We start from the raw sequence: 72089 nt of genomic DNA, 5'->3' as shown, positions 1-72089 counted from the left end.
AGATAACACTTATTATAAAGTAGATTGAATTGGATTCCTCACAATTTTTATTTTATTTTTAGTTTTTATTTTCTCCTTCCGACTTTCCTTGTTTTGGCGGGTCATGATGAAAAGGAATTGAAACGGTCTAGCACTCATACACCTTGCCTTAGTACTTGGGTTCGAGTTGTGTGGAACTTATTAGTATCAAAGTTGACAAGATAATTTAATGTGAATGTTTAACTTAATATGGCTAAAGATGACTTGCTCTTAGAATTCCACATTTCTCATTCAACTAAGAAAAGAAAGAAAAAAAAATGTAGTTAGCACCAACTTACACAATGGCTGTTAAAAGTTTTTATTTTGGTTTATGTGAGGAAATTATGCTGGCCAATAATGAATTCAGAAGTAAAATATACCATTAGAGAGGTGCATAAAACATTGGTAAATATGGGTATAAGAATCAAACTAATTAACTTGTTATGGTTGTAGCTTGTAAGCGAATTTAGGGGAATTAGGGAAATCAAGTGGACATGTACCTTTGGAATCAATTCCTACTTTGAATAACAGGTTATGCAAATTGGACTCTAAAGTGCGTAGTGGAAGGCCTCAGGGAACATTGTTTCATACAATTCATGATGTGAGACAAATTAAAAATGTATCTAGATAAATTTGCTTTATTCAAACTCTAAAAAAAAACTTCATTGGTCCCATGATTACATACACTCCAGGCATAGAAGAAGGGAGCCAACTCATAATTTTGTTTTGGTTTTCTCATTTAAAAGGCTAACAAGGCCAAAGAAGAGAGACGAATTAACTCNTGCCTATTTGTGGCTCGCAAGTATGTTGTACAACCTCTTTTTCCAAGACTCTAGTTGTAATGGGTTTGACTCTTATGGAGAAAAATATAAGTTCACTACCTAGATAAGAAAATTAGAACTATTGAATTTCTAGCAAATTGAAACCTGTGTCCTTAAATCGTGCTGGACTGCTGGTGGTATTGCTTTCATGAAAGTAGCATTTGACACTCAAGTTTGCTGCATTTAGTTTGTCCTTGTTAATGTGGATACCATCACAATGATTGCTATTATGATACTACCTTAGAGCGCTATGATTAAGCAGTTGAGAGCATGGTTGAAGATACACATGCAAGGTATACATGCTATGCTTAAGGCGCCATTTGAAGATACATGCAACTTGTAAGACACTGCATTTTATTATGGATATGAATGTGGATACAGTTGTAGATTGAATGAGTCGCCTAAAGAATACAAGTGTGGGGGAGACCTTACCTATTTTGATCTAGGTTTCTCTGTAACTAGTGGGAACACAAGTGACATAGTAAAAAGGTTCCTTGATACAACAGTTATAACTAACTAGTTGCAAACTCGCGCAATGTGTGGGAAAATCTAATATGGTTATTTTTTATTGGATAATTACTAAATTAATATATTAGATTGTGTATTTCTAAAAATTCAGTATGTGTTATTTGAAATTATGTTTTAAATTAGAAATTTTTTTTGTAGTGTAACAAAATATATTTTGTAGTCAGGTATTATATATAGTGAGATATGTATGAAATGTAATGTAATATATATATATATATATTATATATATATATATATATGTATGTATGTGTATATATATATATATTTTAAATTGGTAGTGTGAGAATTATTAGACCAAGTTATAGCTATGTATATTTTGTTTATTACCATATAAATGTATATGATTCAATTCTTATTGATATATTTTTCTCCAAAACATAGACCCGTATTGATCTCTTTCTTCCTCACAATTGAAACAAAGTGAAAAAGTAAATAAAGATAACTATGCAATAGATCATTATCAAAAATTATATATTATAAAGTGAAAATATAAAATAAAATAAAATAAAATGCAAAAAGAAAAAGTTTCTTAAGTATCTATTTATAAAAACATTAATAGCATAATGATGTTCTAGAGTAAATTATTATTTTATCTTATTCTCTTTTTGACATTTTCAGTAAAGATAATCCATTAAGCAAAGTAAAAGTTGTTGAGGGTCATTTTTTGAAATAGGCAGAAGGCGGCCCAACCCAGAAATATAGGCAGCAGAGGAGTGACAGACTAAGTAAATCATTAGGCTTAAGCGGCAGGAATAATGGATCACAGACCCTTAATATAAATAAATGGGTCTTGAGGAAGTAAGTGGGCTTAAAAAGGCCCGAAAAGAGAGAAAACAGCACCCATGAGCAGTATGTAGTATGGAAAAGTAAGAATAGGCCGTGGCAGGCCCAAAGTAATGTAAACAAAGAAAGTAGGGGATAATGACAAGCCCATGAACCCCAAGGATGAGAATGAGGAAATTGGGTCAGGAAAGCTCAATTGAGTTAGTAAATACTCATGGGATGCGGAGTTAGTAAATGAACCGAGGAAGTCCAAAGGAAGTGAATGGGCTGAATAGGCCCAAGTGAAAAGAAAGGGACACTGGAGCCCATAAGTGAGAATATCATTGGCCATATTAAGCCACTGGAGAAAGAAAGGAACGGCAGGCTTGAAAAGAGGCCTAGCAGGAACAAATCGCCGCGACAGGAAATGCCAAGTAACGCGGTAGGAAGCCAAGGCAATTAAAGGATTGGGTTGAAGAGAACGCAAAGCCCAGTACGCGGTAAAGCCAGACCCTATGGGAGCGGGAAATTAGAGTAGCAGCTCGTGAAAAGCCAGAAATAGACGGCAGGCAATACAAGCAAAGTCTCCAGTCCATGACAGATGCATGAACAACAAGCAGATTTTAGACATATGCATGCGCAAGGCCCAGACATCACCAGCTTGTACCTAGCCAATGTGGGACGTGGTGGGGTCGTGGGTCAGAGGTAAGAGGGCATGGTTTGGAGGTGGGGAGAGGAGAAGACCTGTTTTGAGGTTCCTACTCAAGTTCTTTTGGGGGATACGTCTTGCTGGGATGACATACTACCCAAAAGAGGCAAGACTGAGTTGGAACCAATAGGTGCATGCCAAGAGAGATAGAGAGAAAGAAACATCACCGTGACAGGAAGAGGTGCCGCAGCAGACTAACAGACAAAAAAGTTGTCTTTGTCTGTAACAGGAGAACTCGCAAACGGAACAATGATGGTCGGCAAGTACGCCCAGACTAGACAAAGGTGGTTAAGGGGTAGAATACTAAAATTCGGTCGCGGCAGGCACTATAAGAAGGAAGCCTCTGCTGTGTACAGGAACAACCACAGGAAGGAAGAGAGCAATACAACACAACGTAAAGAAAAAGACTCTGAAACATACTTAGAAAAATAGGGGAGCATAATACTAAAAACTACGATTGTGGAAATCACTAAGGAAAGACTAGAAAAGAGAAAGATAGAGAGAAAAGAGCAAGTGTTAGTGGCATGCACTGATAGGTCCCTTCCCTTCTCTCCCTCTCAAATCCCTGCTCTCTTATATAACCGTCCTGGGCATTGTCCATTTAGGTCCGCCTCCCTCAAACCATTAATTTCCACGGCAGGAATTCTTTTCCTCGGAGGTTAATCGTGTTGAGAAGAGGCGTTCTTCCTCCCTGACCTTGCCCCTGCGGACCAACTCGGCTTATTTCCTTCATTCGTTGATTAATCTTTATTACCATTTGCCCTTACTGTTTTATTTGTTAAAATTGTTCATATTATTGTAATTATGGATCATTTGGTCATTCACTATTAAAAGAACTATCTGGTCATTCAGAATACATTGCTCTATTTTTTATCAATTATGTCTGCTTGTCGCAAGCTCCTCTGAAACAGCTTTGCCTGCCGCAAGTACCCTTCTGGTAGACAAGGCCTAGTTTGTGCACAACCCGGCCAAGTTGAGTTCCAGTTGGACCGGTCTCGGCTCCTGCAACCCAGAACATTTGGGCCTACAACCACAAAAGGGCAGCCCAGCCCAACATAGTAAAAAAGGCCCCTACAAAAGCTTACCAAGAAAGTTGAAATTAACTAAAAATTTGATGGTGGAGATGCTAATTATTTGTAATAAAACGACCAAAATAAAAATAACAAAATAGATTTGAGAAAAACACATAAAATTTCTAAAAGAAATTTTACCAAACACATAGGATGCAATAATACAAAATTACTACACTGAATACTTTTTTGATACACTACAAATAAAACAACTTTATTCACTTTTTGTCATAGTATAGACTATAGAGTGATTACAATGCTTATTATATCCCCCCCCCCAAATTTTATAAGTACTTTGATTGAAATCAAAATATCCTTTTTATTTCTTTTCAATTTTTTCCCAAAGGCAAGCCAGCCTACCAGATAATCCAAATGGTTATCATAAGGACATGCTACCATAGAGCAATTTTTGGTAAATGTTTGTTATATCAAACATTTGATGATATTTTAGGTTGGGATATCATAGATCTGACTTCTCAACATAAGCTGAATGTCTCTCCACTATAAGTCTAATAAGGGGATTCTCTACAACATCACAAACCTGAGTCTTGTAACGGAAAACTAATATTTTTTCATTGTTTGTAACAACTACAAACTCGTCTTTGTGAGTTAGAAGCTCATTTGCCACAACCATATGCATCTTGTACTTTTTAAGAGTCATATCAATCTTCTCCAAAAGTATTTGTATATTTGTCTCTAGCTGTTTAGTCAGGAAAAGGAAAAATTTCAGTTCCATTTCATTATAAAATAGCAAAAAGTCTAAAAACTTATAGCAAAAGGCTTTCTATACAAAATTCTAATAAAAGGGAGACTAATAGACCATCCACTTTCTTCAAGACATAGGGGATTATGGAAGACCATACATCCTTTGACTACCCTTTCGTCTTTCTCAAATTCACATTACTAAAGAAGTGTATGAAGTTAAAAACATTGTGAATACATCTCTGTTCAGTGGAAGTCCATTGGCAGGCACATTCAAATTCATAGCCATGTATATTTTATTTTGATATAAACTCAAATTTCTATTTAAAATTACGTATTAACCCAAACCAAAATTTAACCAAAACTATAGGAGTGATTTGTGAAGGGAAATTTAAAAAATACAACACAAAAAATTAAAAAAAAAACCATGAGTTATAAGAAAGAATAAAAATCAAACAGGAGAGAGAGAGAGAGAGAGAGAGAGAGAGAGCAGAGAGAGAGTACTCACAGTTTGTTTTTGTGTGGAAAAAATATAGATTGAATGGAATAAATGATAACAAATTTATACAAAATAAGATGGAGAGAAGAAGAATTAAAATATAAGAAAGAGGAAATGATGAAGAAAGTTTAACAGTAAAATAAAGAGTAGTAAGGAGATAAAAGAGGCAAAGAGGAAGGGGAAAGGTTGGAGGAAGAAAAGAAGAGTTTTTTTTTTTTTTTTTTTTCAAGAATAGGAAGATGAAAAAGTTTAAATATTCAATTTTAACAATTATTTGAAATTAAAAAGAAGAAAACAAAAAGTTGAAATCAATTTAAGTAGCTGAATATAGTCAAACATTTGCATATAATGAATAGTAATATTTGTAATGAATAGTCAAACATGTACATTATAATACATATATCCACTAAAAAAATAATTAATTATTCAATTTTAACAATTACTTGAAATTAGTATCCAAAAGCAATTACTTGAAATTAGAAAGAAGAAAATGAAAAGTTAAAATCAATATAGGTAGCTGAATAGTCAAATATTTCCATTTAAAACAAATAAATAGTAAACTGTTGAATAGTAATGGAATACATTAATAAGTTTGTCTATGAACCATATTTAATTATTTAAATAAAATAAAATAGAAAAATCATAAAGGATTTTTTTTTTAAAAGTATGACGTGGCTGATGAGGTGGCTTAATAGGAGTATAACAACAATAAACTATACGTCTCAGCTTTTAGATATATATAGAATAGAGATTATTTATTTGTTTAGTATGCTTTGTAAACTATTTTTTCCCATATTTATACTTTATAGCACTCTTCAGAACCGTAGAAACTTTTGAAAGTAAAATATTGAACCAACAAAAAAAAAAAAAAAAAAAAAAAAATTCAGCTCACCTCCTCTTCAAAGCAAACCGGGCTCAAGAGGCAGATGCAAAATCAAGACGCAAAACACAATTCTATACAGACACAACACAACCTAAGTGTGGAAGAACAAAAAAAAATATATGATAGAGATGTTGATTTGACCCAATATGGACCTCATGACATTGGCGGTGGAAGGAACTACAACAATGGAGGTTTTGTTAAGGAGCAAAGTTTTTTTTTTTTTTTTCCAAACTACTTTGAATCTATCTCTTTTTGTTGAGGGCCTCTAAGACAAGGCAGCATTGTGTGGCAAGAATGCCGATACGGATGGTAGGTCTCTCAGTGTTGAATGAGTGGAGAGATAAGTAAATGATTTTGAAATGAAAATTATAATAATAGGAATAAAACATTTAAATGAAGTAAAAAATTGATAGAGAAGCTGTTGGGGGAAGTTAGTTTATTTTTTCAAATTTGGGTGAGAAACTGAAAAGGTTCTTGGAGATGCTCTTACTCCATTTTTTTTTATAGGACTTGCACCATGTATTTGTGTGTGGGAGAGACATTTAGTCAGCGTGCATATGAATAAAAGTGCAAGCATGTTTTGAGTGTACATAACTACATTTGCAGTATAGTCCATAAGACTCCATACTCATACTCCATAGTTCATATGATGTGTGTGCGTGTAAAAAAATCTATCAAGTAGTGGAGCATTAGAAATGATTTAGGCATATATATATTATTTTAATAGGAATTTTAGGCACATTCTAACATAAAGAGCTAATGTTTCTATTTTGCCATTCACTCACACACACACCGGGTTCTCATCCAGCTTCTCACCTTCCTTCAAGGTACAAAACCTTGCTCAAAACAATTTTGGTTGTGGACGGTTTGTTTCACAAGTGTGAGAATGAGCTCAAGAGTCAAGACTGGAGACTAAAATGGCTTGATGCTACCTTGTCAAATGACAAAATTGCTATTTATATTCTGTGATATTGAGAATTTGATCAAGGTTAATACTGCAAAAATTTCTAACTCCTAGTGATGTGGTTGGTTCACCCTTCCACTCGTTACAACATGAATCACTTAAGATTATAAAGCTTGAGAGTACTACTCCAGGAATTTTGAGGATGCAGAATCTTGTGAATTCGAGCACGATAGGTTTGGTGTGTGTGAGAGAGAGAGAGGGAGAGAGAGGTTACAAGGGAAGAAAAAGAATAAAAAACAGTGTTATCTACTTCTAGATAATCTCTATGGCTAAAAATCCATTTTATCTAATGGCAAATAGTGTTTTGTATAAGCCATTTTGAGGACTAGTGCACTTATATGGTGTCATGCAAAGTCCGTACAAGCGCAACTGTGATACTTTCCAACACAATTAAGTGTTCTACATTAAAACATCCGTAGCCATGTCTTCAAAAAGCATCAATATGGTAAAAATAAGGTTGGTGGATTGGTATGATCTGGTGATGAGTCTAACTCGCCCATCAATGTATTCAATAAAAGAAGGAATGAGCAATAATGTAGTGTATGCTCTGATGCACTGATACAACAATTTGCCATCGTATCGATATTGGATATTTATCCGATATGGATATGGGTCGGATATTGGTACAACTGTACCAGGAGAGTATCTGGCAAAAAAAAACTCATTTTATTATTATTATTTAGATACAGTGTGAGAGACCGGGTTTGAAAACTTGGGTGCTCTTAGAGAAGGGTGTATGCATCGGTACCTTCCCTTTTCAGGATTCTATGGAGTTGCCACTTATTTTATAAGTAAAATAAGAAAACTTTACAAATTACAATATATCTTGAATAGTATGCATATTTATTGATTAGAAACAATTTACATCTTGGTAAAAAAAAAAAAAAAAAACTTTAAATTGCTTTGATTCCTAGGTACAATCTAATAAAAAGAAAAATACAAAGTTTTGTTTCCTAGTTACATTTTACCCAAAATAAAAATAAGACACTAAATCTACCAACCTAAAATTCTAAGGTTTGGGGGCTAGGTTACAGGATGGAAATGTGTTAGACACTTACCTTGCCCAGATAGAGTCAGGTCTTCTATACTTTAAATGACCATGAAATACACATTAAAAAAAAAAGTCTAATGATGTACAACACATGCCATATCAAATCCTAGACCTAGGGTTAAAATGCTACTTAAGAACCTGAGATTTGCATTTTATTTTGTGTAAAAAAATTTGATGAGAATGGTTAATGAAATATTTAATTTTGAGTTTCCATAAAAGAAAAAGAATGGATTTTTAATAAAAATTCAGATCTGGTTGGGATTTTTAAATGTGGGGAAAAACAAATTTTTTCTTTGAAAACACCAATTTTATGAAAGAAAAACAGATCTGTTTTTTTTTTACTTAGAAAAAGGGGTTAGATTTTTATTTGAAAAAAATGTAGATCTGATTTTTTTTTATTAAAAACAGACAAGATTTTTATTTGGAAAAACACAAATATGATTTTATAAATAAAATACTGATTAGATTTTAATTAAAAAAAAAACATAGAGAAAAATGCAGATATGATTTTAGTTTTGAAAAACATGGAGAAAAATTGCAGATCTAATTTTGGTTTAATAAAAACATGGAGAAAAATTATAAAGCTGATTTTAATTTTGAAAAACATGGAGAAAAATTGTAGATCTAAAATGTTAAGGAGAGATTCAACCCTAGATCTAGGCATGCTCATCAATTAATCATGTGAAAATTTTTTGAAAGCAAAGGAGAACATGTAATAACATATGAGAAACATGGTTATCTAAACATAAAAGTGTTAAGGGTCATTTTTGTAAAACACAAATAGAAGGAAGGAGGCCCAACTCAGCAATGCAGACAGCAAATAGAAGTGGCAAGCATAGAATAAAACCATTAGGCAAGCGGCAGGAATAATAGGTCACAGGTCCATAAAATAAATAAATGGGTCTTGAGGAAGCAAGTGGGCTTGAAAGGCCCAGAAATAGAGAATAACAAACCCATGGGCAATGTATGATGTGAAAAAGTAAGAATGGGCCGCGACAAGCTCAAAGTAATATAAGCAAAGAGAGTAGGGGATTGTTGGCAGGCCCACAAACCCCAAGGATGAGTATGAAGTAATTGGGCTGGGGAAGCCCAATGAAGTAAATAAAAGCCCATGAGAATACAAAGTTAGGAAAAGGGTCGTGGAAGCCCAAAACAAGTAAATGGGTCGAGGACGCCCAAAAAAAGTAAATGGGCCGAGGATGCCCAAGTGGACACAGGAGCCCCTAAGCAAGCAAGCCCATGGCCATGCAAAGTCATTTGGGGAAGAGAGTAAACGACAGGTCTAAAAGAGGACCAGCAGGACCAAGTCATTACAGCAGGAATGACAGAATAGTATGACAGGATATGATAGCAATCAAGAAATGGCTAAGGAAAATGTAAAACCCAGTATCAAAAGAAGCCCAACCCCTAAAGAGAACGGTGAATTATAAAACGGCCCACATAAAAGAACGAAGAGGTGCGGTAGACTGTTCAAACAAAACTCCAGACCGCGGCAAATGCATGAGCAGCAGGCAGATTTTGGACATACATGAAAGGGAAGCACGTGCAAGGCCCAAGCACCACCAACCTGTACCCAGCCAATATGGGACGTGGTGGGGTCATGGGTAAGAGGTAAAAGGTAATGGGGTATGGTTTGGTGGTGGGAAGAGGGGAAAAGACCTATTCTGCGGCTCTTGCCCAAGCCCTTTTGGGAGGTACATCCTGCTAGGATGATAGACCACCCAAAAGAGGCAAGGTTGAGGGGGTAACCATTGGGTCCATGCCATGAGGGAAAGAGAGAGAAAGCATTTACACCGTGGCAGGAAAGGGTGCCATGGCGGACTAACAAAAAATACAAACCTACCTTTGTTTGGCGAGGGTAAGTGGTACACAAATGAACTCTTTAGTGGTCGACAAGTACGCCCAGACCAGACAAAGGAGGTTAAGGGGCAAAATGGTAAAATTCAGTCATGACAGGCCCTATAGGAAGACCTTTGCCTTGCCCTGTAGAGGAGATCGAAAAACAGAGGTATTATGAAGTAAAAAGAAAACAAAAGAAAAACAAAAGGAAAACAAGGGAAAGAAAAAAAGATAAGAGAGAAAATAGAAAAAAAAAGAAGAAAGATAACATAATGAGCATGCACTAGTAGGTTGATTTCCCTTTCTCCCCCTTTAAATCCTGCTCTCTTCCACAGCATAAGAAGGATTCTTTTTTTAGGCATTAACCATTTAGGTCCGGTTCCCTCAAAGCCATTAGTCCACATGGCAGGATCTCTCCTGGGAGATTATTTGCATTGAGAGGAGGCGTTCTCCCCTTTTTTGTTTTGCTTCCGCGGACCGAACTTAAACTTGATTTTTATACTCATTCTTGATTAATTCATGTTATCTTCTTTCTCCTTTACTTTCTTTGTAAAAGACATTGTTATGACTGTAATTATGTTTCATAAGTAGGGATTACTTGGTCATTTTCCTTTAAATAGTCAGAGTACTTTGTTTTGTTGTTATTATTATATCTGCCTATTGTAACTCATCTGAAACAGCTCTGTCTGCCGTAAGCACACTCCTGGCAGGCGATGTATAGTTTGTGCACAAGCCAGCCTAAGTTGAGTTACAGTTGGACCGATCTCAACTCCCTCACTCAGAAACATTTGGGCCCATTACCGCAGGAGGTAGCCTAGCCCAATGTACAACACACAAAAAGGCCCCTACAAAAAGAAACAACATCACATCCATGGAAACTAAAGCATATATGAAAGCATGTTATGGAAACAAAGTTAGAATCAGACCTGCATGAACTTAATCCACAAGCAAAGAATTATCCTAGAGATCAATGAAAATGAATTTCTAAGGATTTAAGTGAAGCCTCTTAATAGAAAAGAAATTCCTAAAGCAAAGCTTAAAGAATTTCTTTAACGTAAGGGAAGAGAGGGGTCAGAGAAAGAAATGTCTTGATTTCTGATTTTTGTTCCCTATTTATAGAGGTTTGGTGCTTAAAACATAAGCTAGATTGGATCAGATACAAACTAGGTCGAGTTCTTATCCCTAAAAATGCGAAATGGATGAGTTTTTATCTAGATCAGAACATTTTTGGGCTAGACCTCGAAGCTGTGCCAATTGGCACTTGCCATTGGCCCTCTCAAGTGTCGAGCCCAATTCCTAACTTTGGTTCGATTTGGACTCTTTTTAAGGGATTTTCTGAGTCGGGAATTGCACCTGGACATAGTTTTAACTTGTATTTTAAAATAAATCCCTTTTATTTTGATAATCAGGTCTTTAAAATAATAATTATCTGATAGATAAATATTCTAAAAAGACTTAATTATCAATAATTCCCTTATTATCTGATTATCCATTTTATTCCTACACAACCAAGCTCATTTCTAACAAAAACCAACAACCAATCACACAATTATTTAATTAATTTTAATTTTTTAACCAATCAAAATTAATTCCAATTAATTACATGTGATTGGTTTCACCCCTATACAATGCATGTAGATAGTGAAAACTTGATCTCGTTATATCTTTCAATCCGATAGTCCGATTTGGGAATCCGGCATACCATCACAACTGTTAGAATCTCAAGATCATTTTTATGATATACAATGAATGATTTAATGCATGTAATACAGCTATGATTTTTAGATATCTGAAGTGGGTCATTTCAGTCATTTTCCAAAGCTAATTATGGGTGCAAAATCGATCGTTTACATATGGCTTGGATACATGCGGGATACGTTTGAGATACAGCGAGTACCAATTAGACACAGGAGAAGGGAAAAATGAAAAAAATTGACACTTGGATGATTTCTAACCATTGATCGGCCTAGCTGGGCTAAAAGCCCTAATCTAGCTTCACACGATCAGTCTCTCACTCTCTCCTTTCTACGCTCTCACTCTCGATCTTTGCTCTAAATTTTGAACTCAGTTAGCGCCTTCGATATTTGCCTAACCAGATCGCAACTCTCTCTCTCTCTCTCTCTCTCTCCCAGCTTTGTAGTTGTCGACACTAGAGCTCCTCCTCCTTCTTGCTGGTAAGTCTCTGAAACTCTCACTCTCTCTTCCTCGCCTCTCGCCTTGCCTCTTTAAAAGCCCATGAGAATACAAAGTTAGGAAAAGGGTCGTGGAAGCCCAAAACAAGTAAATGGGTCGAGGACGCCCAAAAAAAGTAAATGGGCCGAGGATGCCCAAGTGGACACAGGAGCCCCTAAGCAAGCAAGCCCATGGCCATGCAAAGTCATTTGGGGAAGAGAGTAAACGACAGGTCTAAAAGAGGACCAGCAGGACCAAGTCATTACAGCAGGAATGACAGAATAGTATGACAGGATATGATAGCAATCAAGAAATGGCTAAGGAAAATGTAAAACCCAGTATCAAAAGAAGCCCAACCCCTAAAGAGAACGGTGAATTATAAAACGGCCCACATAAAAGAACGAAGAGGTGCGGTAGACTGTTCAAACAAAACTCCAGACCGCGGCAAATGCATGAGCAGCAGGCAGATTTTGGACATACATGAAAGGGAAGCACGTGCAAGGCCCAAGCACCACCAACCTGTACCCAGCCAATATGGGACGTGGTGGGGTCATGGGTAAGAGGTAAAAGGTAATGGGGGTATGGTTTGGTGGTGGGAAGAGGGGAAAAGACCTATTCTGCGGCTCTTGCCCAAGCCCTTTTGGGAGGTACATCCTGCTAGGATGATAGACCACCCAAAAGAGGCAAGGTTGAGGGGGTAACCATTGGGTCCATGCCATGAGGGAAAGAGAGAGAAAGCATTTACACCGTGGCAGGAAAGGGTGCCATGGCGGACTAACAAAAAATACAAACCTACCTTTGTTTGGCGAGGGTAAGTGGTACACAAATGAACTCTTTAGTGGTCGACAAGTACGCCCAGACCAGACAAAGGAGGTTAAGGGGCAAAATGGTAAAATTCAGTCATGACAGGCCCTATAGGAAGACCTTTGCCTTGCCCTGTAGAGGAGATCGAAAAACAGAGGTATTATGAAGTAAAAAGAAAACAAAAGAAAAACAAAAGGAAAACAAGGGAAAGAAAAAAAGATAAGAGAGAAAATAGAAAAAAAAAGAAGAAAGATAACATAATGAGCATGCACTAGTAGGTTGATTTCCCTTTCTCCCCCTTTAAATCCTGCTCTCTTCCACAGCATAAGAAGGATTCTTTTTTTAGGCATTAACCATTTAGGTCCGGTTCCCTCAAAGCCATTAGTCCATATGGCAGGATCTCTCCTGGGAGATTATTTGCATTGAGAGGAGGCGTTCTCCCCTTTTTTGTTTTGCTTCCGCGGACCGAACTTAAACTTGATTTTTATACTCATTCTTGATTAATTCATGTTATCTTCTTTCTCCTTTACTTTCTTTGTAAAAGACATTGTTATGACTGTAATTATGTTTCATAAGTAGGGATTACTTGGTCATTTTCCTTTAAATAGTCAGAGTACTTTGTTTTGTTGTTATTATTATATCTGCCTATTGTAACTCATCTGAAACAGCTCTGTCTGCCGTAAGCACACTCCTGGCAGGCGATGTATAGTTTGTGCACAAGCCAGCCTAAGTTGAGTTACAGTTGGACCGATCTCAACTCCCTCACTCAGAAACATTTGGGCCCATTACCGCAGGAGGTAGCCTAGCCCAATGTACAACACACAAAAAGGCCCCTACAAAAAGAAACAACATCACATCCATGGAAACTAAAGCATATATGAAAGCATGTTATGGAAACAAAGTTAGAATCAGACCTGCATGAACTTAATCCACAAGCAAAGAATTATCCTAGAGATCAATGAAAATGAATTTCTAAGGATTTAAGTGAAGCCTCTTAATAGAAAAGAAATTCCTAAAGCAAAGCTTAAAGAATTTCTTTAACGTAAGGGAAGAGAGGGGTCAGAGAAAGAAATGTCTTGATTTCTGATTTTTGTTCCCTATTTATAGAGGTTTGGTGCTTAAAACATAAGCTAGATTGGATCAGATACAAACTAGGTCGAGTTCTTATCCCTAAAAATGCGAAATGGATGAGTTTTTATCTAGATCAGAACATTTTTGGGCTAGACCTCGAAGCTGTGCCAATTGGCACTTGCCATTGGCCCTCTCAAGTGTCGAGCCCAATTCCTAACTTTGGTTCGATTTGGACTCTTTTTAAGGGATTTTCTGAGTCGGGAATTGCACCTGGACATAGTTTTAACTTGTATTTTAAAATAAATCCCTTTTATTTTGATAATCAGGTCTTTAAAATAATAATTATCTGATAGATAAATATTCTAAAAAGACTTAATTATCAATAATTCCCTTATTATCTGATTATCCATTTTATTCCTACACAACCAAGCTCATTTCTAACAAAAACCAACAACCAATCACACAATTATTTAATTAATTTTAATTTTTTAACCAATCAAAATTAATTCCAATTAATTACATGTGATTGGTTTCACCCCTATACAATGCATGTAGATAGTGAAAACTTGATCTCGTTATATCTTTCAATCCGATAGTCCGATTTGGGAATCCGGCATACCATCACAACTGTTAGAATCTCAAGATCATTTTTATGATATACAATGAATGATTTAATGCATGTAATACAGCTATGATTTTTAGATATCTGAAGTGGGTCATTTCAGTCATTTTCCAAAGCTAATTATGGGTGCAAAATCGATCGTTTACATATGGCTTGGATACATGCGGGATACGTTTGAGATACAGCGAGTACCAATTAGACACAGGAGAAGGGAAAAATGAAAAAAATTGACACTTGGATGATTTCTAACCATTGATCGGCCTAGCTGGGCTAAAAGCCCTAATCTAGCTTCACACGATCAGTCTCTCACTCTCTCCTTTCTACGCTCTCACTCTCGATCTTTGCTCTAAATTTTGAACTCAGTTAGCGCCTTCGATATTTGCCTAACCAGATCGCAACTCTCTCTCTCTCTCTCTCTCTCTCCCAGCTTTGTAGTTGTCGACACTAGAGCTCCTCCTCCTTCTTGCTGGTAAGTCTCTGAAACTCTCACTCTCTCTTCCTCGCCTCTCGCCTTGCCTCTATTTTGAATTAGAATCACCAAATTGGCAATTTTTCCTCTTTTCGCATTGCCTCTGCCTTAGTCTTTCTCTCTCTGTTTTTTCGTTTTGCCTCATGTTTGTTTTGACTTGAGTATTAGGATTTAGGATATATATTTGGCTATTTGCATTGTTGTGGATTTATGATATATGGATTTTACTAATGTGTGCCCTTAGGGCACACATTAATTTCCATTTTTGGAAAAAAATTTCTCGAGAATTGAAAAAGTAATGACAGCTTTTTCAATTCCCGAGAAAATATTTCCAAAAATAGAAAACTTAATGTGTGCCCTAAGGGCATACATTAACCGGACCCATGATATATTGTTGTGGGGTCTGTGATATAATCATATTAAATAAAATAATAAATATAATATATTTTTTTTGGTGGTTATAGCCACTGTGACTTTGTTGTATTGCACAGTTGTTTGTTGTTATACGGTTATTAGTGTTGTATGATTTATATATTTATTGTTCATGAAATTTGTTGGTAAATTGAATACCCAAAAAATGTCTGATAAATTTGCCAATATTCAACCTGAGTCAAAATAAGAAGAAAAAAGTTTCCTTTATGGAGATTTGTTACTATATTGGATAAAGCAGTTTGTGGTGGTGGAAATTGTGGTGCCAGGCCCAAGGTACAAGATGAATTTTTGAGTTTGGCTCCGAATTTACTTGTTTTGAGGGGTGTGGAATTTCTTACAATGAAAAAACCTCTTAAAGCCAACCCAACGGCCCAAGAAAAGGTGTTTCAGGCCCAATCGGTATTCTTTTGCCTTGTTGTGAGAGACCGCAAAAGTGTCTCTCAAAAAAGAGAGATCTTTGGCTGCTTTGGTGGTGTGAAGTCATCACTTATTTTTTATACAAAAAAAGAAGAAAAAAACTAAATACAAAATACATGACTAAATTGTTTCATTCTCCTTGATTAAAAAAAAAAAAAAAAAAATACATGCTTGATAAATTAAGTATTACATGGCTTTGGGTCCTAGTTACAAACTATCAAATAAATAAATTAAAAAGATAAATCTTAGGTCTACCTATCCAAAGACACTAAACTCAGAGGCTAGGTTATGTAATGAGAAGGTGTTAGGCACTCATTCTGCTTAAACAAAGTCTGGTCTTCTAAACTCTTGTGACCAATGTACCCCTTTTATGCATGACATGAATGCATATGTTGCACACATGAACAAAACTAATCAAAACTGACTCACATGAATCTATTTTATGAATATGCCCTCTTCTTTGTTTTTAGAAAAATCAGATCTGTGTTGTGATAAAAAATTGAATTGGGTTTAGAAAAAAATCAGATCTATTTTTGAGAACTAAAAAAAAGTGGTTTATTGATGAAAGAAAAATCGGATTTGTTTTTGAGAACTAAAAAGAATTGGTTTTTTTTTATGAAAGAAAAATCAGATGTTGAGATTAAGAGAACTCTAATTCCACTTCCATTTTGATTTATTGCTCTGTCAAAGTACATCTTCCATGATTCTACTTCAATCCCCATGACATCTTCATCCGGAAAGTCTCCTTGGATCTCTTCAGCTCCTTGCTCCACCCTTCACAGATTTCGGAGTCACATATTTAATGTCAAATTTTGACAGAAGCAACACCCATTTAGCTGTCTTCCCATCTTACACAGTTTTTCCATTAAGTACTTCAAAGGATCCATTCTTGCAACAAAACCTCGTAAGCAAGCATATAATGTTTGAGTTTACAGGTTGCCCGTACAAGTGCTACAAGTCTTCTCTAATGGTGAATACTTTTCTTCATAAGGCAACATCTTCTTGCTGATGTAGTAGATTGCATTCTTCTTTCTAGTCTCCTTAAGGTATTGAGTGAGTATTGCCGTATCTGTAGTGGTGAGATACAACAACAACGATTTTTCAAGTATCGGTGGGACAAGTATTAGTGGTTTCATTAGATAATTCTTGATCTTTCAAAGGCTTCTTGGCATTATTCATTCCACACTGTAGGAACTTCCTTCTTGAGCAATCGGAAGATTGGTTCACATGTCATGGTGAGTTGAGCTATGAACTTACTGATGTACTGTATCCTCCCCCTTGGATCTCCTTTTCAGTTCTTGGAGGCTTCATCTCTACAATGGCCTTGATTTTGTCTAGATCGACTTGTATTCCTCTTTGGCTTACAATAAACCCTAATAGCTTTCCAGATGTTACTCCGAAAGTGCACTTCTTTGGATTCAATCATAATTTGTAGAATCGAATTCTTTCAAAGAACTTCCTCAAAGCCGTTATATGCCCTTCACAATCCTTGGATTTGACTATCATATCATCAACATAAACCTCTACTTCTTTGTGGATCAAATCATGTAGCAAAGTGGTGGTTGCCCTTTGGTAAGTAGCATCAGCATTTTTAAGGCCAAATGGCATAACCTTTTAGCAATATGTCCCTCATGGAGTAATAAAGGAGGTTTTCTCCATATCTTCTGGAGCTATCTTAATTTGATTGTACCCTGAAAATCTGTCCATAAATGATAGCAAAGCATGACTTGCTATGTTGTCAACAAGGATATCAATGTGAGGCAAAGGAAAGTCATCTTTTGGTGGCCACATTCAGATCTTGAAAGTCTACACACATTCTAACCTTCCATCCTTCTTTGGTACCAGAACTACATTAGCTAACCATTCTGGATAGTTGACCACCCCCAAGAATCCTACATTGTACTATTTCTCAACTTCTATCTTGATCTTGAGGGTCCACTCTAGCTTCATACTTCTCAACTCTTGCTTGACCGGCTTCGTGGTTGGATCTGTTGGAATGCAGTGTTGTACTATATCTATATCAATCCCAGGCATGTCTATGTATGACCATGCAAAGACCTCTTTGAATTTTGTCAGGAGTGCCACTAATGCATCTTTCTCTGAAATGGTTAGGGTATTACCCACTTGTATCATTTTGAGTTCATCATCAGTTCCCAGGTTAATGGGTTGGGTTTCTTCTTTTATGGGTTCTAGATGTCCTTGTTTTAATTCCTTATTATTAAGAGTTTCTTTACCAATTTCATAAATAAAAACTTTAAAAAGCCAATAAATAAACAGAATCAGAAATCATATTATAAGGAAAAGAGTTCTCAACAAACTCAATAGACTTAACTAAGTTAGACTCAATTGGAAAGCCATCACAAACAGTCTTAATAGGAATAGAAAACTAGCAGAAGTAGACTCAATAGGGACAGAAACAATGTTCTTGGCAGGGGTGACTGGCTTGATGGTCTTGGTCTTCTTGGTAAGGGTGACTGGCTTGACGGTCTTGATCTTCTTCATAGAATCCACCATGGGGTGGGCAGCTCTCTCCATGCCCAATTCTTCAACTTAGTTGTGGCTTCAGTGATAGCAGGCGTCTCACAACAAGTTCTTTCTTCCCTCAGCATTAGTATCGGGGGGTTTTCATTCATATAATCTGTGGCTTCATCATCAATCTTCATATCTCTGGGCTTGTCAGTCTTCAAATGTAGGGGTTTGAATTGTCTCCTCCCCTTGTGATGTGGGCAATTTTTGTTGGGTTGTTCAAATCGATGTCTTGGGGTTTAAAGTGTCTCCTCCCATTTGTAGGTATTGGGTTGTTTGATTGGGATTCGAAGTGTCTCCCCTCATATGTCGGTGCTTGGTAATTTGATTGGGATTTGAAGTGTCTCCCTCCATTTGTAGATATTGGGTGATTTGATTGGGGTTTGAAGTGTCTTGTAGGTTGAATATGGGATTGTGATGTTGCAGCAACGGAGTGTCTTCTATGCTTACGGGCTTTAGTATTGTAATGGGAGTGATGGGCTTGGAACTGGAGCTACTAGCTTGAGCGTCAGCCTTGGGTTCTTTTTGCAGCCTTCCTTTGAATCTTAACCAAATTCTTCCTTAAGAACAGGCTTGGTTGGGTTAATCGAAGCTAGGTCCCCATCCACATCAATCAATTAACCAACCAACACACACAATCATGCAATGCAATTTTAACATAGACCGGCCTAAGGGTAGTTTCTAAGTCATTACATTGTAGGGTGGGTTTGTTGTTTCATTGTTTCCCATAGCTAGGATGTTACACCTCCCAACTTGTAATATAATGATATAGTGACTTTAGGCTATAAGTTGGTGAATTCGCCACTGGGTACCCAAATCTAATGAAGACCGGTGATCCGTGGTTACTACCACCACATTGTTGTTGAAAGGGTTGCATACATATTTGTTGTTTTGATGGCACACACTATGATAGTTAGGGAAAGCTCTTAACAAACAATACATACAACAAAGTATCATACAACATCTCAACAACCATAATAAACAAACAAACAACAATATCATGCAAGACCATGCAAAAACAAGGGTACACATTTGGTCACTTAAGTCTAATATGAAACTTAGCCATCGACATCCCCAGTGGAGTCACTGTCACCATTGTTAAAGACTAAAAAAAAAAAAAAAAAAAAAAAAAAAATCAGATTTGTATATTAAAAAAAATCAATTTTTTTTTTTTTTGTAGATGCAAAAAATGTGAAAAATATTTCTTGAGAAAATAATTTCATTCATGAAATAAATTTATGCTACATGTATTAAATAAAACAAACACAACCAACACAAACATTCCTGACTTTTTTTCTTTATTTCAAAATTTGCTATGTTTAAAAAATTAGATCTGTATCTAAGAAAGATACAAATAAATTTTTATTTAAAAAATTTAGATTTGCATCTAATGAAGATGCAAACCAGTTTTTGATTTAAGAAAAATTCAGTTCTGCATCTAATGAAGATGCAAACCAGTTTTTATTTTGAGAAAAGTTTAAATCTGCATCTAAGGAAGATGTAGATCCATTTTTATTTTGAGAAAAATTCAGATCTGCATCCAATGAAGATGCATATTCATTTTTATTTAAGAAAAATTCAGATTTCTAAGGAAGATGCAGATCGGTTTTTGATTTGAGAAAAATTCATATCTGCATCTAATGAAGATGTAGATCCATTTTTATTTTGAGAAAAAGAATTGATAACATGCATATTTTTGAAACTAAGAAAGAGATCACAACAATAATAAAATAATTAAGAACATGCTTTATCAATATAAATTAACAATTCATGTTATGGATATTTGAAAGAACTACACTAAAATAAATACATAAACATGCACCATCACTACAAAAGAAACATAAGAAAAGAAAAAGAGGTAACAAGAAACAACCTCTTGCATGGAGCACTCTTCTTCTTAAGAGGATATTTTAGGGTTCAAAGAAATTTATGCAATTCTTTATTTTGGGACTCCAGTATTTCTTCAATTAATCCATGTTGGTTGGCTCAATGAAAGGGTTTGTATCTAAATCCATCAACCTTACTGCTCCCCCAGAGTATATCTACTTGATAATGTATGGGTTTGCCCAATTTTGCTTGAACTTCCCATTTGCATCTTGAACCGGGACTCAGATTTCTTTCAACACTAAATCCCCCAACTTCAAATCTCTAGTTCTTACTTTCTTGTCAAAAGCTTTCCTAAGCCTCCTTTGGTAACTTTGAATATGATACAAGGCCTTAAGTCTCTTTTCATCCAGCATGTATAACTGGTCATATTTGCTTTGCAACCAATCTACTTTAGGGATTTCACTTTCCAATATTGTCCTTAGTGAATGAACACCCATTTCAATGGGAAAGACTGCTTCCATCGCATACACCAATGAATAAGGAGTGGCTTTTGTGGAAGATTGAATTGATGTTCTATACCCCCAGAGTGCATAGGGCAATTGTAGGCGCCAGTCTTTGTAATTCTTTGTGCTCTTCTTCAAGATTCGCCCTATATTTTTGTTAGTAGCCTCAATTGCTCTATTGGTCTGAGGACGGTAAGGTGAAGACTTGTGGTGTTGAATATTGAATTGTCGTAGCCGCTTCTCTGTTACTCCCCTGAAATGTTGCCCATTGTCTGAGATAATTTCATGTGGTACTCCATATCTGCAGATGATATTGGTCTGAATGAATTGAGCAACTTTCTTTGAATTCAGAACCTTGTATGAGGTGGCTTCTACCCATTTAGTGAAGTAATCCATGGCTACAAGTATGAATTCATGGCCATTGGATGCTGTTGGGTGAATTTTCCCAATAATGTCTATCCCCCATGTAGAGAATGGCCAGGGCAATGTCATGGTATGTAATGGCATGGGTGGCATGCACTTCTGATCTCCATCGACTTGGCATTGATGGCATTTTTGAACATGAGCCATACAGTTGGCTTCCATAGTAGTCCAGTAATAGCCCTATCTGATTATCTTCCTTGACAGCATGTGTGCATTCATATGTGGCCCATAGCTTGACTCATGAACCTCTTCAATTATTTGCTATGCTTCCTTGGCGGTTACACAAAGGAGATGAATTCCATCATATGATCTTATGTAAAGCCTTTCATCACAAATAATGTTATTAGTAGACAACCTTTGGATGATTAATTGGTTGTTCTTATCTACAGACTTTGGGTATGTACCAACCTTTAGGTATTGTAGTTTGAATACCATTCACCTTTTCCATTCTTCTCCTCATCCTCTTCTATTGTCATGCAAAAGGCTGGTTCTTCTTTCTGTTCCACCACTATTAGTCTGGTTTCATCTTCTTTGACCCATCCATCATGGAGGCCATGGTTGCTAAAGCATCTGCAATTTGAATTTGCATTCTTGGCACATATTGATATTGGATCTTGTTGAATTTTAAGCCTACTTCTGAAGACATTCATGATAAGGCATTAGCCCTTTCTTCTTTGATCTTCCATTTATTCTGAATCTGGTAGATTATTAAAGCTAAGTCACCATACACCTCCAACTCTTTCAACCCTAGGCCTAGGGCTGCTCGTAACCCCATGATGCAAGCGTCATATTCAGTAGCATTATTGGTGGCTAGAAAGTTGAGTCTGCAAGAAAATGGGATGTATGTCCCTTTTGTTGAGATTAAGAGAACTCTAATTCCACTTCCATTTTGATTTATTGCTCTGTCAAAGTACATCTTCCATGATTCTACTTCAATCCCCATGACATCTTCATCCGGAAAGTCTCCTTGGATCTCTTCAGCTCCTTGCTCCACCCTTCACAGATTTCGGAGTCACATATTTAATGTCAAATTTTGACAGAAGCAACACCCATTTAGCTGTCTTCCCATCTTACACAAGTTTTTCCATTAAGTACTTCAAAGGATCCATTCTTGCAACAAAACCTCGTAAGCAAGCATATAATGTTTGAGTTTACAGGTTGCCCGTACAAGTGCTACAAGTCTTCTCTAATGGTGAATACTTTTCTTCATAAGGCAACATCTTCTTGCTGATGTAGTAGATTGCATTCTTCTTTCTAGTCTCCTTAAGGTATTGAGTGAGTATTGCCGTATCTGTAGTGGTGAGATACAACAACAACGATTTTTCAAGTATCGGTGGGACAAGTATTAGTGGTTTCATTAGATAATTCTTGATCTTTCAAAGGCTTCTTGGCATTATTCATTCCACACTGTAGGAACTTCCTTCTTGAGCAATCGGAAGATTGGTTCACATGTCATGGTGAGTTGAGCTATGAACTTACTGATGTACTGTATCCTCCCCCTTGGATCTCCTTTTCAGTTCTTGGAGGCTTCATCTCTACAATGGCCTTGATTTTGTCTAGATCGACTTGTATTCCTCTTTGGCTTACAATAAACCCTAATAGCTTTCCAGATGTTACTCCGAAAGTGCACTTCTTTGGATTCAATCATAATTTGTAGAATCGAATTCTTTCAAAGAACTTCCTCAAAGCCGTTATATGCCCTTCACAATCCTTGGATTTGACTATCATATCATCAACATAAACCTCTACTTCTTTGTGGATCAAATCATGTAGCAAAGTGGTGGTTGCCCTTTGGTAAGTAGCATCAGCATTTTTAAGGCCAAATGGCATAACCTTTTAGCAATATGTCCCTCATGGAGTAATAAAGGAGGTTTTCTCCATATCTTCTGGAGCTATCTTAATTTGATTGTACCCTGAAAATCTGTCCATAAATGATAGCAAAGCATGACTTGCTATGTTGTCAACAAGGATATCAATGTGAGGCAAAGGAAAGTCATCTTTTGGGTTGGCCACATTCAGATCTTGAAAGTCTACACACATTCTAACCTTCCCATCCTTCTTTGGTACCAGAACTACATTAGCTAACCATTCTGGATAGTTGACCACCCCCAAGAATCCTACATTGTACTATTTCTCAACTTCTATCTTGATCTTGAGGGTCCACTCTAGCTTCATACTTCTCAACTCTTGCTTGACCGGCTTCGTGGTTGGATCTGTTGGAATGCAGTGTTGTACTATATCTATATCAATCCCAGGCATGTCTATGTATGACCATGCAAAGACCTCTTTGAATTTTGTCAGGAGTGCCACTAATGCATCTTTCTCTGAAATGGTTAGGGTATTACCCACTTGTATCATTTTGAGTTCATCATCAGTTCCCAGGTTAATGGGTTGGGTTTCTTCTTTTATGGGTTCTAGATGTCCTTGTTTTAATTCCTTATTATTAAGAGTTTCTTTACCAATTTCATAAATAAAAACATTTAAAAAGCCAATAAATAAACAGAATCAGAAATCATATTATAAGGAAAAGAGTTCTCAACAAACTCAATAGACTTAACTAAGTTAGACTCAATTGGAAAGCCATCACAAACAGTCTTAATAGGAATAGAAATACTAGCAGAAGTAGACTCAATAGGGACAGAAACAATGTTCTTGGCAGGGGTGACTGGCTTGATGGTCTTGGTCTTCTTGGTAAGGGTGACTGGCTTGACGGTCTTGATCTTCTTCATAGAATCCACCATGGGGTGGGCAGCTCTCTCCCATGCCCAATTCTTCAACTTAGTTGTGGCTTCAGTGATAGCAGGCGTCTCACAACAAGTTCTTTCTTCCCTCAGCATTAGTATCGGGGGGTTTTCATTCATATAATCTGTGGCTTCATCATCAATCTTCATATCTCTGGGCTTGTCAGTCTTCAAATGTAGGGGTTTGAATTGTCTCCTCCCCTTGTGATGTGGGCAATTTTTGTTGGGTTGTTCAAATCAATGTCTTGGGGTTTAAAGTGTCTCCTCCCATTTGTAGGTATTGGGTTGTTTGATTGGGATTCGAAGTGTCTCCCCTCATATGTCGGTGCTTGGTAATTTGATTGGGATTTGAAGTGTCTCCCTCCATTTGTAGATATTGGGTGATTTGATTGGGGTTTGAAGTGTCTTGTAGGTTGAATATGGGATTGTGATGTTGCAGCAACGGAGTGTCTTCTATGCTTACGGGCTTTAGTATTGTAATGGGAGTGATGGGCTTGGAACTGGAGCTACTAGCTTGAGCGTCAGCCTTGGGTTCTTTTTGCAGCCTTCCTTTGAATCTTAACCAAATTCTTCCCTTTAAGAACAGGCTTGGTTGGGTTAATCGAAGCTAGGTCCCCATCCACATCAATCAATTAACCAAACCAACACACACAATCATGCAATGCAATTTTAACATAGACCGGCCTAAGGGTAGGTTCTAAGTCATTACATTGTAGGGTGGGTTTGTTGTTTCATTGTTTCCCATAGCTAGGATGTTACACCTCCCAACTTGTAATATAATGATATAGTGACTTTAGGCTATAAGTTGGTGAATTCGCCACTGGGTACCCAAATCTAATGAAGACCGGTGATCCGTGGTTACTACCACCACATTGTTGTTGAAAGGGTTGCATACATATTTGTTGTTTTGATGGCACACACTATGATAGTTAGGGAAAGCTCTTAACAAACAATACATACAACAAAGTATCATACAACATCTCAACAACCATAATAAACAAACAAACAACAATATCATGCAAGACCATGCAAAAACAAGGGTACACATTTGGTCACTTAAGTCTAATATGAAACTTAGCCATCGACATCCCCAGTGGAGTCACTGTCACCATTGTTAAAGACTGCAAAAGTGCCTCTAAAAAAAGAGAGATCTTTGAGTGCTTTTAGGGGCATCTCTCTTTTTGGGTAAATAGTGTGGAGTTGCCACTTATTTTTTATACAAAAAAAAATAAGAAAAAAACTAAATACAAAATACATGACTGAATTGTTTCATTCTCACTGATTAAATAAAAAAAGAATACATGCTTGATAAATTGAGTATTACATGGCTTTGGGTCCTAGTTACAGGCTACCAAAAAAATAAAAATAAATAAAGATAAAGCCTAGGTTTACCTATCCAAAGACACTAAATTCAGAGGCTAGATTCTGGAATGAGAAGATGTTAGGCACCCATTCCGCCCAGATAGAGTTTGGTTTTCTAGACTCTTGTGACCAATGTACTCCTTATATGCATGACATGAATGCTATGTTGCACACATGAACAAAACTAATCAAAACGGACTCACATGAATCTATTTCATGAATATGCCCTCTTCTTTGTTTTAAAAAAAAAAAAATTGGATCTGTGTTGTTATAAAAAATTGAATTGGGTTTAGAAAAAAATTAGATCTGTTTTTTAGAATTAAAAAAATGGTTTATTGATGAAAGAAAAATCAGATCTGTTTTTGAGAACTAAAAAAAATTGGGTTTTTGATGAAAGAAAAATCAGATTTGTATATTAAAAAAAACCAGATCTGTTTTTATATGTGAAAACAATATTAAGAAAAAGATTTTTTTTTTATTTTATTTTTTTATTTTTTTAAGAAGAGGACTTTATTCATGAAATAAATCTATGCTACATGCACTAAACAAACAAACAAAACCACTCACAACCCTTTTTTTTTAATTTCAAAATCTTCTATGTTAAAAAAATCAGATCTACATCTAAAGAAAACGTAGATAAGTTTTTTAAAATAAGAAAAATTTAGATTTGTATCTAAGGAAGATACAAATCAGTTTTTGTTTAAAAAATTTAGATCTGCATCTAATGAAGATGCAAATCAGTTTTTTTTTTTTTTTAATTTTTTTTTGAGAAAAATTTAGATCTGCATCTAAGGAAGATGCAAATCAGTTTTTGTTTAAAAAAAAATTCAGATTTGCATCTAAGGAAGATGCAGATCAGTTTTTGATTTAAAAAAAGATGTAGATAACATGTAGATTTTTGAAATTAAAAATAGATCATGACAATAATAAAAAGAATCAAGAACATATTTCAACAAAATAAATCAACAATTCATGATATGAATATTTAAAACAACTAAACTGAATGAAATATATAAACATGCATCATCACAATAATAGAAACATAAGAAAAATGTTGACAATAAGTAACCTCTTGCATGGAGCACTCTTCTTCTTGAGGGGATATTTTAGGGTTCAAAGTAATTTATGCAATTGTCTTTGAAACCTAAAAACCCCTGCTTTCAAAAAAGAAATTCTCAAGACTAAAGCCTCTAGAACCTCTTTAACGTAAAAGAGAGAATTTCCAAAAGGGGGTCAGAAATATGAGAAATTTGAGAGTGTGAAAAAGTGTGCTAAATTTTGAGATCCATTCCCTATTTATGGGGGCTGAAATGCTTAAAAATAAGCAAAGATGATTAGAATATGAACTGGGAGACGACCTTGTGCTAAAAAGTCGAAAAGGATGTGTTTTATTGTCATCCGAAGATCGTCGGGCCAAAGCCTTAATGGGTGCCATTTAGCATTTTGAAAGTGCTGATTGGAACTTCAAAAGTGCCGAATGGAACTCTTGGATGCCAATCGCGCTTTCGTCTTCGGGTGCGTTTTAGACTCATTTTTTAGGCTTTCTTGAGCTGAGACTTGCACTTAGACGTGTTTTCAATCCGTATTCTATGATTTTTAACTCTTTTCTAGATAATTCAGGTCTTTTCAGTAACAATTATCTCATAGATAAATATTATAAAATTAATCTTGATAAAGTCTAAATTATCCATAATTTTATTATTATCCAACCATCCCATTTATTCCCATGCAAGAAATTCTATTTTTGACACTAATCATCAACCAATCACAAAATTATTTAATTAATTTTAATTATTTAGCCAATTATAATTAATTAAAATTAATCATGCGTGGTCGACTCCACCTAGACATAATGCATGTAGACTGTGCAAACGTGATCATGCGATATCTTCCAATTCGACGGTTTGACTTGGAAATTGGGCATACCGTCGCGACTATTAGAACTTCAAGATCATTTTTATGATATGTAATGAACAAGTTAATGCATGTAATGCAATCAATATTTTTTTGGGTACACAGATGGTCATTCCAACCATTCTTCTTGATTAAATCATGGGTGCAAAATCAAGTGTCTACACCTGTATGTGTGCTTCTCGAGAAGACTCAAGCTTAGTAGTGCTAAGCTTACCCCTTTTTGATGGTTCCTCTCTTTTCTCTCGTGTATCTCTCCTCTCCCCAAAATTTGCCAACCACTTCCCTCACACCATCTTTATTTATAAACTTCCCTTAGTGGGGTTGTCGTGATGAGGGGGTGGCTTTTCATGTTGATGGGTCCTTCTGGGATATATTCCTAACCAGATAGGATCCATTTCTCGTGACTGATGCAACTCTTTGAAACTTCCACCTGTCGCCAAACGGTGTTTGGCAGGCAATTTGCCCCAAGGCACTGCTGTTCCCATTTGATATAGGCCCTAACCTAGTATTGGACCCTGACCCAGCATTGGTCTCCCGAATTGATATGGGCCCCGACCTCGTATTAGGCCCTATACTCTAAAAGCATACTAAGGCTAATGGATTGGATTGGGATTGGGGTTAACTCTTATACATCGGTAAAGAATTGGTCGGGTTTAACTTGTGTATGTTGGTGAAGGGTACTCGGCGTACTGTTTCCCCTTGGTAAAGCTAACCATCAGTCATTAAATGTGACAAGCAAGACAGTCTGTACACTTCGCGTGTGTGACTATAGCTGTCATATCTGACAACCAGGATCATCTAACGTTTCGTATACCACGGCATGAGTGTAACAGATAACAAAGGGAAAGTTATTAAATTTCCCTCCAAAAGCATTTAAAGCCACTTCTCCTATAAATAAGGCCAAACGTCCATTGATTAGTATCTTTATTTCATTTTTCTCTCTTAGCCTCCTTCATTTCGTCTTCCACAATCCTTCCCCTGAGATCATCCCTTTAGATGTAAAGCATCGTTGTAAGTTCTCTAACCTTTCCCTTACTGTTCAAAATTTATCTTTAGACTACCTCAAAAATGGGTTTTGCTCATTTATTAGGTATTAATGCTGTTGTGGCGGCCTTTAAGACTAGGTTTAATATCCCTCAGGAAGTAGATATTGAATACTATCTTGAAGGGAATATAGAAAACGATAGGCGTCCTAGGGTAGTTTTCTTTCCTCTAATGGCCATCCTTGAGGGTGGAGTTAGATTCCTTGTAGATCCTATGTTACTTAGGACCCTTAGTGTTTATGGGCTCGGCCTCGACCAATGTCTCCCCAATTTCTATAGAGTAATGAGTAGTATGAGTTGCCTTAATGAACTATACAACTTAGGGCTCAACCACCATGACATCAACTTCCTGTATGATATTTGTGGTAGTTTGAAAAACGGCTACTACTTAAAAATCTGAGACCCCGTAGTGAGACTCATCTCATGCCTCCCTAACTCTAATAGGAACTTTGCAGGGGAGTCATAAAAGTGAGTGGGAACTGGCTCGTTGGCGAACTCATGTGCCCAACATCGCCTCGGCTAATTGGTTGGTATCTTTATTTTTCTAAGCATGAGTAGTGTAAGGTTGACCACTTTTTCTTTACCTCCCCACCCCCCCACCCCCCCCCCCCAAAAAAATTTATTTTTGCATATGTTCCATCATATTCTGTATATGTGTTATATATATATATATATATTTTCTCTTCTTTTTTTTTTTGAATTTTCTTTTGCTGACCTTTGTTCTTTACTTACCTGGTTTTCTGTTTTCAACGTAGTTTCCAAGCGTTTCAAACTAGATCTTGGCACTGTGCTTGTTTGGGATTTGAACCTTGTGCTACGCTCGGAGATTTTCGTCCATTATGACAGGTAGCTTAGAACTTCACACTTTATTCTCGGCTACATTCCATCCTACAAAAGCTACTAGGATCAGGGATCCGCTTTGATAGTCGACAACCCCTTGCTATCTTACATAGATGTCTGCCTTTCGAGATTCCTACCAAGAGGCCTTACTGTGGGTGAAGCTCGGGAAAGAGGACCTCGTCTTATAAGGGAAAGTTCTTTGGCACCAATTAGTGATGGTTCTGGGGATACAATTTTCCAAGGTAGAGCATAGCATACTAGTAGAAGAGCCACTGTTGCAACCCCAGATGCCACCATGTCCAACGGCGTAACATGAGTATTGAGCGCTACTTCTTGGAAGCTCAGCTAGCTGGAGGTCAGATGACCCCTAACAGGCTACACCCCTGCGTTTTAAGGTCACAACAAGAGGCTGAGAACTGCTGATGAACCCTTTTGAGAGCCTAACGTTCCCCTGCTAATTGCACCCCTTTTCAAGTCATGGCTATCTTGAATCCTCCCCCAACTCGGGGCACTATTTTGAGACTGAGGGCCTTTGACCGACCGGCCATCACTGGTGTTGACGTGGCTTTATCCACTACTCTCTCATCCTTAGGTTGGTGTAGTTCCTTCAAGCTAGGGGACATGTCTCTCCCTTCAAATTCTTTCATGCAGACCTGGAGAAATGGGCTCAACGGTCGGCCATGGGTAGCTCGGGGTAGGCCTTGCTTCTCTCTGAGGATATGAAGTACTGATCGGATGGCAGGGATGAGGTTATTGCCCTCAACTTAAAGTGGCACATCATTGCTGTAAGTGGTTCTGATCGGGATATTTCTTTCCTGTTGTTTCATATTTTATTTAAGTACCCTCCCCCAACTCTTATTTAACCTTGCCCCATTTTTTTCTTTTATTTGCCTTAGGCCACTCAAATGACACATATCCTTGAAAGTCAATTGAAACTGGCCATTGAGGAGGCAGATGGGGAGAAAGCCTTAAGAAAGTGGCTGAATCCACCCTCCAGGAGAAGGTTCAAGAGTTGGTCCATATGGAGCAAAGGGCCCTGGTAGTTGAGAGGGTCTGGGACTCTACCGCGTAGAGGGTTAGGGTGCTAGAGGGGAAGCTAGAGGATTTCGATCTCTAAGCTGGCTGAGTCAATCAGTGTGGTCTTAGCCCGGGATAAGGAACTCGTAGAGCTAAAGGGGATGATGAAGTAGGTTGAGTAACAATTTTATGACATGGGTTTCAGTGATGCTGAGAACTCAACGCCCCGCCATCTCTCAAGCTAGATGAATGGGGTTCATGCAGGGCTGGATAGCAGCCATAGAAGCCTTGAACCTGCTTAAGACCTCTCCCTTCAGATATCCTACCCAGCTGCCACTACCCAATAGCCCTCCTATCCAAGCCCAGATCGGGAGATAACCTGCTATAAAAAGTGAAAAAGGAGAGGAGGAAGGGAAGGATAGTGCCAGTATGAGAGAGCTTGCCAAGCAAATCGATTCCCACGTTGTGGTGGTAGACCTAGACAATCCGGCTTCTCCTGTAGCTCCTGAAGATACTGGCACCTCGGAGGTTGCTCTTGCATCGACCGCCCCCTCTTTTGGTGGCGCTTCCCCTGTCCTCCCTGATGCTGCCCAAGACCCTTCTCCTTAAATGTTTTACAATGTTTGTATTTATTATTATTATTATTATTATTATTATTATTATTATTATTTATTCCAATTCCCCTTTGTTTGGAATTTAAACTCTCCTTTACTATTTATGGATTAAGCCATGTTTTGGTCACCAAGTTGTAGGACGCCTTTTTATTTTAATATAAATTTGATTAAATTTGTTATGAGTAAATTTTAAGTTTAGTTTCACAAATTTTTACAAGTGTTTACAATCGGGAAATATTGTGATAACCAAATAGCAATAATCAACCAAATCATTAATAATTCCCGCGTTGTGATAGGCTTTCCTCCCTTATGAACGTTTCTTGCTAATTTGGTAACTGGGGTTAATTAGAGTGAGATTTCTGTTTTTGGATAGTCTTCCCCCAAATTTTTATCTCACTCGTTGATCGGAATTGGTTCAAATTAGCTCTCTGCCCTTAGATATTTTCATTATCTGTCCTTAGATCAATTTGTTAAGGTTTTCACCTAGTCAGTGATCGAGGTCAGACTGAGGCTTGGTTTTTGTCCTTAGATAATTTTTTTTTGGTTTTGACCTGGTTGGTGACTGGGGTTAGGCCGATGCTAGGTTTATGTCCTTAGTCCCTTTAGAGTAAGAGTGTGTAATGCAACAAATATAATTTAACACTGATAAAGATGATCGCTTTTGTTCCATTCTTCCGAAGAGAATTACCGTGTAAAACATCTCATCATAATGGTTGCACTTTGTGGTAGTATCTTTTTAAATTTCTCACATTCCAAGGTTGGGGAAGTGGCCTTTCCTCCATATCCTCCAAGTAGAAAGCCCCAGCTTCTACCACTGCAGTGACCCGGTATGGGCCCTCCTAGTTTAGAGCCAACTTCCCTGCACCTTGATCCTTCATATTTCCCACTGCCTTCCGTAAGACTAAGTCCCCTACAACAAAATCTCTTGGCTCTATATTTTTGTCATACCTCTAAGCCAACTTCTATCGATAGTCGTTCAATCTGATCAAAGCCATCTCTCAGCGCTCTTCCAAAAGGTCCAATTGCTCGGCCACGCAAGCGTAATTATTTCATAGGGAGACATCTGAGATTCTCATACTAGGTAAGCCTACCTCCACGGGAATCATAGCTTCATCCCCGTAAGTCATAGAAAAAGGGGTTTTACTCGTGGATCTCTTGGGTGTTATGCGGTAAGCTCATAGCACATGAGGTAGCTCCTTGGCCCATTTACCTTTAGCCCCTTTTAGCATTTTCTTCAGCCCATTAAAAATTTCTTTGTTTGTCGCTTTTGCTTGTCCATTAATCTGAGTGTATGCTCGAGTTGAATATCTATTCTTGATTCCGAGGTCATTGCAATATTTATGGAAGGCCTTGCTATCGAATTGTAACCCATTATCTGAAATCAGTGTTACTGGGATCCTAAATGTTATGATAATAGTTTTCCAAAAAAACTTTTTCACATCTACATCTCGAATGTTTGCCAAGGCTTCAGCTTCAACCCATTTCGTAAAATAATTTGTAGCAACTATGGCAAACCTTTTGTTATCAATGGCTTGAGGAAACATCCCCACAATGTCTAACCCCCACTGGGCAAAGGGCCATAGGCTAGAGATCAGGTTAAGGTTCCCTTCTGACTGGTGGATATTTGGGGAATGCTTCTGACATTGATCACACTTCTTTACATACTTGGTGGCATCCCTTTGCATGTTTGGCCGCCAGAATCCTTGTGTCATAGGTCGATGTGCTAGCGACTGTCTTCCTATATGACTTCCACAAATTCCTCCATGCAACTCAGTTAAGAGACCCTCCACATCCCTGGGGTGAAGACAGAACATATATGGTCCTTTAAATGACCATTGGTATAACCTTTTGTCTTTAGATAACCAAAATTGGGCCAAAGTCCTTTGTATCTTTTCGGCCTCCTTTGCTTCGTCTAGCAAAACATTATTTGTTATAATGATACAATAGGATCCATCCAACTTGGGCCGGGTGTTGATACTACAGATACACATTGCTGACGTTCTATGCTCGGTTGGTTCAGCACCTCTATCAAAATTATACGAGGAACACAATTGTCCATGGACAAAGCTAGAGTGGCCAGAGAATTTGCATGACTATTCTGTCCCTTTGAAATCTGGGACACCTTCACCCTTTGAAAGAAAGCTAGTAGTGTGCCAACCAACTTTAAGTACTTCGCCATCCAAGGATCTCTTGCCTTAAAACTTCCTTCCACTTGACTCACTACCAAGCGTGAATTGAAAAGATCTTTACCTTTTTTACATCTAACTTCTTAGCTGTTCTAAGCTCCGCAATTAGGGCCTTATACTTGGCTTCATTATTGGAAGTTCGAAAACTCAACCTTAATGAGTGCTCTAACCTTACGCCTTTGGGAAAATGTGTACAATGCCTATTCCAATGCCCCAAGCATTAGATACCCCATCGACATACACTTGCCAAGGTTTGACTGAAACTTGACAAACCCTATCTATACTACTCATCGAGGGGGTAAACTCTTCCACAAAATCTGCCAACACCTGCTCCTTAGTAGTGTTCCTCAGTTTTTATCTCACATCAAATGACCCGAGCCTCGTCCCCCACTTTGCTATTCTTCCCGTGAAATCAGACCTCCTCAATAGCGACTATAAGGGGTGTTCGGTTAGTACATTCACCGTGTGAGTCTAAAAGTAATAGGACAACTTCCTTATTGCATGGATCAGCACTAATGCTAACTTCTCCAATGGCAGGCATCGCATTTCTGAATCTACCAGGGTTTTGCTGATATAATACACTGGCCTCTATACCCTATCTTGAGTTTTCTATAATACCGCACTCATAGCATGATTGGACACTACCAGATACATATACAGGTCATCCCCAAGCTCAAGGTTGGACAAGATAAGTGGGCTCATCAAATAACACTTCGATTCCGGAAATGCTTCCTCACATTCCTCAGTCCATTGGACCCTTTCCACTTCCTTAGTAATTGAAAGAACGGTCTACTCTTGTCTGCCGATTATGAGACAAAATTATTTAGTGCTGCAATCATCCTCATGAGTTTCTGTATGTCCTTAAGTGTGCTAGGCAAAGCAAGCTGTTCTATCACCCTAATTTGGTCTGGATTCACCCCAATGCCTCGATTTGTAATCATATACCCTAAGAACTTTCCGGAACCTACTCTGAATGCACACTTATTGGTGTTGAGGCGTAGTTTGTGTAGCCTCAGGATTTCAAAGGTTTCGTTTAAGTCCATCACATGCCTTTCATCCTTCTTACTCTTGACTACCATGTCATTGATATAAACTTCAACCATGCTCCCGATCTTATCCTTGAACATTCTTGCCACCATCCGTTGGTAGGTGGCTCTGGCATTTTTCGGCCCAAAGGGCATCACGGTATAATGATAGTTGCCCTCAGGGCTTATGAAAGACGTCTTCTCTTAATCCTTGAGCACCAAAGTGATCTGATGGTATCCTTGAAAAGCATCTAAGAAACTCATCCTCGGATGCCCATAAGTGGCATTAACTAATTGATCAATCTTCGGGATAGGGAAGGGGTCTTTCGGGCACACTCGATTCAAATTGGTAAAATCTACATAGACTCTCCACTTCCTATTATTCTTTTTCACCACCATTGTATTTGGAAACCATTCAGGGAAGAACACCTCTTTAATAGTCCTAGTCTACTTCAACTTTTCTACTTCTTCCTTCACGACTACCACATGTTATTTGGCAGATCTCCTCGACTTTTGCTTTTTAGGAAGGAGTAGGGGATCTACATTCAACTTATGGGTGATGAAGGTCAGATTCACACCGAGCACCTCATATGGACTCCATTCGAAAACATCCAAATTTTGTACTAAAGATAACAACATGGCAACACGGTCCTCTGGCAGTTGGCTTTTTTCGACATGGAAATATCTATCTTCATATGGGAGGATTCTAATCTGGACCAACTCTTTTGCACTATCAGCCTCGGTGCTCCCTTCGGGTTTCTGTGATTGCTATAATGATTTTGGTTCCACTTACTCCTTTTGTTTGATCTTATGATTAATCGTAGCCACCAGGCACTATCGTGCAACTTACTGATTCCCCCTGACCACGAAAATTTCATCTTGGTGGGGGAATGTAACCTTTGTATGTGGTATGGACGATACCGCTCGTATGACATGAATCTAGGGCTGACCAAGAATTGTTGTGTACGGAGAAAAGGTAATAACATAAATGAAGTTCACCATTACCTCCTTCCTTTCTGTCATAACAGGGAGTGAAATTTTCCTCTTAGGTACCACTACCTTCCCATCAAACCCCACCAAAGGCATGTCATACTTCGTCAGATCTTTTGGCTTCAAACCCAGGCCTTTATAGAGGTCGGAGTATATTGTCTCAGCCCCGTTCCCTTGATCTATCGACACCTATTTGACCAAAAAGCCACCAATTCTCGATGCCACAACAAGGGCATCATCATGTGGCTGGGACGTCCCCTCAAGGTCATCATCGTTGAAAGTGATCGGCTCTCTAGTTGACCTTAGCCTCTTCTTTGGCCGATCTGTAGCTTCCAAGCCTTATTAGGGAGTAATGCTTAGAACCCCTTTTCGGTGACTTACACTTGCATCGATGGAGGCCATGTGGATAACTTCGATAATTCCAAGGGGCGAAGGGAGCGCATTTCCTCGGTTCCCTAAGGTTTGCCCTGTCGTGTTACCCCTTTGCCCAACCATAAACTCCTTCAAATGTTTAGCCTTTACGAGCTATTCCAAATGGTCCTTGAACACTTTNTGCCTAAGCTTACCCTTGTTGAGGTCCAAAATATCACAAGTAATGTGTCAAGGCCCAAAATATTACAAATTTAAGAAAAGAACCCATTTGGGCCTTCAAAGAAGGACAAGGCCCAAATTCATCAATCAAGGTCCATTTAAGATAAGTGAGAGGAGGTCCAAACCCATGAATGGGCAAGCTTTGGCCTTAGAAAATAAAGAAAAGGAAAAAAGGAAGTTCAGCCTAGCCCTTGTGAAGAAAACTTGCTGGGGAGCCTAGAAAGGGACTAGACCAGGATACCTGGGGATTCCCAAAAGCCCGGGATCTTCGAGATATGCAGAAAGAAGTCAGCTAGGATTAGGACAGCTCAAGAGAGCTTGCTCATAGACACAAGAACGAAGGTGGATGTGTCCCATTAGCCACCCATGGTTTAGAAAAGGCTTATGGCTTAGGAATCAACACTCCAAAAGAAAAAAGCCTAGTACCTCGAGGAATGCAGGAAAGTGGACCATGAAGGAAGGTGGCTGAGGATCTTTTAGCCTGACAAAGAAGAATTTGTCCATTTAGAGAAAATGACAAAAGGTGAAGTAGCCTAAAATGTGGATCTAAAAAGTAGCATCTAAGAGCTTTGGAAAAGGGAATTGAAAGTTAGCCCCTAAGACTTCCCGAAAGGGGAAGGTCAGCTGGGGACCTTTGGGGGGAAACCTTAAAAGGGGAAATAATGAGAAAATAAGGAAGTGACCAGCCACCAATTTTGCTGACACGCCATTGGTTCTGGTACCCAGAGCAGCAAATGGAGGAAATTAGTGGTACCCAAAAATCTTAGGGAGGTACTATAAAAGGGGATGGAGTCAACAACAAAAACCAGTTAGCAAGAGTGAATTAGAGTGAAAAGATCCTTTAGAAAACTCCTTTAGAATTCAAAAAGGGGAAAAATAGGAAAACTCTGTGAGGGATCTTGAGACAGACACTAGAGGATACACTTGGATTCAAAGGGATTCAAACCTCACAAGTCTTTGAAGACGCAAAAAGCTATCTAAGTCTGTAACTTTTGAACTAATTTAGACCTTGTAACACATCCTAGTGGAAAGAGGACCTAATGTATTCAAAAACTCAAGAAATAACGAAGTATTATTCATCATTATGAGGATCCCTAACATTTTAAATTACCTTTTACTGTTCCTTTACTGTTCTTTATCTGTACAATATGTATATATTTTGTATGTATGGATGTGTATGTGTTGTAGGATCCATGTTTTGTGCACAACTTGATTTGTAATCAGTCCAATATGGCTGCGGTGAACCAAGCTCAGTCCACCAAACACAAGCATAAGGCCTAGGATCCCTATCTCTACTCAGGCCTAGGTACTATCAAAGAAAAAAAAAAAAAAAAAAAAAAAAGAACCCACACCCCTTTTTGATGGTTCCTCTCTTTTCTCTCGTGTATCTCTCCTCCCCCCAAAATTTGCCAACCACTTCCCTCACACCATCGGCCTTTACTTATTTACTTCCCTTAGTGGGGTCATCATGATGAGGGGCTGGCTTTTCATGTTGGTGGGCCCCTCTGGATTCCTAACCAGATGTGACCCACTTCTCGTGACTAAGGTGACTTTGTTGAAACTTGCACCTGTCGCTAAACGGTGTTTGGCAGGCGATTTCCCCTAAAGCATTACTGTTCCCATCCGATATAGACCCCGACCTGGTATTGGACCTTGACTAGGCACTGGTCCCTCAAATTGATATGGGCATCGACCTGGCATTGGGCCCTGCACTCTTAAAGCATACAGAGGCTAATGGATTGGGCTTGTACCTGATGCCTGTATAGAAACACTATTTTTAGTTGTAATTATTGTAGAGAGGTTTTCAAGGGGTCTTATTCTAGGGTGAGAGCACATTTGTTAAAAAGTAACAAACATGGAGTAAAGATATGCTCTAAGGTTTGAATTGAGTGTCTTGTAGAGATGCATCAAATAGAAAATGCAAGCCAAGAGGCTACTCAGAGGAGTAAGCCTAAGCTAGTACCTTTACACGCTAGTCCTACTCCTAGTCCTATTCCTACTAACGGTATTATAGGTACAAGTCAACCATTTCAGAAAATAAAATTGACTAGGGGGGAACATCCTTTGGTGAGGGCTTTTAACAATCAATGTCGAGACCATTTAGATAGTCTTGTTGCTAGGACATTTTATTCTGCTGGGTTACCCTTTCACTTGGCTAAGAACCCATATTTTATTGAAATGATTAAATATGCTGCTAATAATAGTTTAGTGAGCTATACTCCCCTGGGTTACAATAAATCAATAACTACTTTCTTGCAAAAAGAGAGGGGACATGTTGACAAGTTGTTGGGGCGAATTAAAGAAACTTGGAAAGAAAAGGGTTCAAGCATAGTAATTGGTAAGTGATTGGTGAACGGATCCCCAAAGAAGGCCACTCATCAATTTTATGGCTACATTAGAACAAGGGGCCCTTAAAATCCATTGATGGTACAAAAGAGTACAAAGTCAAGCACTACATATCAAAATTTTTCCTAGAGGTCATAGCTGAGGTTAGAAGTCACAATGTTGTTCAAATCATTACTGATAATGCACCTATTATGAAGTTTGCAGGATCTATTGTTGAAGCTGAACATCGCACTATATTTTGGTCACCATGTGTTGTACATACCCTCAATCTAGCTTTGAAGAACATATGTGCAGCCAAATGCTCTCTTCATAATGAGGTCGCATATAATGAATGTCAAAGGATTACAAAGATTGCCGATGAAGTATCTTTCATTTGTGTTTTCATCATGAATCATTCAATGAAATTGGAAATTTTTAATGAATTTTCCCCTTTGAAATTACTTCTTGTTGCTAATACACAATTTGCTTTAATAATAATCATGCCTAAAGGATTGAAATAGATAAGAAGAGGTCTTCAAAGTATGGTCATTAGCGAGCAACAAACATCTTGTAGAGAAGATGATGTTGGAAAAGCTCAAACCGTGAGAGATTATATTTTGGATGAAGTATGGTGGGACAAGGCTAACTATATTCTTCAACTCACAGGACCTATTTATGACATGCTTTAAGTGGCTGACATGGATAGAGCTATTCTTCATGAGGTGTATGAAATGCGGGATTTAGTGATAGAAAAAGTGAAGAAAGAAATATACCGGTTCGAAGGCAAGCAAGAACATGAGTCTGAGTACATTTTAGGATATGGTATTCAATATATTCATTGATTGGTGGAACAAAAATTGTACACCACTTCATTGCCTTGCTCGCTCCTTGAATCCCAAGTAAAATTCCTTTCTATTCTAATTTTTCTTTTCTTCCTTTTGAAATAAATGAATTCATTTTTATTATTACTACTTACATACTTATTTTTTACTAGGTATTATACCAATCAATGGATTGTTAAGGTAAAAGGTTGTGTTCCTTCACATAAGGATTGTGACATTTTTGATGAGAGAAACAAGTGCTTAAAAATATTTTTTCCAGATATGGAAGATAGAAGGAAGGTGCATGCGGAGTTTGGTTTATTTTCAGGACATATGTCATATGATGGTCATTACATGGAAGAAAGCTATAACTTAGAATTAGTCCTATACGTGCTAAAGATTTAGTATTTGTTTATTCTAATTTTCAACTTCTTTCAAGAAAGAGTGATGAGTATACTAATGCTCTGTTTGTTTCCCTGGAAAACTTTTTGTAAAGATAGTTTTCCGCATTTTCCAGTGTTTGGTAGCACCAAAAAAAAAAAACCGGTCAACGGAAAACAATCTTTAGTTAATGGAAAACCCTAATAAAAATAAGGCTTATTTTTTATAGGTTGTTTTCCAATTTTTTTTTTTTTTTTTGGAAAACAATCGAATCTCCTATAAATATTATATTTTTCTATAGCAGTGGGTGTTAGGACATATGTGTTTTCACTTGTTAAGAACATATGTCACTTATTTATGTAAATTGGCTAATCTTTTGACAAAACGCACTCTATTTGTAATTGGGTAGTTCTAGGTGTTTTTAATACTTCAAGAAACAAGGTTTCAAGGTCAAGTGTTGAAGTCATCAAGTCTGTCCAAGAAAAAGCAAGCTGAAGTGCAATTTCATTAAAGCTCGACACCTGCTCGATAGCTACCTTGACACCTGCTATCTGTCGAGATTTAAAAATTCAGATTTTCTGATATGATTTTCTTGGGATCCGTGAATATGTTTTTAGGTCTTCTTTTCTCAAACCCTAAACATATAAAAGGATTGTTTTAAGAGCCGTCAAGTGTGACAAAGTTGAAAACTCATTGAGCAATTTCTGTTCAAGCAAATTGTGATCAAAAGACGAAGTTCTTGACCTAGTTCATCTTCTCTGAAGAAGTTGTGTGTATTTCACCATAGGGTTTTGTGACCAAGCATCTTCCTGATCTTCATCGTGTAGGATGAACTGAAGAACTTTACAGCCAACCTTTCTTCCCTAAGTTGGTGTTCTGAAGTCGCGTACTGGGATCGGCATTGTTAGTCACGTACTTGGGAGCGTGCATCAAAGGTGGGAACTTCGCTACAGATCAAGTCCAATTGGGTATTGGGGTAAGGGTTCAACTGTAGGTTGGTAAGGTACTTGGGATTCCTTTACTTGTAACCGCTTGATTTGATAATAGTGGAGTTTCGGGAGTGGTAGACCTGAAAATCACCCGGTGGGGTTTTGCCCGAGGTTTTTCCATTGTAAACAAATCACCGTGTCATTTATTTTCCGTGCATATTTAGTTATTTGGTGATTTGTTTGTGCTTCCATGCAATTGCATGATAAATTGATTAATTAATAACTTGGCTAATTAATTAATTGGTTTAATCACAAGGGTCATTCAGATTGTGCCTATCAGTGGTAAACATAATTTTTTGGCGCCTTCTCTCTCTCACGGTAAGCTCTCTCACTTTTTCTCTCTTCTCTTTGCTTTTTCTCTAATCATATATTCTTTGCTTTGAATTTCAAACTTTATTTTTTTTTTCTCTAAGAAATTTTCGGTTTGATGAATTCTAGGTAGAAATTACTTTTAAAAAAAATTAAAAATAAATACTTTATTGATGCAAAGGAAAACATATACAAGTAAGACATGCCAATGCTATGCATGTTACGGTACCAAACCAACCACAGAAACTTCAAAAAAAATTATAAAAAGAACAATGACTTTCTAGAACACAAAAAACATGCTTATCCTTTAAACGTAGACAAAACTCGTTGATATGCCTCCAAAATTGCATTGGCCCCTTCTAGAATAACTTGTGGCAGTGTTTGAATATTCTCAAAATAAACTTTGTTTCTTGCATTCCATATTGCCTAGGACAGAACTACCCAGTGCTCCAATTCCTTCTTCCAGGTAGAAGTTATGTCTTTTCGCACATAAAAGTGCAAAAAAAAAAAAAAAAAAAAAAAGAAGTAGAAAGAATGAATGAATTAAAAGATAAAAATATAAACATAATGCCTATATTCCTCTAATTGATTTTTCATGGGACAATCTTTACATTATATAATGAATGATAACTGTTTAGGGGAATTGTATTGTTGGCATATACATTATGCTGATACTATCACTACAAGAAAACTGGGTATAGGCGACGTTTTTTTTAGCGACGTTTTTAAATCTGCCGCTATACATAGTATATTGTGACGTTTCTAGAAAACGTCGCTAAAGAGAGAACCTTTCACGACGTTTCTTAAAAAACGTCATTGTAACGCAAAACAATAGCAGCGTTTCTTAAAACGTCGCAAAACGTACAGCTTTAGTGGCGTATATTTTGTTTATAGCGACGTTTTTATAAAACGTCGCTGTAGATATTGAAGAGACCCAACGTGCCTGCCAAAAAATTTTGGGAGGGAGATATAGCGACGTTTCTGGGGAAGATATAGCGACGTTTTAGAAACGTCGCTATATGTTCCCAAAATTTTTGTCTTCTTCCCACGCTGAAAATTTTGCTGAAAACCCACTTTTCAGTTCCCACGCTTTTTGTCCCTCCTTTTTCATTTCCTTTTTTTTTTTTTTTTTTTTTTTTGTCCTACACTTTTTTTATTCTTTTGTTTGACTTTCCCTTACACTTTTTTCTTTGTTTTATTTGTTGTCTTTCTTTTTTCACTCAGGCAGAGCCTCCATTTCCCATTCTATATTCTTCCCCTACCCTTTTCACTTCTACATTCTCTACCCTCTCTAGCCACCACCCATTGCCACCAACGTAGCCACCGCGGCCATCATCGACCTCCATTGCCACCACCGTACTTTTCCCCTCTTTTTGGTGTTCAATTTTTTTAAAGGGTAAGTCTTTGTGTTTTAGCTTATGGGTTTACTTTGATTTCGTTTTCTTTAATAGGTCATGGTGTTTTTGTGTTTTGGCTTATGGGTTTGCTTTGATTTGGTTTTTCTTTAATGGGTCATGGAAATTTTTTGCTAATTTTTATTGTTTGCTTGTTTTGGTTGGATTTTGGTGCAGAAAATTCTTATTCAAATTTGGATTTTTGAGCAAAAAGACTTGAGCATCAAAGGCTGAATCATTGTAAGTTTATGTATAAGTTTGTAAATTTTGTATTTTTTTTTCTACGTAATTTTTCTGTACTGTGTAGATTTTGAATTTTTTGTTATTAGTTTTGTGGTTTAACTAGGTTGAGATTAATTTTTACTTAAATGAGGAGATTCTAATGTGTACAAGGAGATTCTTCCATTAGATGAGGAGTTCTACTTAAAAATTATATCTTTGTTGTCATTATATATATGTGTGTGTGTGTGTGTGTGTGTGTGTGTGTGTGTGTGCTTGCTTTAGTTTTTATTTTTTCATTGAATGCAAAGAATGAGAATGAGAGAGAATTACTTATGGATGAGAATTTGTTTTTATTAAGCTGTGTTTTGTGTGTGTTATTATATTAGAAATTACAATTATTGCTTTATATGAAATTATAGTAATTTTTTACAATCTTGGAAAATTAAGAAAGTTGTGGCTTTCTTTATTTTATTTATTTTTTTATTTGCTGGTTTCATTTGGTGTTATTGGCCTAGGTGTTGGAGTTTCACTCTTGTTGTGAGTAAATAATCTCAACTAAATGCTCTTTATATATGTGTGTGTATATATATATATATATCTCTATATATTGTTACTAAATTTTCATGCACCATGACTCATTCAATTTTTTTGCAATAGCATTCTCATATGCAAAATTTGGATGATTTGGAGTACCTTTTTTAGTTGAGACATTTAGGCATAATGGGTAAGTTTCCTTATGTGTACCAAATGACAAAGTTTGGATATAATTAAACCTCAAATATTTTCTGCAAAGTGGTCCTTAATTTTTTTGCCTAATTCTTCCAAACTCTAACTCATAATTTTTTTTTTTTTTTTTTTTGTAGTGGCACCTTTATTTGCATTCCACATCATTTAATTGTCATCTTTTATTTTGTAGGTTAAGTACTCATTTATTGTGATAAGCTTGGACTTTGTTTAGAAAGGTGTTTGCTTGGCTTGAGCATAGTAAGTAATTTTTGCTTAAAACTTTATACTTGAAACGTTAATAATTGTGTTGGGTGGACTGTTGAGTTTGAGCAAGCGGGTGGCTTGCATGGTGCTATAAGGTGGTTTACATTTATATTGGAAGTGCTTACTTTTTATTTATTATTTTTTATAATATATAAATTATAAGGACAAAGTTATAAAATCATAATAGGCTAATAGCAAAAGGATATGTGAATATGATAACCACAATTTTCCACAAAGAAAATTGAAAATTTTTCATGTGCATTTAATAGTGCTTGGTTTGATGAGATTGAAATTAGTTGTAGTGCAGGAAATAATGTCACCTTTTGTTTGTCTTGTTATCATTTCAAGTTGACACTTGACATTGGAAAAGACCCAGCAAGAATATATATATATATATATATATATATATTTTTTTTTTTCACTTACTCACACAATAGCACAAGACATATAAATTAGTCGTTACACTATTGAAAATTTATAATCCCGCACTAGATGACATGGGCTTGATACACTCCAAAACATAAAAAGTAGCTAGGAAATTAAAATAATAGGGATCTCACCCTATTCTTAATATATTGAGAAGAAAAGAGAAATAACATTTTATAATGTTTATTCATTGTGAAGAATGAAAGAATGATGAGAATGACGGAGGGATAAGCTCTATTTTAGAACATCCTATTTTTTTTTTTTTTTGGGTCATCTTTTCCCTTGTAATTTGTAGCTATACTTTGTATCAAAATCATAACTTCTGGTTCTACAAAAATTTAGTACTCAAGACTCTTCTTTAGCAGTTTATACTTATAGCTCAACTGCACCTAGGAATAAATATGCAAACTTAATAAATAAGAAAACCATACCCAAAATACACTATTTATATAATGTACATGAATATGACAAAATGCCTTGATGAGGGCAGATGAATAGTGGGGTTTCCCTCAAATTCTTAGGAATCACTTTTTACTGCAAGAGATGACTAGATGAGCTTTGGGACATACCTATTTAGCTAGGCCTTCCAACTTTTATGGTGGCATGGTTTTCCTTTATTTCTTTAGAGACTTGACTTTTTTATTAGGCATTAGCTGTTATTAATTGGTTGGAATCTGATATTGTGCCTTTTGCTCCTACATTGATTAACTTGATTCTAAAGTGGAGAAACGTTCTAGCAAGGCCATAGATGGTAAGACTTAAACATATTTTAGAGAAAGCTACAATGTGCTGACTTTAGGACATGTTTGGCTCTTTCCACTTCTCTTGTTTGCTTTTTATTTGAACTTTGTAACTATGCTTGATTCTTTTATTAAACATTATCCCATGTTCATAGCAAAAAAAAAAAAAAAAAAAATCCATTGTCTTTCCCCTTTAGGGACAATTTATGGTATGTTACTTTCAAATGTGTACCACATAATGCTACTTCCTTACTTAGAATCTACTAGCATGCACAACACTATCATCAACAAATTGTGGTGCAACCTTCTTGCTTTTACGAAGGTAGCATCTTAGATTTCCCAATGCAGAGCCTATTTTACTTTTGAAGGGACAAAGTAACAAACTTTTTAGGATACCCACAAAAAGATAAAAGGAAATAAAGGAAAAGAAAAAGAAAACTAGAGTGGAATGATTTTAATGTACTATAGGCTATAGCATTATCCTTCCTTAACATTCATTTATTAAAACCAAAAAAAGATTTAATTTCAAAGGTGATTACATCCTAAGAGAGTATCTAAAAATACAGAAAGTTACTGTCATTACATTTTAACAACAAACATGATTACCAATGTGGCTTAATTCAAAAAATAATTACACATGTGAGTCATTTCTTGTAGAATAAAGCTTAAGTAACTACTACTACCTGGGTCTTCTGGATAGACATAATTTAGTTGGGCTAGCCCCCAAGCCCTTGGCTACAATTAATGATTTATCTAGTTAGATTATTTTTGTTTTTGGGACCATGTAGTTGTTGCAACTAAAGTTTAAAATCTCCCTCACTTAAATCTTAAACGTTCTCAATTAACTACATGGTGCTACAATTAATGATTTATCTAGTTAGATTATTTTTTGATTAATTTTTGGACTTAATACTTGTAAGCATTTTATATTTGTGATTATAATAATTGTGTTGAGGTGGATTGTTGAGTTGGAGAAAGCGGGTGGCTTGCACGGTGCTATAAGATGGTTTACATTTATATTGGAATTGTTTATTATTTTTTGATAATTTGGATGGATATTTTTGAGTTATATTTGTTGATTATTTTTTGGACTTCAATACTTGTAAGCATTTTATATTTGTGATTATGATAACTATATTGGGAGAATTGTTATGTTGGAACAAGCGGGTGGTTTGTATGGTGTTATAAGGCGGTTTACATTCATATTGGTAATGCTCAAGTGTTTGGTAATGAGCGCAATGGTCGTGTTCGAGGTGTGGGATTTGGCCCAACACCAAGTATGCATCCTGCCAAGAGCACTCCTACAATTGCTCAAGTAAGAAGCCAAGAAAGGGATGCTAAAGTGACTCAGTTGGAGAATCAAGTGGCTTCTTTGATGGAGAAATTGAATCGTTATGAAAACTTGGAGGAACGAATGACCCAATTGACGCAACTAGTGCAAAATCAGCAAAATCATTCTTCAGAAGCTAGTCGGGTATTAAATTTTAATGTTTTAAGAATGTATTTGGTTTTAAAAATTTTAAGTATAGCAACTATTATTTTGTTACTCGAAATTATTTCTTTATGAACTTATTAGATATTTTAATTTGTATTCAGGGTGGTTTCGATTTAGATCATCCATCTCCAACTCCTTACAGATCACAGGCTTCATCCCATCAAGAAACTAGCATATAGTGGTACATGCAGTATTTTAAGGACTCCATGGGCTATTACATAGTTATTTTGAACAACCACAATTATTTTGGAACTATTGTACTTGGTTTATAATATTGTCATAGTTTGGGTGGTTGTTTTTTTTTGGTATAGGTAGACAAATATTTTGTTCAATTTCAAATGATACATGTATTGGTATTAAACATATATATATATATATATATATATATTGACTATGGTTAAATTGTTATTGTGGAATATTAATGATCAATAGGTATATTTGATCTATTACAAGCTTGTGTTAGTTATTATTGAATTTTAAGCAGGTTTATACAGCATTAAAAAAAAAAAAAAAAAAAAAGAGCAAGTTTTTGCAACGTTTTAAAGACGTTGCTAAAAATATGAGGAAATCCTTTTTAGTGACGCCTTTAAAACGCCGCAAATAATCAATCCTATAGCGACGCTTTAAAAATGTCACTAAAAAACAAGAGAGCAAACGTTTTGGCGACGTCTATAAAACGTCGCTATATGATTGATTATTTGCGGCGTTTTAAAGGTGTCACTAAAAACGTCTTCAAAACGTCGCTAAATGTATTTTCTTAGATTATTTACGAAAATGTTATATTATTTAGTGACGTTTTAGAAAACGTCACAAAAAGTTTTTGAACGCCACTAAAGAGTAACATATGGTGACGTTTTTGGAAACGTCGCAATAGATCTATAGCGACTGCTCTATTGTGACGTTTTTGAACGTCGCAAAAAAAAACGTCGCTATAGACCATTTGTGTCTATAGTGACGTTTTTTGGGTTTTTAGTGACGTTTTCAAAACGTCGCCTATACCCAGTTTTCTTGTAGTGTATGAAGTGATGATATATTATGCGGATACATTATACATTATGTAGATACCCATATAAAGATGAACTCATAGCTTTTTATGTGCTATGTATGCAGGGGTGGCTTAATGTATTTGGGACCTAAGGAAAAAACTAAAATTGAGGCTTTTTATATGGAGTATTTAAATACGGTTTTAAAAAACAAAAATAAATATTAATTAAACTTTATTATCTTGTTTTAGATGCAAAAATTACTACTAAATTACTAATTAACATGAACTACGTGGATTTTTTTTTTTTACAAAGTCTATACACAAAAAATTTGACACAATTTTTCACACCTGTTGATGTGGGTAAGTAAAAAAGTAATGTTAGTGATGGACTTAAATAAGAACTAGTTAAAGTTTGCCAACTTGACTTCTGAAGAATGTAGTGATTTTTTTGTGTATTTTTTTTTTAAATATTTGAGAAGTACTACATTCACAATATTTTCACAATAAATCCTATGTGTTAATTTGTTACTGATTTTAATTTGAATTCACCATTGAAATTAATTTTTGTCATTAATAACAGTCTGTAACAACCTACCATTTAGGATTTATTATGAAAGTGTTGCGAAAAATGTTGTTGATGTAGCATTTTTCTTGTTTTTTTAAAATATTATTTCCGACTCTGTATGTATGTACAGTTCATATGTGTGTGTGTGTGTGTACATGTTACTGTTCATATAAATGAGCAAGATGAGTGGTAAAGATCATGAAAATTTGACAACTAATTTTAACGGTATCTATTGTCAAAATTTTAGTATGAAAACCAAATTCATTCTTGGTTTTTTATTTATATTGGTGACATTTGTTTGTTTGTTTGTTTGTTGTTTTTTTTTTTTTTTTTTTTTTTTTTTTTTTGAAGGGGAAATTGATTACGTTAGTTGGTTTACATAATACACATGTTTTAAATTATAAAAGAAAAAAAAATTGCATACCAAACACCAGAAAACATTCTCAAGCTCATTTTCAATGTTGTTACCAAACACCGGAAAATAAAATAGTTTTCCAGAAAATACTCTTTGGAAAATGAACTATTTTCCAGAAAATGTTAATGCTGAAACAAATAGAGTGTAAAGATCATGAAAATTTGATAACTAATTTTGACGGTATCTATTGTCAAAATTTTAGTATGAAAACCAAATTCATTCTTAGTTTTTTATTTATATTAGTTACATTAGTTTTTTTTTTTGAGGGGGAAATTGATTACGTTAGTTGGTTTACATAATACACATGTTTTAAATTATAAAAGAAAAAAAAATTGCATACCAAACACTAGAAAACATTCTCAAGCTCATTTTCAATGTCATTACCAAACACCAGAAAATAAAATAGTTTTCCAAAAAATACTTTTTGGAAAATAAACTATTTTCTAGAAAACGTTAATGCTGAAACAAACAGAATGTAAAGGAAAATCTCAAAAGTGAGACATTATTGGTGATTCTTGGGATGAACCATTTAGAGGATCTGGGTTGCTTGAAATTGCATTTTTATCACTAGATGAGCGGGAGTTGGAGGTTATGCTTGATACAAATGTTGAAGAAGATGATGTTGTTATATGATCATCTTGAAGTCTTGTCTTCTTTTTTTGTTTGAGATTGAATGTAGTTTATTTGAAACTTTGAACTCTTTGTTTGTACTTTAAACAACACTTTCTGTGTGTTTGTTTATTTGAACCCTTGGTTTGTATTTGAGACAACATTTTATAATGTCATTGTACTTGTTTGTTGTTTAGTCTTGCCTTTAAATTAATTTTAGATATGTTTTCAAGCATTTTAATGATATTATTACTTAATTTTAAAACTAAAAATAAACATAAATTATGTACAGAAATATTTAAATATACCTAAAAATAAACATTAATTAATTAATAAATTGCCATATCCCTGATGTAACGTATCCTAGATTTTTGAAAAAATGTTGTATCCCCGTACCCGTATTGGTGCATCATAGAGTTTATGGAGGGGCAGCATGACTTGATAAAAACTGTCATTCAAACGATGTAATAGGTCTCATACAAGCTACAATTCTTTCTCTGGATTCAACAACACAGATCAAAAAAAGTGACTATCACAAGAGCTGAAGGCCATAAGGGGAAAAAATGCCCAGCAAAGTATTAAAATTGATATTGGAAATAATTCATACAACCAGCCTAAGAAGTATGAGTATGACCATCTTCTGCAGCAGTTTCAAAGGTTTCACCAGCAACAAGCTCTGGGACTTCATCATCATCTTCTTCTTGCGTTGCTTGTGCACCAGCAGGTGGCTGCTGCTTCTGAAACTGCTCCGCCAGCTTCCTTAGGTTGTCCAAGTTATCTGGGCCTACAAATTGAAACCCATATATGTCAATGCAAGTTAGTCAACTGGATTGAGATAACAAAACACAACAAATTCATTTCCCGAAAGCCCATAGAATTAGTTTCTGTCAAGACTACTAGAAAAAAGTAATTTCCATCTAAATAATGTCCTGCAGCCATATAATCTTATAAAATTAATATAACTCCTTGGGTTAAAATAGCCTCATTTCCACAATCAATCAATCAAAGATTGGCAGTGGAATATTTATTTTATATTACTCTTACTTATGCTGTTAATACTCTTCATTTGAATCACATAAGCATAGATTATTGAATAAAAGAGACATTTCCCGTTTAAAAACTCCAACAACATAAAAATGGTATAATTTTCTGTGTGAGCTGTTTGACATCAGCAGAGGTAGAGCTTCTGTGGTCAACAAAGATGGAAGAGTGCTGGCAATCAATGACACACAAAATAATATTTAAACTACTTTGCTCAATAACAGTCCACAAGTCGGTTACGAATCCCTCAGGCAGAATTGTTTGGGACATTCTCAAGCCAAGATTTTTTGTTTGGGGGGTGGGAGGGTGAGGGGAACACTGTACACACATTGCCAACATTTGAACACATCCACCAGCAACTTCTTGCAGGATTTTGAAATGAAAACCATAAATCTCATTGTTTAAAAATCGTGAGTCAAAAGCTGAAGATTTTATCATTTGGATTCACCATCTTTGATTTTTTAAGTTCAGATTTCAGAAAGAAGATTATGAAATTGGATCTTGGGGATTTTGACTTCACGGGAAACGGATAACAGACATAAAGTTCCTGTAGTGGATGCCCTGGATTTTCATGCTTTTCTCTTTTGCAATTGTTCCTTCTTGTAGTGGATATCAATGCCCTGGTTTCACATTTTTTCTCTATTGCAACTAGCATCTACCTACCTAATTATATTGTGCAAAAACATCCACAATAGGCAATGGGCATGCATAACTTTCTAATCCAAAAAGAAAGGGAAAATTGGATTGACTAGTCTACTATATACAAACCAATTAGATATTCAAGGCACATTTAAGAAATATTTAACGTCAGTTAACTAGTAAAGACAAAAAGCCTTAGGTTAGCAAGCCAAAGAAACAATGTGTTTGTAATGGGGTCTCAAAATACAGGTAGCTGACAAATACTAATATGGAACTATTAGAACAAAAACATTATGATTTAAATGCAAGGAAAATATACATAATGGCATCATACCTAGTTGGTTAATGATCCCTGGGAGAATATCTTGCAATTCTGAAACACAATTTCAAGTCTTAGTTCTTTTCCATTGAAAATTATCAAAGAAATAGATGTGCAGCAGCGACAAATCAGTGACATGAATGAAAATCTGGGAATGCTAAGCATAAAGTTAGCAGACCCTCAGCAATATTACAACATTTAAATGGGCCACCTACCATTTCAGCAACTCATGTAGACCACATCTTGAAAAACATAAATATACAGAAAAAGCCACCAAAAGAAAAAGGCAGACAAGCATTCTAGCAAATATAAGCGGTAGAAGTAGAGAATTAGAAAATACTTTTTGTTTGAGGAGAACCACTAACAACCCAAGTGTTGGCAGCAATGGAAGCTTGAACTGGGATACAAGATAAAAAAAAAATATATATATATATATATTTATTAGTCATTGGTTGCCAAATAGAAAAGCAATTACAAAAACATTGGTGGGGTAAAAAGCTTAGGCTACACAATCCTAAAGGCATATTTAGATTATGAGTTTAACCTTTGGGATTAAGAAACTGAATGACAGCATCATCCCTGAAAATGTTAACTTCTTCAATAGCCGGGATGGTGTTCACCCCAATCCTCTTGAATATACTCTGAAGCCTTTTATCATCAGTGGTCGTGGCTCTGTGAATAGCCTTCTTTTTTCTAAGTACAAAAGCACACAAGACAGAGGCTCATCAAACTCAACTAAACTTACATACAAAAGGGACAAACAAAAACATTATGTAGCTTTTGTGAAAATTAATAGTACAAAATGATTAATCTTTCTGATATCATATTTTGAATGAGAAGAATGACACTTGGAGAATCTCTTCAGAATGTTTATTAAATTAAATCCTAACGGTTTATAATCTAAAACAATTATAGGATAATTTAAATTACACTTCCTCCTCCCATAACAATAGCTGGTATTGAATCAAATAAAAAGGAAAGAATAAAAAAATGCTTCCTATTACTGACCATAAAATGAGCAGCTCTTTCTAGTGAGAAATAAACTTTTTTTAGTTGATTAAGCTACAAAATGAAGTTGTACATATTCTATTGAACAAGAAAGAATGTCACACCTTCTCATGCTTCCTTTTCCACCAGTACGAACAGCAACAGCCATTTTCATGAGCCTCTCCCTATCCATCTGAGTAGGGAAAAACACTGAATCAATGACAACCCTTTTTCACATAATGTTTTGGGTCTCAAATCTGAATCCTAAGTCCAACAAAATTGTGAATGAAAGTAATTGGGGGATAAGGGTTTTCAAATAAAAGAAGCTTCTTTTCAACCCAATAAATTAAAGAAAAAGAAAATTAACCAAAACCCTAGCGTTTTGTAGATACTGGAAAGAAAAAGAGTAATAGCAATATGGGCTAAAGTTTCTGTATAAAATGAAACTATTTAACACAGTGAAGAGGCAAAACAAAGAAATGTTAGTAAATGTGTAAAATTCAAACTAAGACAGAAAACCTAATACAGAAACAACATTAAATAAATTTAAAAAAAAAATACCTTTGTTTTGGTAACAAAATATAAAATGTAGAATATGAAACGAAAAGCAGCAAAAGGCCGCCGCGGCAGTACACAGGCAAGAGAAAGAGAGCGACCTCGGATTGACAGATGAAGCTGGGGATAAATATGCCCTCCTCTACTTGAGTGCCCAATTCCTTTTTTACCCTCCAGTAAACATTAGGCCCTAATTCATTTCTGGCCAAAATGTCATTCTATATTTGGGTGTATTGTAAATTTCTTTTTTTTTTTGGGGAGAGATTGTGGATTGTTCATGCTTCCTTTTCCACCAGTACGAACAGCAACAGCCATTTTCATGAGCCTCTCCCTATCCATCTGAGTAGGGAAAAACACTGAATCAATGACAACCCTTTTTCACATAATGTTTTGGGTCTCAAATCTGAATCCTAAGTCCAACAAAATTGTGAATGAAAGTAATTGGGGGATAAGGGTTTTCAAATAAAAGAAGCTTCTTTTCAACCCAATAAATTAAAGAAAAAGAAAATTAACCAAAACCCTAGCGTTTTGTAGATACTGGAAAGAAAAAGAGTAATAGCAATATGGGCTAAAGTTTCTGTATAAAATGAAACTATTTAACACAGTGAAGAGGCAAAACAAAGAAATGTTAGTAAATGTGTAAAATTCAAACTAAGACAGAAAACCTAATACAGAAACAACATTAAATAAATTTAAAAAAAAAATACCTTTGTTTTGGTAACAAAATATAAAATGTAGAATATGAAACGAAAAGCAGCAAAAGGCCGCCGCGGCAGTACACAGGCAAGAGAAAGAGAGCGACCTCGGATTGACAGATGAAGCTGGGGATAAATATGCCCTCCTCTACTTGAGTGCCCAATTCCTTTTTTACCCTCCAGTAAACATTAGGCCCTAATTCATTTCTGGCCAAAATGTCATTCTATATTTGGGTGTATTGTAAATTTCTTTTTTTTTTTTTTGGGAGAGATTGTGGATTGTAAATTGGAATGGTATATTGTAATAGATTTGGACCTAAAATGGCATAAATTAAAAATAACTTGGACCAACTTGACTGTTGTTAGGGCAGTTTTTTTGCACGTAGTCACGTGTCTCTTACTGGAAGTGTGACTTTGCTAAGCCAGGATTTGTTTTAGGGAGTTCAACCCGAAACTCGACATCGGGCCTCATAGACCAATGGCTTTCGGTGTATTTTTAAGCCTACAAAATAGATGAAACCCAAAGTCTTAGAATCATAATAATAGTTGGAATAAATAAATGATATGCTTAGCATGATAGCTTTGATCAGATGGTAAGTTGATACGTTATTACTATGTATATTAAGTGATGTCCAATGTCAGAAAATAATTAATTAGGTGTCAAATGTCCAACAATGGGATAAGTTCAATAGTCTATGTCTAGTTGCAGTTCATTGTTCATGTTCAACATAATAAGGTATGTCCGACAATAGTAGTTCATTTCCAAAAAATATGTGTCCAACGGTGGTTTATGTCCAAATAATATATGTGCGATAGTGATAGATCAATTTATTAATATGTATATTTATTAATGAAGTATTAGTGAGATCATGTTTATTAAATAGTGAGATGATATTAAAATAATTTGCATCCAGCAGTAAAATAATAATGAATTAACATATACTTAAATACGTAATTTCAAAGATGGAGAAAACATTGACTTATCTTTTATATTTCTGACTCCAGCTGTATAGCAGCACTTAATTCTTTTTATGACTTGTGGCTCGGGCCGTATAGTGTTATTGAGCTGATAACCTTCATATTTTGTAGCTCCAACTGTATAACATCATTGGACTTAACATTTCAGCAACATGAGAAAATAAGTCCAGCGGTATAATAATATTAGTCGAGTGATATAATGATAATGAATAAAATATACTTAATAATATATTTGAAGACAAAAATATAATGAATTATCTTCATATTTTGTAGCTCCAGCCGTATCACATCAATGGGCTTAACATTTCAATAGCATGATGAAGTGAATCCTTTCATGGTGACTTCATGTTTGAAAGAGAAAAATGGGTGCAACTGGAGGGAGAGAGAGCATGTCCAGCCGTGTGTATCGGTTGGTTAAGTTTGTCTGTCCCCTTAATCATGCACTTAAATGATTTTTCCCATGTAATGCTCTTTTAGTTTTTAGTCAAGTATGAGTGATATTGTCTTTCATAAGAAGGGCTTTTAATTTCATAAGTTTGTGTCTTTCATAAAAATAGCTTTAAGTATTAGAAATGTATGTCTTCAATGAGAATGACTTTAATATGAAGTCTTTGTACCTTTTAAGAAAAAGGCCTTAGTATTGATGTTCATATGCCTTCCATGAGAAAAAGCTTTTGTAATGCGTTCTTGAAAGAGTGTTTCGTATGTTTTAGGATGTGTGGAGATGGTAAGAAGTATATATATATATATATATATATGGTGTTTGAAGATATATGAGAAGTATGTATGGGTATTTTGTGAGGAATGTGTTTGTAAAATATATGGAAGTGTGAGATAAATAATATGAAGGTTAAATGTAGTAAATATATGAGATTATAGCTGCTGCTGGAGTGATTTTTGTGTTATGTCATGGGTAATGTTGCTTTCTAAGAAGGAGGATTTTGTATGAGAAATAAAGAATGAGATGGAGATGTGTTTTTGGGCAACAAAATGATGAAGTTTCAGAATATTTAAGTGTGGGAGAGATAGATAGCAATGGATAATGGTGTGTTGTAATATGTGTGTTGTGTTGTTATCTATGAAGAGAGATTTTGTAAGAGAGATGAAGAAAGATATGGAGATCTTTTAGAGATATGGCAGCAAAATGAATGGAGTTTCAGAATATTAAAGATGAGAGAGGGATGGATCCCTCCTTTTAGAGTGTAGCTTGGTCCTCTTTATATAGAGCTAAATATGTAACTAGATCAGGACTAGTTGAAGGAAAATTCAGCAAATAAGGAAAAATCTTTGACAATGTAAGTGGTCACATTAGTGGGATTTTGTTTTTTAGCCAAAAGAAGCAAAGTTATAGACTTAATGGTGCTGTCACAACTGTTACAGTTGTTAGTCACAGCTGTGAGCTATCAAATGATGCCATCTGAATGAGATCCTTTGCTTGAAGGGAAAATATTTGGCATTAAATTCATGGTTTGGCTAAAAATGGTAAAATAATCTTTATGAGATCTTTTTATTTCTGATACCATAGCTGGAGCCACTGTAGAATGTGTTGGAGCTGTTGCAACTTTTGCAAAAGCTGTTTCTGCAGAAGCTATTTCTGCTTCTGCTGGAGCTGTTTGCAGCTTCTGCTAGAGCTGTTTTTGCAAGACAACTTTTGCTGGAGTTGTTTGCAGCTTCCGCTGGAGTTACTGTTGGTATTTTGGTTAAGTTTTCTCTTTTAGAAAATTATGCGTTTAGTCCATATATAATTTTGGTAAGTAATAGACCAGTTGGTTGATATTTGATGAAATTTTAGAGATGTAATTAAGGTCTTTTTGTATTTTAACCAGATCTTGGAGAGTAAGGCGAGCGTTTAATGCTAGATATGAGATATTAATATATATTTAGCCATATGCTTGGAATTGATTTAGATGAGAATAATATAATTTATATAAAATACTATAATCACATTTTTAAACTTATATTATATGATGAACATTAATTTTTATGTAAAGAGCATGGAGAGTTTTATCATTTTAAGTGTTATGTGATATGAGTGGCTTACTAAATGTTACCTATTGCACACTGACCTGTTAGAGTTCAGGGAATTAGGGAAGACATGCCAAGCAAAATGCTTTCCTTTATCAACTTCGAACCACTGGAGCTTTACTGAACATACTTCTTGACCCTCTAAACCACAACTCCCAAAATTTCCCCAATGAGACTTATGAGCTTGGATCATGAGCCAAAAAATGAGATGATGTGCTATAAGCTTGAATCATGAGCTTTGACGCCTTTTTGTGTAAATATGGGTTCTTTTGGGCTTTAGAAAAGATTTTTCCAAAATCCATGATAGTGTTAACGTGGTGCGGGTCGCCAATGAAATGAAGCCATGTGGTGTGAAAAATTTGTCCTCAACAATTGCATGTGAGCAATTACAGTAGTGGTGCTAAAAAGTTAACTTTTAGCAACTCAAAACGACATTTTATCTATTTTAACACTTCACTTTACAATACTTCCAATATTAAAGATTTTATTATTTTACCACTTCATTTAAATATTCTTTATTTATTTATATTTATTTATATCTATTTCTATTTCTTTCTCTTCCTCTTTGTCTCAATCTCTCTTCTTTGTAGCAATAACAACCACTCACAGCCATCATGCACAACCCACTACTAGCAAAACCAGTCGCCACAACCCATGGTCATAAATTCACTGTCCCAAAAAAATTCCATATCAAACCCACCCAAAACCTTCGTAACTATAATTAAAAAAAAAAAAAAAAAATCCTTTTTGTGTAAATATGGGTTCTTTTGGGCTTTAGAAAAGATTTTTCCAAAATCCATGATAGTGTTAACGTGGTGCGGGTCGCCAATGAAATGAAGCCATGTGGTGTGAAAAATTTGTCCTCAACAATTGCATGTGAGCAATTACAGTAGTGGTGCTAAAAAGTTAACTTTTAGCAACTCAAAACGACATTTTATCTATTTTAACACTTCACTTTACAATACTTCCAATATTAAAGATTTTATTATTTTACCACTTCATTTAAATATTCTTTATTTATTTATATTTATTTATATCTATTTCTATTTCTTTCTCTTCCTCTTTGTCTCAATCTCTCTTCTTTGTAGCAATAACAACCACTCACAGCCATCATGCACAACCCACTACTAGCAAAACCAGTCGCCACAACCCATGGTCATAAATTCACTGTCCCAAAAAAATTCCATATCAAACCCACCCAAAACCTTCGTAACTATAATTAAAAAAAAAAAAAAAAAATCCAACCACCACAAACCCACCATCCATACCACAACCACACCGCCACCAACCACATCACAACCTAGTGACCCAAATAAGCCAAAAACTACCACACAAACCACAACTCCACCGAAACCTAACCACACCAAAAGCTAATCGACGACCCACCACAACCACAAGCCACAGCCACAACCGCAACCACTCCCACCCCTATCCCTACCACCTAGTAAAATAACCAAGCACAACCGCTACCCTTTGCCACACCTAGCACTAACATAATGACCCCAGCGCCATCACTGTCCATGCTAAACTAACCCCAAAACCCAGCAATCCACAACTCACAAAACCCATAACCCACCAAAAAAATCCCAACCACAATGCACCAAACTTGAATGCTAGAACAACCCAAACCCAAGAATTCAAAATGTCAATGCCAATCTCAACAACCACCACACGTCGTCGCACATTGATCTCAAAGCCATTATCACCATTTTGCTGTGAGAGGCAAGAAAGGAGAGGAATCAATAGAGGAGAGAGAGAGAATTGACTTGAGAGAGATAAAGAGAAAGGAGAGAGTGAGGGAATGGGGAGAGAAAGAAAAAACTAATTTAATATTGAGAGGGAGAAATAGAAATAATATAATACTAGTAGTAGCTCACTATATTGAGTTGGTACTACTAGTAGTTCACTGTTATAGATTGGTAAAATTTTTTAAGTTTAGCACCATTGATGTTGGATAATGGGTGTTTGGAGTATTAAAATAGATATTTAACACCATTGATGTGGATGCTCTTAATTTCCAAATTCTATTTTTTTACCACTTTATTTAAATCTTATTTTATTATTATTTATTTACTCTCTCTCTCTCTCTCTCTCCTACAAGCAACCATCATCCCTTACAACCAAAATCCCAACCCAACAACCACTGCCACCAAACCCACCACCGTTGCACCACACACAATAAATAATGAAATGACCCACCACCAAAACCGAGCCACATATCTCAACCCACCAACCATTGAAACTACCACCACCAATCCCAGCCCAGCAATTGATTCAACTCCACCAACGAGACCCAGACACCGATTAAACTCCATCACCAAAACTAAAACCCAAATACCACTGAAACCCAGTCACCAATTCAACTCCACCATTGAAACTAAAACCCAGCTACCACCAAATCCCACCACCAATCCAAACCTAGCAACCACCGAAAAGACTCGCCACTAAAACCTAGCCATTGATTGAACCAACCAAAAATGTGAAGAGATAGAGAAGATAAATAAAGAGAATAGAGAGAGAAGAGGGAGAGTCATAAAAGAAAGAGAGTGAGAGTTAATAAAATATTGGAATTTAAGTTTACCAACTATGAATAGTAATTTGAAAAAGTACCAAATTACTGTAATAGGTTGGTATAATTTTTTAAATATAATAATCCAGTTTTTGCATGTTTTTAATGGTTTAGGTTGAAAATAGCAATTTGGAGGGCTTTACACCCCCGCTGCTAATGCTTTAATGTTTTAAAATTCAGATTTATACTCTTGATGAGTACTTAGCTTTTGGAAAAATGGCATTCCATCCATGCTTGGTATTATTAAATGTCATATAAGCACTCGTAATATGAGTTTTTTAATAGCCCACAGTCTTGAAGTTGATGATGTGCCAAAGGGAGACATATCACCAAATGCAAAATGGAATAACCATCTCTATAGAGAGAAAATGACACTGTTGCTCAATACAAACATAGCTTTGGGTAAAAAATCAAGACAATTTCCCTATCCTTCCAAATGACCTTTCCTAAAACTTTCCCCATTTCTCCCAATCTTTTCCCATAATTTTTACATCTGTTCACAAAATTTTCAAAATGTGATCTCATAAAAGGAATTTCATACATGATTTGTCGATTTGTAGAGCTTTCTCATGGATTGTTAAGAGTTAAGACCCTAGTGACATTGCCTAATCACATTTATGAGAAGAACCAAAGTTCAAAATCCTCTTTCCCATTGTTGTAACTATCAAATTATATGTGTGTGTGTATTACATTTTAAATGCAAACTATCTAATTAAATTTTTGTATTCAAGTTATTCTAATACTAATATATCTTTTTTTCCTCAACATGCAAAATGACTAATTTTTCCTTTGTTTTTTCCTCAATTATTATTATTTCCACACCACCCATAAGTCTGATTAACAGCAACGCCAGTCAACCATAGTCCAGTATAGGGGTGTCAATTTGTGTTTGCATGTCGGGTTCGTGTTGTATCGACTCACAAGTATCTGACTATATGGCTCAACACAAACCCGACATGTTTATTAAACGGGTCAAGATTTCTTGACCTTAACAAAACCCATTTATTAAACGGGTCAATTGTGTCGACCTGTTTATCAAATTTTATCAAAATGAAAAAAAAAAAAAAATAGTATTAACCAATTTGAATTATTAAAAACCAAAAAAAAAAAAATTAATATAAAATTCAGAACTAACAAGTAATTGTGTCACAAATAATCATTTAAAACTAAAGTATATTTCAATATCACAAATAATCAATCATAATATGTCAAAGAAAATAAATCATAACAATTAATAAGTTTATATACCTAGGATTTGAAGGGTATATTAATAATTTGTCATTTAATTAAAAAGGTTCATCCAGTTCAAACGGATTCCATGAATTGGACACTAACCTAACTTGTTTATTAAATATGTCAGTTATGTCAACCCGAGTATGACACTAACTCATTAAATCTCAACTCATAACTTGTTAATTTCGTGTCGTGTCGTGTCGTGTTGGGTTTTGCGGGTTGTGTCCAATTTTGCCTCCCTCCCTTGAGTCCAAATTTAAAATACTGTATTAAAGAAAAAGCAAATGAACTCAAAACACAAGAGTCAAGAGTCAAGACTTAGATAGGGCTGTAAATGAGCCAAGCTTTGCCAAGTAGTGTGTGTTTGAGCTTGACTTGTTAATAAAAATAAAATGCTCAAGCTTGGCTCGAGCTTGAGACAAGCTTAAAAACAATGTTTGAACTCGAGCTCGTGAGAATGCCAAAAAGTTTGAGCTTGGCTTGGCTTGACTTGGTTTGGCTTGATTAATTAGTTAAGTCAAGCTTGAGCTTAATATCAAGCTTAAACTTGAGCTCAAGTCAAGTTTTTTAGCTTGGGATCCAAAAACATCGCATGTGCTTATCACCAAAAATCAAGTAAACAAAAAGAAAAGAAAAGAAAATAATATGCTCATTTTATATTGCTCCTTGATGATGCCAAAAAATCAACGGTAAGTCACACGGTCCTTACGTGGTCAAAATAGTACCTGCACAACACAAAAAGAGAAGACTTAATAGAGAGCATAGGTGTGGTGTCAGCCAAATATCATTTGAAGGTTAAGTTAGAACTTCTCACAATTTTAGAGTGCCAGAGCTGGGGTGAATTATGCTTACCTTGGTTTGTGAGGGTTTTGGAGTTTTTATAGTAGTAGAGGGTTGACATCTATTCCTTAATTTAGAAGTCCTTTCCTTGTAGGAGTCCCTATAAATGTATTTTACGGAATTCTTTCCTTGTAGGACTCCTCTTGATTAGCATTGAACGTGGAACACAAGATATTTCCTTATATACACATGCGTAAAGGCCAAGTAAGGCCACGCCAGAATCGTCAGACTCATACGTAGTCTTCAGCTCTTTCACGTTAGCTTCCTATTTTGCCAATCACGGTATTGCCGTCAGCTTCAAGGTAGAGCTGTAGACTTCCTATTGTCGTTTCCAAGCAAGTGAAGCTGATGGGGTTATTTAAGACCGTCGCTTTTCACCTTATCATGGGAAAGTGCCAATATTGCAAAATTATCTTTATCACTTCTAATTCCACCCGTGATTAGAAAATGTTTAAATTACAATTTTACATAATTAAATCCATCCATTCATTATTTATTGTCTATAGCTTGAGTAATTGTTCAAAATACAATTTTTATATCCACATTTGTCATCTGTGCAACTATAATATTCACAAATCTAAATAAATTAACAGTCCAAAATATATAAGAATAAACAAGCTATAAATTAACATTCCAACACGTGTAATGTCATAATAATGAGTTTATTTAGTAAACATATATTAAGTTATAAACGAGCCCAAGGTCGGCATGTTTTGTATGAGCCCTATTATTTACTAGCTTGTTCATGAACAATTTTTTTGCTTGGGCTCAGCTTGTTTATCAAACAAGCCTAAAACAAAGGCTCAAACTTGGCTTATTTATAAACAAATAAACATAAACGAGTTTTTTTATTGAGTTGACCTCGAGTTGTTCATGAACAGTTTGGTTCCTTTAAGAATAAACAAGCTATAAATTAACATTCCAAAACGTGTAATGTCATAATAATAAGTTTATTTAGTAAACATATATCAAGTTATAAACGAGTCCAAGGTCGGCATGTTTTATATCGAACCTTATTATTTACTAGCTTGTTCATGAATAATTTTTTTACTTGGGCTCAGTTTGTTTATCAAACAAGCCTAAAACTAAGGCTCAAACTTGACTTATTTATAAACAAATAAACATAAACAAGCTTTTTATTGAGCTGACCTCAAGTTGTTCATGAACAGCTTGGTTTCCTTTAAGGCGCCGGACTCAGACCAGCAGCAGCAGACAGAGCGAGTCTGTGTGCCAAAAAGAAGAGAGAGAAATCATCAGAGAAGAGAGACATCAGAGAGAGGAAAAAAAAAAACTCAGATTAGAGAGGAGAACACCATACCTCAGCCGATTCTACTAGATCCGACGGAGGTGCGATGCCAAGCCACCAACGGAAGGGATTGACCAGTGGAAGAGGAAGAATGAGAGTATGCAAACTTGCGTGGCAGAACTAAGAGAGAGAAACGGTATCATATGTGTTGTTAATTTGTTGATATGTTGGGGGCAAAGTTTAAATTTTCAGGCTGCCATTTTTTTCCAAAATATTGGGGCTGATGAAAGCAAGTACTCAGAGAGCCCTTGCCCTGTTGGACCAATGCCTGAGCCTTACCATGACGCATGTATATGAAAAAAAAAAAAAATAGTATTAACCAATTTGAATTATTAAAAACCAAAAAAAAAAAAATTAATATAAAATTCAAAACTAACAAGTAATTGTGTCACAAATAATCATTTAAAACTAAAGTATATTTCAATATCACAAATAATCAATCATAATATGTCAAAGAAAATAAATCATAACAATTAATAAGTCTATATACCTAGGATTTGAAGGGTATATTAATAATTTGTCATTTAATTAAAAAGGTTCATCCAGTTCAAATGGATTCCATGAATTGGACACTAACCTAACTTGTTTATTAAATATGTCAGTTATGTCAACCCGAGTATGACACTAACTCATTAAATCTCAACTCATAACTTGTTAATTTCGTGTCGTGTCGTGTCGTGTTGGGTTTTGCGGGTTGTGTCCAATTTTGCCTCCCTCTCTTGAGTCCAAATTTAAAATACTGTATTAAAGAAAAAGCAAATGAACTCAAAACACAAGAGTCAAGAGTCAAGACTTAGATAGGGCTGTAAATGAGCCAAGCTTTGCCAAGTAGTGTGTGTTTGAGCTTGACTTGTTAATAAAAATAAAATGCTCAAGCTTGGCTCGAGCTTGAGACAAGCTTAAAAACAATGTTTGAACTCGAGCTCGTGAGAATGCCAAAAAGTTTGAGCTTGGCTTGGCTTGACTTGGTTTGGCTTGATTAATTAGTTAAGTCAAGCTTGAGCTTAATATCAAGCTTAAACTTGAGCTCAAGTCAAGTTTTTTAGCTTGGGATCCAAAAACATCGCATGTGCTTATCACCAAAAATCAAGTAAACAAAAAGAAAAGAAAAGAAAATAATATGCTCATTTTATAATGCTCCTTGATGATGCCAAAAAATCAACAGTAAGTCACACGGTCCTTACGTGGTCAAAATAGTACCTGCACAACACAAAAAGAGAAGACTTAATAGAGAGTATAGGTGTGGTGTCGGCCAAATATCATTTGAAGGTTAAGTTAGAACTTCTCACAATTCTAGAGTGCCAAAGCTGGGGTGAATTATGCTTACCTTAGTTTGTGAGGGTTTTGGAGTTTTTATAGTAGTAGAGGGTTGACATCTATTCCTTAATTTAGAAGTCCTTTCCTTGTAGAAGTCCCTATAAATGTATTTTACGGAATTCTTTCCTTGTAGGACTCCTCTTGATTAGCATTGAACGTGAAACATAAGATATTTCCTTATATACACATGCATAAAGGCCAAGTAAGGCAACGCCAGAATCGTCAGACTCATACGTAGTCTTCAGCTCTTTCACGTCAGCTTCCTATTTTGCCAATCACGGTATTGCCGTCAGCTTCAAGGTAGAGCTGTAGACTTCCTATTGTCGTTTCCAAGCAAGTGAAGCTGACGGGGTTATTTAAGACCGTCGCTTTTCACCTTATCATGGGAAAGTGCCAATATTGCAAAATTATCTTTATCACTTCTAATTCCACCCGTGATTAGAAAATGTTTAAATTACAATTTTACATAATTAAATCCATCCATTCATTATTCATTGTCTATAGCTTGAGTAATTGTTCAAAATACAATTTTTATATCAACATTTGTCATCTGTGCAACTATAATATTCACAAATCTAAATAAATTAACAGTCCAAAATATATAAGAATAAACAAGCTATAAATTAATATTCCAAAACGTGTAATGTCATAATAATGAGTTTATTTAGTAAACATATATCAAGTTATAAACGAGCCCAAAGTTGGCATGTTTTGTATCGAGCCTTATTATTTACTAGCTTGTTCATGAACAATTTTTTTGCTTGGGCTCAGCTTGTTTATCAAACAAGCCTAAAACTAAGGCTCAAAATTGACTTATTTATAAACAAATAAACATAAACGAGCTTTTTTATTGAGTTGACCTCAAGTTGTTCATGAACTTGGTTTCCTTTAAGGAACCGGACTCAGACCAGCAGCAGCAGATAGAGCGAGTCTGTGTGCCAAAAAGAAGAGAGAGAAATCATCAGAGAAGAGAGACATCAGAGAGAGGAAAAAAAAAAAAACTCAGATTAGAGAGGAGAACACCATATCTCAGCCGATTCTACTAGATCCGACGGAGGTGCGATGCCAAGCCACCAACGGAAGGGATTGACCAGTGGAAGAGGAAGAATGAGAGTATGCAAACTTGCGTGGCAGAACTAAGAGAGAGAAACGGTATCATATGTGTTGTTAATTTGTTGATATGTTGGGGGCAAAGTTTAAATTTTCAGGCTGCCATTTTTTTCCAAAATATTGGGGCTGATGAAAGCAAGTACTCAGAGAGCCCTTGCCCTGTTGGACCAATGCCTGAGCCTTACCATGACGCATGTAAAGCAAATCCAATGCCATCTCACTGTTTCAGGCACCCTTTTGGATCCTCATGCCGCTACCAAGATCATCTCCTTCTGCGCAGTGTCCGACCATGGAGACTTGAACCACGCCTATCAACTTTTTCACCATTTACCCAATCCATCCAAACTCATTTGGAACACCATGGTCAGAGCTTTTGCCGAGAAAAATGAACCCATTAAAGCTGTGTGTCTTTATAAGAATATGCTTCACATTGGCTTCTTGCCCAACAACTATACTTTCTCTTTTCTCCTTAGAGCTTGTGCTCACCTCTCTGATATCTCATTGGGTAAAATTTTCCATGCCCAAGTCGTCAGGCTTGGCTGGGAATCATATGACTTTGTGCAGAACGGGTTGATCCATTTGTACGCGACTTGTGACTGCATGGAATCAGCTCGTAAGTTGTTTGATACGAGTGTGAACCGGGATGTCATTACGTGGACTGCTTTGATTAATGGTTATGTAAAATCGGGACTAGTTGTGGTTGCACGGGAACTGTTTGATCAAATGCCTGTGAAGAATACTGTTTCTTGGAGTGCGATGATAACTGGGTATGCACAAGTTGGTTTGTTCAAAGAGGCTTTGGAGCTCTTTAATGATATGCAGGTTTTTGGGTTTCGGCCTAATCATGCTGGCATTGTGGGTGCACTCACTGCGTGTGCTTTTCTTGGCGCACTGGATCAGGGAAGGTGGATACATGCATATGTGGATAGAAATGGGATGGAATTAGATAGAGTGTTGGGCACTGCTCTTATTGACATGTACGCAAAATGCGGGTGCATTGAAAATGCTCGTAGAGTATTTGATGAGATGCCGAATATAAATAGAGATGTTTATGCTTTTACTTCTTTGATTTCAGGCCTAGCAAATCATGGTCAGAGTGGTAGTGCGATAGAGTTGTTTATTAGGATGAAGAATGAAGGAGTTTTTCCTAATGAAGTAACATTTATATGTGTATTAAGTGCATGCAGTCGAATGGGGTTGGTGGATGAAGGTATGAGAATTTTCAATATCATGAGTGAAGAGTACGGGATGGAGCCAGGGGTCCAACACTATGGCTGTTTGGTAGATCTCTTAGGAAGAGCTGGGATGCTAGAAGAGGCAAAGAAGGTGGTGAGAGAGATGCCCATGGAACCAGACTCCTATGTTTTGGGTGCATTGCTCAATGCTTGTAGAGTTAATGGAGATGTTGAGTTGGGTAAAGAAACGGTTGAGCACTTGATTCATCAGAGTCTAGACCATGGTGGGGTTCATGTTCTTCTTTCCAACATGTATGCTTCTGCTAACCAATGGGATGGTGTTGCAAAGGTAAGAAAGGGAATGGAAGAGAAAAGGGTACGAAAGCTTCCTGGATGCAGCTTGATTGAAGTAGATGGTGTGGTTTTTGAATTTGTAGTTGGAGATAGGTCGCATGCGCCTATGGAGGAGATCATGTTAATGTTGCTTGCAATTGACACACACCTCAAGTTTTCTTGGCATGATGATGACAGTGATGATGACATTGACTGTGATAAGATAAATGAATAAATCAACTTCTATATGAGAATTGGTGTATACACAGCTCAGCTGCCAATAAGGTAGCAAGCTCTTGAGAAATTCAAACCAATTGAAATCTTTGTCTCCACAGAAAATAAGGCCATGGAGACATATTCAGTTATTTGATATTGGAAATTACTTATGAACAAATTTTTTAAAAGAAAGGGGTTGTGAATATGAAGTTAGAGGACATTTGGGAATCTGTAGATGATACGTCATTGTTTTATTGGAGGGCGTATATAAGGGATTGGGACATTCAAACATTGAATCCTTATTATAATTAATTAATTTTGAATTTTATCCTCTTACTAGGACTAAAGTATACTTTTTGAAAACACAAGGGAGACTATCGTCTGAAAGAATTTGTTAAAATCACATATTTTTTGTCTCACATTAACAAATAATAAGTTGGCCAAACGGATAATGAAAGGCTTAAAAAAGGGTCAATATCCTTTACTGAAGTGGTTGTCTTTGTAAGTAGTTGCATTTTAATTGATTAGAGCTATTTTTGGCTAAGATCTTAGATCATTTGAATCACCTCATGCAAAATTTTGTCTATTTTAGCATAAGAACCTATTTTTTTTGTTTTACATACTCACTTTTCAAAATACCTCACATTAGATTATTTATTTTACACTATATTTTTCATTAAATATTAATTTTTATTGATTTTTTAAAGGGGGAACTGGAGAGCATGGTCTCCACTCCCTTAATTTTCAAGGTGTTAGTTTGTAACCTTGGATGCGGCAGAGAATGGACCCAATGTGGCTTGCAAATTATCCTAATCAGCAGCACGGGTACCAAGCCATGTTGGCTGATGGCATGCAGAACCTAGGAAGTGCAGATCTCCTAAGACATCAAGTTATGCAATTTCAGAAGCCTTAACAGTTCCTTCAACAGCCAGGGAGCCATACTTCACTGTTGCAGCAGCAGCAGCAACAACAGCAACAACAACAAGAACAAGCAGTTCCTCTTAATATCCTGCAGGCACAAACCCAAGTTTTATCAGAGAACATGCCGCAGCACCTTATACAGCAATCACTTAACAACCAACAAGAGGATCAGGCATGGCAACAGCAACATACCTATCAGAATACACTTCATATTTGAAGTGATCGGCTGCATCAGAGGCTGCAGTCAAATGTTATTTCTTCATCCTTTGTGAAGGCAGACTTCATGGATCCAACTACAGAGTTCTCAGCATCCTTAGCCCTAGAAAAAACATGGTCAGTTCACTTTGTCCTGAAGGAGTAGCAATATTTTGAACTTCTCCAGAGTTTGTCAGTCCATGCTAGCTGAGCAGTCACCCCAACAATCATGGGCTCCAAAGTATTCACATTCCCAGGTTGATGCTTTTACCAACTCAATGTCACACTCACCTTATCCTGGGAAAGATGCTACTGAAGAGCCAGAAATTTGTAACTCTGATTCTCAGAATCCTATTCCTTTTGGTGTTCATGTTGATTCATCTGGACTTCTACTCTGTGCCACTGTGTCTACTTTTGCTACATCAGTTGATGCTGATGTGTCCTCAATGCCATTAGGGGATACTGGATTTCAGAATTCTCTGTACAGTTCAGAGCAAGACTCCTCTGAGTTATTGAACAGTGCAGGGCAAGTTGATCACCAACCCCATCTCAGACTTTTGTCAAGGTATGAGCTGCAAGCAATTTGGGTCTTTCAATTTATTATTACTATTGCTTGCTTAATAGTCTTGACTAGATGATGCACTGTTTTTGTATAGGTTTATAAATCAGGGTCGGTTGGGCGCTCACTAGACATCTCCCAGTTCAGCAGCTATATGAGCCGCAAGAGGACTTGGAGCAGATGTTTGGAATTGAGGGAAAGTTTGAAGACCCTCTTAGATCATGCTTGTAGCTTGTATGTGTTGACAGGGAAAACGATGTGCTTCTCCTTGGAGACGACCCATGGGAGTAGGTATTTAAATGGATAGCCCTTTGATTAGATGCTTTTGAAGGTTTATCTATTAATTGGTTTGAAAATGGTTTTTTGTTAAATTTGGGGTTTCTTGTGACAACATTGAGATTGTGAATGAAATCCCTTTTCCCCATTCTCCTTCTCCATGATCTCCTTGAAAAGACAATGTAAAACTTGTTTGGTGACAGGTCCAGATGCTCTGTAGAGTTGAAGGCATTCCCACTAACATTCCCCCCTCCCAAAAAAAAAAAATAAAAAAAATAAAAATCATTGCCATTGCGTCTAAAAAAAAAAAGAAAAAAAGAAAAGATTACTACCAAAGTGTAATCCCAATATATATGGGATAATGGCATTTTGGCCAAAAATGAATTAGGTTAGGTCATAATGTTTATTGGAGGGAGGAAGGGTAAAAAAGGAATTAGGCATTCAAGTAGAGGAGGGCATATTTATCCCCTATCTTCGTCTCTCAGACCCGACAGAGCTCTCTTTCTCTTGCCTGTGTACTGCTGCCGGTTTCTGCTGCTACTCGTTTCATATTTATTCTACCTTTCATATTTTATTGCCAAAACAAAGGTTTTTTTTTTTTTTTTTTTTTTTTAATGTTGTTTCTGTCTTAGTTTGATTCTTTTATTAACATTTCTTTGTTTTGCCTCTTCACTGTGTTAAATAGTTTCATTTTATACAGAAATATTAGCCCATATTGCTATTACTCTTTTTCTTTCCAGTATATAAGAAAAAAGAAAGGCTCTTGAAATTTTCTCAGCAGCCTAACAGGGTACAGTATCTGCAAAGTGCTAGGGTTTTGGTTAATTTTCTTTTTCTTTAATTTATTGGGTTGAAAAGAAGCTTCTTTTATTTGAAAACCCTTATCCTACATTTACTTTCATTCACAATTCTGCTGGACTTAGGATTCATATTTGAGACCCAAAAACATTATATGAAAAAGGGTTGTCATTGATTCAGTGTTTTTCCCTGCTCAGATGGATAGGGAGAGGCTCATGAAAATGGCTGGTGCCGTTCGTACTGGTGGAAAAGGAAGCATGAGAAGGTGTGATATTCTTTCTCGTTTAATAGAATGTGTATACTTTCATTTTGTAGCGTAATCAACTAAACATAAAAGTTTATTTTTCACTAGAAAGAGCTGCTCATTTTGTAAAAACAAATAGAATGATAGGTGGACCACAACATTGGTCAGTAATAGGAATTAGGTTTTTTTTTTTTTTTTTTTTTTAATACCAGCTATTTGTTATGGGAGAAGGAAGTGTTATTTGAGTCAGAGCTCATTGGCACAAATATGGGATACGATAATATATGATTTAAACATTAACTTGAGTTTGAGGCACAACTGCCTTGTGTGCTTTTGTACTCAGGAAAAAGAAGGCTATTCACAGAGCCACGACCACTGATGATAAAAGGCTTCAGAGTACCTTGAAGAGGATTGGGGTGAACACTATCCCAGCTATTGAAGAAGTTAACATTTTCAAGGATGATGCAGTCATCCAGTTTCTTAATCCCAAAGGTTAACCTCCTAACCTAAATATGCTTTTATCCCGCCAATGTTTTTATAATTGATTTCCTTTTTGGCAACCAATGACTAATAATTTTTTTATTTTTTTTTTTTTATCTTGTATCACAGTTCAAGCTTCCATTGCTGCCAACACTTGGGTTGTTAGTGGTTCTCCTCAAACAAAAAGTATTTCTCATTCTCTTCATCAACCATTTATATTTTCTAGAATGCATGTCTGCCTTTTTTCGTTAGCTTTTTATGTATCTTTATTTCTTTCTAGATGTGGTCTACATGAGTTGCTGAAATAGTATGTGGCCTGTTTAAATGTTGTAATATTGCTGAGGGTCTTCTAACTTTATGCTTATCATTCCCAGATTTTCATTCATGTCATATAATAAGCCTTAAATCAGATCTTAAAGGGGCATTGCACTTTTGCCACTGACTTGTCACTGCTGCACATCTATTTCTTTAATAATCTTCAATGGATAGGAACTAAGACTTGAACTTGTGTTTCAGAATTGCAAGATATTCTCCCAGGGATCATCAACCAACTAGGTATGATGCAATTATGTTTATTTTTCTCACATTTAAATCATAATTTTTTTGATCTAATAGTTCCATATTACTATTTGTCGGCTACTCGTATTTTAAGACCCTAGTACAAAAAAATTGCTACTTGTGCTTGCTAACCTTAGGCTTTTTGTCTTTACTAGTTAACTGATGTTAAATATTTCTTAAATGTGCCTTGAATATCTAATTGGACTGTATATTGTAGTCTAGTCAATCCAATTTTTCCATTATTTTTGGATTTGGAAGTGGGTTAGAGTTTGCTTGCTTAGATGAGTTTGAGAGGCTTTCTCTCGAGGGGAGTTTGAGGAGGAGGAGATTCTTGAGGCTCTTAGGGTGGGAGAGGGTGATAAGGTTCTTGGGTCTAATGGGTTTACTATGGCTTTCTTTCAAAAATGTGGGTTTACTGTGGCTTTCTTTCAAAAATGTTGGAGTGCGCTGGATGGTGATATTATGGTTTTTTTTTTTTTGGGTAGATTTTCATAGACAACGTGTCTTCTCTTAATGCCACTTATGTTTGATCCCTAAGAAGACCAATGCTATCAATATTAAGGACTTTTGCCCAAGTCTTGTGGGTAGCCTATAGAAAACTTGGCTAAGGTGTTGGCACATTGACTTAGTAGTATTCTGGGTAAGCTCATTTCTAACTCTCAGAATTCCTTTGTTGGAGGGAGACAGATCCTTAATTCGGTTTTGATTGCCAATGAATGCTTTGATAGTAGAGTGAGGAGTGGTACTCTTGGTATGATTGTTATGTTGGATATTGAGAAGGCTTATGATCATGTGAATTGGAATGCCTTATTTTATCTTATGGAGAGGATGGGTTTTGGGGAGAGGTGGGGGGAGATGGATGAGTGCTTGTATTACTACAGTTAGGTTCTTTGTTCTTATCAATGGATCTACAGAGGGTATTTTTGGTAGTTCATGTGGTCTCTATCAAGGGGATCCCCTGTCACCACTCTTATTTCTCTTGGTAATGGAGGTGTTGAGCAGGTTGTTAAATAGAACAGAGGAGGGCAGTTTTCTTTTGTGGTTTTCTATCTAGGACCCATATGCAAGGGGGCTTGAATATTTCTCATCTCCTTTTTTCTGATGATACTATATTGTTTTGTGATGCTTCCAGGGAACAATAATAATTATATGTTCGGATGGTGTTGATCTTCTTTGAAGCTATCTCGGGCTCGAAAGTTAATGTTGGCAAGAGTAAGATTGTTCTAGTAGGTGAGGTAGGGAATCTGAATACCCTGGCTCATTTGCAATGTTGTAGGGTGGGTAGCCTGCCTATGACTTATTTGGGTATGCCGCTTGTGGCTCACTATAAGGATGCATCAATTTGGAATCCTATTATTATAAAAATGGAGAAGAGGCTTTTTGGAAACCTTTATATTTATCAAAAGGCAAACTTACTGTGTAAAAAAGTACTCTTTCAAGTCTTCCTTCTTATTTTTTATCTTTGTTCACCATCCCTCAACCTGTGACGACTAGATTAGAAAGGATTCAGAGGAATTTCCTGTGTGGGAATTTTGAGGGAACTTTTAAATATCCATTTGTTGCTTGGAAAAAGGTTTGCATGCCAGTGGAGATTGGTGGTTTGGGGATCCAGAAGATTGGGTTGTTTAACCAAGCCTTGCTTGGAAATTGGTTATGGCGTTTTGGGAAAGAGAGTAACAGGTTATGGAGACAGGTTATAGTAACCAAATATGGTGTGGCTGGAGGGGGTAGTGTACTAGAGGTGTGAGAGGGACTCATGGATGCGGGATGTGGAAGAACATTAGGGCTGGTGCAGAGAGCTTCTTTGGATGGTAGGGTATGATGCAGGGGAGGGTCAACGCATTCGGTTTTGGCATGATCCTTGGTATGGGCATACTCCTCTCAAGGAACTCTTCCCATATATGTTTGCATGTTCTTTGTCTAAAGAAGAGTGGATTTCTAACTTGGTTATTTCTGCATCAGAAGGGGAAAGGAGTTGGAATTTACAATTCTGTCGAGCTATTCATGATTGGGAGTTGGAGGGTGTATGTTCTCTTTTTGAGATTCTTTATTCCAATATGCTGAGGGTTGAGGGGGATGATAACCTGACTTGAAGTTGATTTGGTCTAGTGTGTTTGATGTGCACTCTTATTATTTATTCTTGTATGGTTCTCTCACTGATGATTTTCCTTGGGAGAGCATGTAGTGTGTAAACGTACCTAAAACGGTATCTTTCTTTTTATGGGAAGCAGCATGGGATGGGATACTTACCATTGATAATCTTGTTAAGAGAGGCTGGTCCTTTGTTAATAGGTGTTGTCTGTGTCGTTGTGTAGGGGAATCTGTGGACCATCTTTTGCTACTCTATCATTTTGCTTATGCTTTATAGAGTGAAATTTTTTGGTGTTTGGGATCCAGTGGGTGATGCCAAAGTCAGTTGTTTCTCTCCTTTTTGCATGGAGGAATTAGTTCAGAAAGTATCAGTCAAATATTTGGATTATGGTTCCGGGGTGTCTAATGTGGTTAGTTTGGCAGGAACTATTTGAAGATAAAGAGAAATGTCAATAATTTGGTACTCTATTTCAGTGTCTTGAGTTTGGGGGTATACACAATGTATTTCCATTCATGCTTTTCTTCATT

General features: G+C 36.2%; 3 protein-coding genes and 2 long non-coding RNA genes across 7 annotated transcripts; 3 read left to right on the top strand and 2 right to left on the bottom strand.

The window, feature by feature from the left end:
- Window positions 1-41643: 41643 nt before the first annotated feature.
- LOC136061657 (uncharacterized) lies at window positions 41644-45901 on the top strand. 2 transcript variants are annotated; one of them, XR_010623498.1, is made up of 6 exons: window positions 41645-41656; window positions 41832-41894; window positions 42534-42600; window positions 42793-42860; window positions 44290-45506; window positions 45629-45901. It is a non-coding gene; the product is annotated as an uncharacterized LOC136061657 (long non-coding RNA). The 2 variants fall into 2 exon arrangements; XR_010623497.1 differs by lacking the exon at window positions 42534-42600 and having other exon boundaries at window positions 41644-41656.
- Window positions 45902-48535: 2634 nt separating this feature from the next.
- LOC112006651 (nascent polypeptide-associated complex subunit beta) lies at window positions 48536-51783 on the bottom strand. The gene is made up of 6 exons (XM_024038956.2): window positions 51649-51783; window positions 51213-51280; window positions 50645-50793; window positions 50441-50497; window positions 50116-50154; window positions 48536-48885 (listed from the first exon to the last, which is right to left on the bottom strand). Exons 2-6 carry the CDS (start codon window positions 51278-51280, stop codon window positions 48716-48718), a joined length of 483 nt encoding a protein of 160 aa, XP_023894724.1. The 5' UTR covers window positions 51649-51783; the 3' UTR covers window positions 48536-48715.
- A 130-nt stretch (window positions 51784-51913) lies between these two features.
- Window positions 51914-52641, bottom strand: LOC136061656 (uncharacterized). The gene is made up of 2 exons (XR_010623496.1): window positions 52350-52641; window positions 51914-51981 (listed from the first exon to the last, which is right to left on the bottom strand). It is a non-coding gene; the product is annotated as an uncharacterized LOC136061656 (long non-coding RNA).
- A 10843-nt stretch (window positions 52642-63484) lies between these two features.
- On the top strand, window positions 63485-67650 carry LOC112006653 (pentatricopeptide repeat-containing protein At5g66520). The gene is made up of 3 exons (XM_024038958.2): window positions 63485-65508; window positions 66147-67120; window positions 67212-67650. Exon 1 carries the CDS (start codon window positions 63845-63847, stop codon window positions 65456-65458), a length of 1614 nt encoding a protein of 537 aa, XP_023894726.1. The 5' UTR covers window positions 63485-63844; the 3' UTR covers window positions 65459-65508; window positions 66147-67120; window positions 67212-67650.
- A 130-nt stretch (window positions 67651-67780) lies between these two features.
- On the top strand, window positions 67781-69467 carry LOC112006630 (nascent polypeptide-associated complex subunit beta; the record flags this gene model as incomplete). Of its 2 annotated transcripts, none has more annotated exon segments than XM_065759684.1 (5): window positions 67781-67978; window positions 68386-68453; window positions 68776-68924; window positions 69042-69098; window positions 69429-69467. In XM_065759684.1, coding segments are annotated over 5 exon segments (502 nt in total), but the record flags the coding sequence as incomplete, so codon positions are not given.
- Window positions 69468-72089: the final 2622 nt, after the last annotated feature.

The sequence above is a fragment of the Quercus suber genome, unplaced genomic scaffold (genome assembly GCF_002906115.3).
Source record: "Quercus suber isolate HL8 unplaced genomic scaffold, Cork oak 2.0 scaffold_338, whole genome shotgun sequence".
NCBI classification, from domain to species: Eukaryota; Viridiplantae; Streptophyta; class Magnoliopsida; order Fagales; family Fagaceae; genus Quercus; species Quercus suber.
The sequence above is the reverse complement of the archived record's forward strand: the minus strand, read 5'-3'. Positions and strand labels throughout refer to the sequence as shown.

Coding starts and splice junctions, on each gene's coding strand:
- LOC112006651 (XM_024038956.2), bottom strand. CDS start 51,280: ATGGATAGGGAGAGGCTCATGAAAATGGCTGTTGCTGTTCGTACTGGT. Junction 50,794..51,212: donor GGAAAAGGAAGCATGAGAAG/GTGTGACATTCT, acceptor TTTTGTACTTAG/AAAAAAGAAGGCTATTCACA. Junction 50,498..50,644: donor TCAGTTTCTTAATCCCAAAG/GTTAAACTCATA, acceptor CTTGTATCCCAG/TTCAAGCTTCCATTGCTGCC.
- LOC112006653 (XM_024038958.2), top strand. CDS start 63,845: ATGAAAGCAAGTACTCAGAGAGCCCTTGCCCTGTTGGACCAATGCCTG.